The following is a 72089-nucleotide window of genomic DNA, read 5'->3' as shown; positions in this document are numbered from 1 at the left end:
CTGTGTGATGTAAGTGATAGATATTGGGGGCTGGTGTAGTAGGTAGCTAGTGTTCAGTGTGAAGATGTACGTAGGAATGTGGGGTGGAGACTGAAAGAATTGCACACACATGTATGTTGCGGTGTATAAGTGTGTGGTGCTGTTTGTGGAGGTGAAGCAATGTGAAGGTGAAAGGCAATGAGGGCAAAGAGTGTGGCGAGGGGTGTGATGTGAAGGCCAATGCAACAGCAGAGGACGTCCACCTGAGGACAACAGATGTGCGCAAGGACGTCTGTGTCGTGCAGACAATAGAGTGAAACACTCACACACACACACACACACACACACACACACACACACACACACACACACACAGACACTGCCACACAGACAGACACACACACACACACACACACACACACAGACACGCACACACACAGACACACAGGCTGTGGTTGTGTGTGTATGGTGGTGATGTGAAAGAGTAGGTAGTACTTGGATGACAGTTGACTGCATGAGTGGAAGTAATGAGAATTGCATTAGGCAGTACCTTGCTTGTGAGGCAGCTGCAAGGAAGGGCCTGCTGTGTGTACAGCGTGCTCCGGTGTGTGGTGACTGTGTTGATGGTGTTGTTGTTCTGTGCCAGTAGGCCGGTGCGTGCTTAGGCGATTGGGTTGATGGTCTGCACCTAATAATGGAAGACAGTTGAGGTGGATATATTTGTTGCATTGGAAAGGCAAGTAAAGGCATCAACGAGCAATGTGTTTTTGACACGGTAGGTGTACTGTGGAAGAGAAGTAGGTGAGGGTGATGTGGTGAGGATGTGAAATAAAGATGTCCCTGAAGTGAAGAGAATGTGTTGGAGGGTCAATGTAATAGCATGAGTCATCACCTGTGGCATGGGGCTGGGTGAATGTCCGTGTGTCTGGCGGCTGTTGCTGGTCGTGCAGGTGTGTGTCCTTTGCGAGGAGTTGAGCTGGGAAGTGAAGATAGTTAGAGATGAGGTAGTGGAATGAGCAGTAATGGCATGTGGATGTGATTATTGCAAGGACGGCTGCGTGTTGCAGACGATAAAGGGCCACGCACATAGACAGACACACAGACTGGCAGTGTTCCTCTGTGTGCATGTTGGTGACAACCCCAACACAACAGGCAGTGAGGCAAAGAGTGAAGAGATGAATTAGAACATAGAGAGTGGGAGGAGAGGAATGGAACTGAGTGCTAGAGTGAAGGAAGAAGTGTCGGCGTGTGCTTAGAAACACACGTGCAGTAAGTGGGGCCACAGACAGCGTGTGAGGTGATGGGTGTGTATGGCGTTGTTGTGATTCAGTTAGATGGAGACATGGTGGCAGTTGTGGTGCGCAGCGGCTCCTTAGTATAGTTTTGTGTGTGAAGAAGTTGTATTGAATGATGTACTGCCCTGGCATGAGATGACATTACATTGTTGGTATGTGAAGGCGTGATAGCATGTGAAACATTTGTAGTGGCAGTGTGTTAAAGAGCAGTGTGCTGAGGTGGTTTGTAAACATGTTATGGCATTAATGTTAGCAGTCATGAAATACAGGGGAAAAAAGCAGCATCCGCTTAGAAAACGATCATACATGTGCATAGAAAGAGTGTGAATTAGCATGGAGAAAATGCGAGGTTGTGAAAAGCATGGAGATAAGATGGGAAGATGAAAGAAAGAGGTGAAAACATGAGTGTTAAAAAGGCATTACACATTATTACATTGTTGGTTTGTGAAGGCGTGATAGCATGGGAAACATTTGTAGTGGCGTTGTGTGAAAGTGGTGTGTGCTGTGGTGCTTTGTAAACATGTTATGGCATGAATGTGAAGAGGCATGAAGTAGAGGCAAAAGAACGTGCATCCGTTGTAAAGACAATCGTACATGTGCAATAGAAAGGGTGTGAATTAGCATGGGGAAAAGGCAGCGTTGTAAAAAGCATACACATAAAAACGAAGATGAAAGAAAGAGGTGAAAAAGTGTGTTAAAAAAGCATTGCAAAGTGCATTGTGTATGTGAGTGTAAAGAAAGGCTCCATACTGTGCATGCAAGGCGATACAGCAGTTTGTTGGGGGGCGGGGGAGGGCTGGCCGTGGAATGTGGCGGACAGATACAGAGCGAGAAGGAGTGGGGGGGGGGGGGGGAGTAGTAAACAAAGAGTGCGGAAGGGATGGTAGGGTCGAAGCAGCAGCTTGTTTGGGGGTTGGGGTTGGACTGCGCGAGGAATGTTGAATGTGGAGAAAGTAAACACAGAGGCAGAAGGAGGTAGGGGGAAGGGGAGGTTATGCTGGACGTAGTAATGGCGGTGGGTGACTGGAAGTTGTAGGTGAGAGCCACGGTTAGAGAATACAGTGCAGGAAGAAAGCAAAGACGGCGTATTGATCGAATGAGGAGCGATGTAAGCGCTGTTTTTGGCGAAGGCAAGAACGTAGTATGTAGTGTAGTGTAGTGTAGTGTATGTGTAAATGGACGCGAATGGTAGGCGTGAACAGGCGTGTGGTAAAGTAGTAGCGTCTGCTGGGAAGGCTGTTGTTATGAGGCAGAAGGTGAGGTAATGTGCAAGCATAGTGCCGACGTGCAAAGGGAAGCACACATAGGGTCGCGGTAAGTTCAGGATGGAATGAAGCGTGAGTTTGTTAGCATTGTACTGACCTGAATGGATGGTGAAAGTAGAGAAGAGTCGGTGCAATGCAGAAGAGGTCTTGCTGGTCGTTGTAGAAGTAAAAGCATGTGTGTGTGGAGAAGCGACGTTGTGGCGACTGTGGCCACTGTCGTCGTGGTGGTGAGCAACAGGAGGTAATGGCGTCGCTGTTGCCTGGTCGGTGTGTTGTAAGCGCTGTGTGCGGGAGTTAGAGTGAGGAGGAATGGACGGTGGCAACTGTGGGCACTGGCGTGTGGTGAGGAACAGCAGGTTGTGGGAGGTGTAATGGTGTTGCCTGGTCGCCGTGTTGTAAGCGCTGTGTGCTCGAGTTAGAGGGAGGAGGAATGGGTAAAATGTGTGGTTTGGAGGGAAATTTTGCGAGCAGATCGCTTGTTTCTGTCCCGTGAACCTGGCATCCCGGACTGAATGTGCTCACGGTAAACGGTGCGGAACTGTTTCCCCTGTCTCCCCTTCCGTTCGGGTCGAAATGTGGTGAGTAGAATTAATCATGTTGCGAGGTGGAAAATATGTAGTGAGCAATGAGAGGTGACCTACGCCACCCCTAAATTCAGCGTGCACGCCGTGGCTACTGTGGTGGCGAGATGTGGTGTGTCGGTGTTGTGTTTACTCGACAACAGAGCTGTGGGTATAGCGTCAGTGGCGGGGCGGAAGTCACTCCTCAATTATATAAGTAGATATGTTTATCGTGCCGCGCTGTGAGCTTGGACATCTGCTATTTTTTGAACATTTTCGAAGGCCCGCTCTTGTCCCCAGACGGCCAGGACGCGCGCCTCTTTCGCCGTTTCCACACTATGATCCCTGCCGAGACAAAGGGAAGATCTCCCACCACCCAGCTGGGTGGAGGGTTTTCTGCGAAAAAGTCCGGAATTCTGTGTGCGATCGCTGTGCTGATGTCCAGAAGTGCTTGTCTGTCATAACTCCTTAGACACCCGACGGTGTAGGAAAAAAAGAAAAGGCTTAAAAATACTAAAAAGGACAAACGCCGTACACGCTGAGGAGTGTGTACGGAAGCAGCCTTCCCCCTCCATTGGTGCTCCCATATAATGATGTCACATGTGTACTTTTTATAGAATGTCATATCAGAAGACAGAGCCTCGCAGCGTAAAGAATAGTTATACCCTTCCAGTCAGAGCTCCTATGTCTTGAAGGACCCATGTCCGTCCCGATAGAGCGAGCTCTGAAAGCACAGAGATGACCGAAAGGAGCCTTGCCTTTAGGGAAGTGTGTTGTTAGGCTTATGTTCTAACATTAATCGAGTATTGATTCCAAGTCCTTGGAATCTATAAGCGAATAATAGTTGCCCCTTCCCTACCGGCGTCTATAAGGTATATGTTGCATTCTGACTTTGACTCTTACCTTGAAGACGACTGTGTCCGCCGGGATATGACTCTTGTCTGGAAGGGTATAACTATTCTCTACGCTGCACGGCTCTGTCTTTTGATATGACATTCTAAAGTCATTAAATTCATGCAATAATAAATAATAATCCTGAAGTCGTTAATTTCGACTGCTAATTTGGGGTGTTGCGATCAAGCTCAGCGTAGCCATTTAGCACAAATATAGTATTTGAGTTGATATAATAAATATATTTAATTAATCATGAATAAAAAGTACATGTAGTGCTAACTACAATTATTTGAGTAAATCATGGTTATCGATTTACAGAAGTACAACTAAAAGGTTTCAGTTCTGAGCACATCTGACTTTTGAGTTTGGCTATTATATATATAGAAGTGCTTTTTAGGTAAATGATTGCCTGAAAAGTTTTGAGTATTGATACTTTTACTTAAGTAAAACATTTGAGTACTGGAACACTGTATAAATGGGTACTCTCTCTTGATTAGAGTTTTTGTCGCCTACCTGAACATGTTTATTAAAGAGCTGGAGAGACTGGGAGACTCCTGTTACTGAAAAACACAAGTTGAAAATAACTTTATACTTAACTTTTTATTCTGGGTGGAAACATTCGTCACAAATAGCAGATCTACAAGGCTAGAAGCTTGTATATCTTCATTTGTTGTTTCTGGTTTATTATTGTTGTTGAAGGCAACTGTTCATCACACAGCTCATAACATTAAGACTTATTTAAGGCAACCACCACCATTGTATTGTGAAGTAATTGTAGTATTAGTCTGTAGTAAAGTCTGAAGAACAGCCACAACAGAAACCTGCGATCAGTGTTGCCATGTCTGCTTATTATAAGTGACTTTGGGCTTGTTTGTCTGCAAAGTGGCTTATAAATAGTGGTGGTTGTCGTTTTTTGGGCTTCCTTCCTAAATGTTGTTTAAACCGGTGGTTCTCAAACATGTCACTTTAGAGCAGATGGTTTGTTTACAGAGTTTATCTTCAACCTGTAAATAAGCCAAGAAGCACCTGGGTAAAACTGAATCCATCCTCTTTGGGTCCAACCCTAACCTTAGCAAGGCTGAGAGTTTCATGATCAAAGTGGGTGAAAATGTTATCACAAGAAAGGAGGAAATTACCTACCTGGGTTCCATCTTGGAGGCAAACCTCTCCGGTGACAAAAACGCAGAAAAAACGATCAAAAAGGTCCACAAAATAACACGCTATTTGTGGAGGATTGATCGTCTAGTCAGTAAGAATACTCTGAAGATTCTTGTAGGGGCCCTCATACAAGGTCATTATGATTATGCATGCACTTCATGGTATCACAACACCTTCAAGGCCTTAAAAACGAGGCTCCAAACATCCCAAAACAAACTTGTAAGGCTACTTCTTGGCCTCAATCACAAAACCCATCTAACCCATGCCCATTTTGCTAAGATTGGATGGCTTAGGGTTGAGGACAGAGTACAGCAACTTGCTATGAGCCTGGTCTTCAAGATACACCACAACATTGGGATCCCCCTGTATTTGTCAAAATACTTCCAACATGTTAATCAAGTCCATGATCATAACACCAGAGGCAGCTCCACAAATCATGTTCAACACATATTTGGCACAACAAAGGGAATGAACTCGTTCTCATGCACAAATATAGTATTTGAGTTGATATAATAAATATATTTAATTAATCATGAATAAAAAGTACATGTAGTGCTAACTACAATTATTTGAGTAAATCATGGTTATCGATTTACAGAAGTACAAGTAACTAAAAGGTTTCAGTTCTGAATACATCTGACTTTTGAGTTTGGCTAATATATATATAGAAGTGCAATTAACAAAAAAAGTTCAAGTTCTGATTACTTAACTTTAAAGTTGATTGGTAGTGACTTTTTTTTTGGTCCCTAACATTCATCGAGCTCTGGACTTAGTAATTTTTTTTCCGTTTCGGTAGTGACACTACCGAAACGAAAAAAAAAATGTTCCCCCAAAAACCTGTTAGGAGTACGTTTCAGGCAATTTAAAGTTGATTGGTAGTGACTTTTTTTTTGGTCCCTAACATTCATGGAGCTCTGGACTTAGTCATTTTTTTTTCCGTTTCGGTAGTGACACAATGGTGTCACTACCGAAACGAAAAAAAAAATGTTCCCCCAAAAACCTGTTAGGAGTACGTTTCAGGCAATTTAAAGTTGATTGGTAGTGACTTTCTTTTTTGGTCCCTAACATTCATCGAGCTCTGGACTTAGTAATTTTTTTTCCGTTTCGGTAGTGACACTACCGAAACGGAAAAAAAAATGTTCCCCCAAAAACCTGTTAGGAGTACGTTTCAGGCAATTTAAAGTTGATTGGTAGTGACTTTTTTTTTGGTCCCTAACATTCATCGAGCTCTGGACTTAGTAATTTTTTTTCCGTTTCGGTAGTGACACAATGGTGTCACTACCGAAACGAAAAAAAAATTGTTCCCCCAAAAACCTGTTAGGAGTACGTTTCAGGCAATTTAAAGTTGATTGGTAGTGACTTTTTTTTTGGTCCCTAACATTCATCGAGCTCTGGACTTAGTAATTTTTTTTCCGTTTCGGTAGTGACACAATGGTGTCACTACCGAAACGAAAAAAAAATTGTTCCCCCAAAAACCTGTTAGGAGTACGTTTCAGGCAATTTAAAGTTGATTGGTAGTGACTTTTTTTTTGGTCCATAACATTCATCGAGCTCTGGACTTCGTAATTTTTTTTCCGTTTCGGTAGTGACACTACCGAAACGAAAAAAAAAATGTTCCCCCAAAAACCTGTTAGGAGTACGTTTCAGGCAATTTAAAGTTGATTGGTAGTGACTTTTTTTTTGGTCCCTAACATTCATCGAGCTCTGGACTTAGTAATTTTTTTTCCGTTTCGGTAGTGACACAATGGTGTCACTACCGAAACGAAAAAAAAAATGTTCCCCCAAAAACCTGTTAGGAGTACGTTTCAGGCAATTTAAAGTTGATTGGTAGTGACTTTTTTTTGGTCCCTAACATTCATCGAGCTCTGGACTTAGTAATTTTTTTTTCGTTTCGGTAGTGACACCATTGTGTCAAAAAAAAATTGGGTAGCACTTTACAATAATGACCCGTTATAAAGCATTTATAAACGTTTATAAGTAGTTTGTAGACTATTAACAAATCATTAACAACCTGTTTGTTGACATTCGTAAATGATTACTAAAACCTTTATAACTACAGTTACAAATCATTTGTAAAGTATTAGTAAGTAGTGAACTATTCATGAATAAGCCATTTATATACATCTGTAAAAGTTTATTAAATCATTTGTAACGACCCATTCTAAAGCATTTATAAACGTTTATAAGCAGTTTGTAGACTATTAACAAATCATTAACAACCTGTTTATTGACATTCGTAAATGATTACTAAAACCTTTATAACTACGGTTACAAATCATCTATAAAGGTATTAGTAACTATTCATGAATAAGCCACGTATAATACATCTGTAAATGATTATTAAATCATTTGTAACTGATGTTACATAATATATACAAGCTATTGGTAGCTTGTTCATGTTTAACATATGCTTTGTTAAACATTCCTAAAGTATCTATAAATCCTTAGTACATGTTATTATGTGCCCTATAGTAAAGTGAAGACAGTTCATCATTTACAACTGTCTGTTAATGTGTTTGTTCATGTTTAACATGCTTTGTAAAACATTCCTAAAATATCTATAAATCCTTTGTACATGTTATTATGTGCCCTACAGTAAAGTGAAGACAGTTCATCATTTATGACTGTCTGTTAATGTGGACTTTCTCCTTACCTGTTGCAAACTACCTGGCTTTCATGAATGCAGACACCAAACAATTACTAGAATTATCATTCATGTTAAGCAAATGATGCGTAAGACATTCGTAAAGAGTATGTAAACCATTTGCAGACGTTATCATGAGCCTGAGCCTAGTTGCTTCTTTTGGGCTTGTTTTCATAGACCTGTCCGCTTGTTTCTTTTGCAAAATCTGGCAACACACTGATTACCTGCATTACACCTGCAGTAGCCTACTAGGGAGGAAGTGAACAGTGATGCAGTTGCAGACTGGACAGAAATATGTCTAATTAATCTTTTATGTGTTTTAACTGTCTTGTTGCAGGTGATCGAGGTAACATAAAATGGCTAATCTTACACACATGAAGTAGCATTATGACTAGGGGGTATTTTGATGGTGGCTGTTTGTATCCACAATGTTTGTTTTGATGTGTAGGCTAGTAATGTCCTCCATGCTTAGCAGTTTAGCTTAGCAGCTAAAGCTAACTTGCACTGGGAGGTGGTGACTGCAGAGGCTCCAAGCTGCTACTCTGTGATTCTGTTGTGATTAATTTCTTTGTTTAAATGTCAGTGTGTGTGCTGTGGCCAAGAGTTGCTACATTTTATATCTTAATAAATTGTTGTATACTTGTATACTATATAACGTTACTTTTGCCACTTTCTGATGTCACATGTTTTACTAATCACTGTTAAACATGAAATAATAATGCATAGTCTTCACTTTACAACAAGGCCCATGTTAACGTTAGCAAATGGTCAACACACTCTTTACGAATGTCTTACGAATCATATATTAAACATGAAAGATAATTCTAGTAATTGTTTGGCATCTGCATTCATGAAAGCCAGGTAGTTTGCAACAGGTAAGGAGAAAGCAGGCCCGGATACAGAAGTTATTAATGGGGGGCGGCAATAAGAAATGCTGGTGGCGAAAAAAATGCTGGTGACGAAAAAATGCTGGTGACAAAAAATGACGAAAAATGCTGGTGACGAAAAATGACGAAAAATGCTGGTGACGAAAAAATGCTGGTGACGAAAAATGACGAAAAATGACGAAAAATGACGAAAAATGCTGGTGACGAAAAAATGCTGGTGACGAAAAATGACGAAAAATGCTGGTGACGAAAAATGACGAAAAATGCTGGTGACGAAAAAATGCTGGTGACGAAAAATGACGAAAAATGCTGTTGACGAAAAAATGCTGGTGACGAAAAATGACGAAAAATGCTGGTGACTAAAAAATGCTGGTGACGAAAAATGACGAAAACTGCTGGTGACAAAAAATGACGAAAAATGCTGGTGACGAAAAATGACGAAAAATGCTGGTGACGAAAAAATGACGAAAAATGCTGGTGACGAAAAAATGCTGGTGCCGAAAAAATGCTGGTGACGAAAAATGCCGAAAAATGCTGGTGACGAAAAATGACGAAAAATGCTGGTGACGAAAAAATGCTGGTGACGAAAAATGACGAAAAATGCTGGTGACGAAAAAAATGCTGGTGACGAAAAATGCTGGTGACGAAAAAATGCTGGTGACGAAAAATGACGAAAAATGCTGGTGACGAAAAATGACGAAAAATGCTGGTGACGAAAAAATGCTGGTGACGAAAAATGACGAAAAATGCTGGTGACGAAAAATGGCGAAAAATGCTGGTGACGAAAAAATGCTGGTGACGAAAAATGACGAAAAATGCTGGTGACGAAAAATGACGAAAAATGCTGGTGACGAAAAAAATGCTGGTGACGAAAAAATGCTGGTGACGAAAAAATGCTGGTGACGAAAAATGACGAAAAATGCTGGTGACGAAAAATGACGAAAAATGCTGGTGACGAAAAAATGCTGGTGACGAAAAATGACGAAAAATTCTGGTGACGAAAAAATGCTGGTGACGAAAAATGCTGGTGACGAAAAAATGCTGGTGACGAAAAATGACGAAACATGCTGGTGACGAAAAAAATGCTTGTGACGAAAAATGACGAAAAATGCTGGTGACGAAAAATGACGAAAAATGCTGGTGACGAAAAAATGCTGGTGACGAAAAATGACGAAAAATGCTGGTGACGAAAAAAATGCTGGTGACGAAAAATGCTGGTGACGAAAAAATGCTGGTGACGAAAAATGACGAAAAATGCTGGTGACGAAAAAAATGCTGGTGACGAAAAATGCTGGTGACGAAAAAATGCTGGTGACGAAAAATGACGAAAAATGCTGGTGACCAAAAATGACGAAAAATGCTGGTGACGAAAAAATGCTGGTGACGAAAAATGACGAAAAATGCTGGTGACGAAAAATGACGAAAAATGCTGGTGACGAAAAAATGCTGGTGACGAAAAATGACGAAAAATTCTGGTGACGAAAAAATGCTGGTGACGAAAAATGACGAAAAATGCTGGTGACGAAAAAAATGCTGGTGACGAAAAATGCTGGTGACGAAAAAATGCTGGTGACGAAAAATGACGAAAAATGCTGGTGACGAAAAATGACGAAAAATGCTGGTGACGAAAAAATGCTGGTGACGAAAAATGACGAAAAATGCTGGTGACGAAAAAATGCTGGTGACGAAAAAATGCTGGTGACGAAAAATGACGAAAAATGACGAAAAATGCTGGTGATGAAAAAAATGCTGGTGACGAAAAATGCTGGTGACGAAAAAATGCTGGTGACGAAAAATGACGAAAAATGCTGGTGACGAAAAATGACGAAAAATGCTGGTGACGAAAAAATGCTGGTGACGAAAAATGACGAAAAATGCTGGTGACGAAAAATGACGAAAAATGCTGGTGACGAAAAATGCTGGTGACGAAAAAATGCTGGTGACGAAAAATGACGAAAAATGCTGGTGACGAAAAAATGCTGGTGACGAAAAATGACGAAAAATGCTGGTGACGAAAAATGACGAAAAATGCTGGTGACGAAAAAATGCTGGTGACGAAAAATGACGAAAAATGCTGGTGACGAAAAATGACGAAAAATGCTGGTGACGAAAAAATGCTGGTGACGAAAAATGACGAAAAATGCTGGTGACGAAAAATGACGAAAAATGCTGGTGACGAAAAAATGCTGGTGACGAAAAATGACGAAAAATGCTGGTGACGAAAAATGACGAAAAATGCTGGTGACGAAAAAATGCTGGTGACGAAAAATGACAAAAAATGCTGGTGACGAAAAAATGCTGGTGACGAAAAATGACGAAAAATGCTGGTTGAATTGTGCAATGATACATGATGGAATATGATTAAGGATTACTTTGATTATGGTAAACTCACATTTCATATCACACATGACATAAATGTAACTTTCACAAGCCCCCCCAAAAAAAAAGTTTTTTAAAAAATAAAAAGATTTTTTTTTTTTTTTGTCAATTTTTTTTGGGGGGGGCAGTCAGGGCATTTGGGGGGGCCTTGCCTATGCCTAGATCCGGCCCTGGGAGAAAGTCACATTAACAGACAGTTGTAAATGATGAACTGTCTTCACTTTACTATAGGGCACATAATAACATGTACTAAGGATTTATAGATATTTTACTCTACTCAAAGTCATAAGTTTACAAAATGTACTAAAGTACAGTGAACGTCTGTGCGGTTTGTCTTCATCACTGAAAATAACGTACATGTAAACTGATATAAAACTGCTGTCATGTGCAGTTGGGGTGAAGAAACACAACCATTTCACTCCTAATAATACCTATTTGATTTGACATCCTGACTTGCTGCTGTAGCTGAGGCTTGAACCTGTCACCTGCGGCTCACTAGTCAGTGACTCTATCCATTCACCTACAGCTGTTTCCTTGGAATCTGTGGTTCTGAAACGTTTTGTTGTCAACCCCCCAAATTGACATATATTTGGGCAGTGGACCCCAATGTGAAAAGATGTAGTGTCAGGGCCCCCCATGAAAAAGATTTATATTTATGCTGTAACACATTTTTTTTAAGTTATTTGTCTTGTTTGTTGTTCAAGTCAAAGCACCAGGAAGGCTGTACTTGTCAGCCATCTGTTAGCTCAATGGGTTGAGACGCAGTATTCATGATCCAGAGGCCATGAGTTCAAATCCCATTGATGTCTTTCCTATGATTCTTTCCTTTGCAGACTGGCTTCCAGAAGATCAACTGAAAACTACCAGGAAGGCTATATTTGTCATCCAACTGTTAGCTCAATGGGTTGAGACGCAGTATACATGATCCAGAGGCCATGAGTTCAAATCCCATTGATGTCTTTACTATGATTCTTTCCTTTGCAGACTGGCTTCCAGAAGATCAACTGAAAACTACCAGGAAGGCTGTACTTGTCAGCCATCTGTTAGCTCAATGGGTTGAGACGCAGTATTCATGATCCAGAGGCCATGAGTTCAAATCCCATTGATGTCTTTCCTATGATTCTTTCCTTTGCAAACTGGCTTCCAGAAGATCAACTGAAAACTACCAGGAAGGCTGTACTTGTCAGCCATCTGTTAACTCAATGGGTTGAGACGCAGTATACATGATCCAGAGGCCATGAGTTCAAATCCCACTGGTGTCTTTACTGTGATGCTTCCCTTTGCAGACTAACTTCTAGAAAAACAAGTTAAAACCACCAGAAAACCTGTAACTCTCAGCCAACAGCATAGCTCAACTGGTAGAGCGTCTGTCCAATAACATGACTTGACTTGAGTGGGTTCGATTCCCACTCGAGTCAAGTGTCCCTGGTAACTTGGGGCAACGGATAAATTGACTGATATCCTTAGTGATGCTTCCCATAGCAGACTAACTTCTAGAAAAACAAGTTAAAACCACCAGGAAACCTTTAACTCTCAGCCAACAGCATAGCTCAACTGGTAGAGCGTCTGTCCAATAACATGACTAGACTTGACTTGAGTGGGTTCGATTCCCACTCGAGTCAAGTGTCCCCGGTAACTTGGGGCAACGGATAAATTGACTGATATACTTAGTGATGCTTCCCTTTGCAGACTAACTTCTAGAAAAGCAAGTTAAAACCACCAGGAAACCTGTAACTCTCAGCCTACAGCATAGCTCAACTGGTAGAGCGTCTGTCCAATAACATGACTTGACTTGACTTGAGTGGGTTCGATTCCCACTTGAGTCAAGTGTCCCCGGTATCTTGGGGCAACGGATAAATTGACTGATATCCTTAGTGATGCTTGCCTTTGTAGACTAACTTCTAGAAAACAAGTTAAAACCACCAGGAAACCTGTAACTCTCAGCCAACAGCATAGCTCGACTGGTAGAGCGTCTGTCCAATAACATGACTTGACTTGAGTGGGTTCGATACCCACTCGAGTCAAGTGTCCCAGGTAACTTGGGGCAACGGATAAATTATCCGTAATTATCAGTCAATTTATCCGTTGCCCCAAGTTACCGGGGACACTTGCCTCGAGTGGGAATCGAACCCACTCAAGTCAAGTCAAGTCATGTTATTGGACAGACGCTCTACCAGTTGAGCTAAGCTGTTGGCTGAGAGTTACAGGTTTCCTGGTGGTTTTAACTTGTTTTTCTAAAAGTTAGTCTGCAAAGGAAAGCATCACAGTAAAGACACCGGTGGGATTTGAACTCATGGCCTCTGGATCATGTATACTGCGTCTCAACCCATTGAGCTAACAGATGGCTGACAAGTACAGCCTTCCTGGTAGTTTTCAGTTGATCTTCTGGAAGCCAGTCTGCAAAGGAAAGAATCATAGTAAAGACATCAATGGGATTTGAACTCATGGCCTCTGGATCATGAATACTGCGTCTCAACCCATTGAGCTAACAGATGGCTGACAAGTACAGCCTTCCAGGTAGTTTTCAGTTGATCTTCTGGAAGCCAGTCTGCAAAGGAAAGAATCATAGGAAAGACATCAATGGGATTTGAACTCATGGCCTCTGGATCATGTATACTGCGTCTCAACCCATTGAGCTAACAGTTGGATGACAAATATAGCCTTCCTGGTGCTTTGACTTGAACAACAAACAAGACAAATAACTTTTAAAAAAATGTGTTACAGCATAAATATAAATCTTTTTCATGGGGGGCCCTGACACTACATCTTTTCACATTGGGGTCCACTGCCCAAATACATGTCAATTTGGGGGGTTGACAACAAAAGGTTTCAGAACCGCAGATTCCAAGGAAACAGCTGTAGGTGAATGGATAGAGTCACTGACTAGTGAGCCGCAGGTAACAGGTTCAAGCCTCAGCTACAGCAGCAAGTCAGGATGTCAAATCAAATAGGTATTATTAGGAGTGAAATGGTTGTGTTTCTTCACCCCAACTGCACATGACATCAGTTTACATGTACGTTATTTTCAGTGATGAAGACAAACCGCACAGACGTTCACTGTACTTTAGTACATTTTGTAAACTTATGACTCTGAGTAGAGTATAGCCTGACTTAAACAAACAAATAACAACTTAGTATAGTCAGATTATTTTTTACACAACTTACATTTTGTAATCAAACTACCGAAACGAAAGTTGGTCACCACCGAAACGAAAGTTAAATCCGAAATAATCACTAAGTGTGGAGGCCAAAATCGTCCCCCCAAAAACCTGTTAGGAGTACGTTTCAGGCAATTTAGAGTTGATTGGTAGTACTTTGTAGTGACTTTTTTGGTCCCTAACACCACAAATGGTTTACATACTCTTTACGAATGTCTTACGCATCATTTGCTTAACATGAATGATAATTCTAGTAATTGTTTGGTGTCTGCATTCATGAAAGCCAGGTAGTTTGCAACAGGTAAGGAGAAAGTCCACATTAACAGACAGTCATAAATGATGAACTGTCTTCACTTTACTGTAGGGCACATAATAACATGTACAAAGGATTTATAGATATTTTAGGAATGTTTTACAAAGCATGTTAAACATGAACAAACACATTAACAGACAGTTGTAAATGATGAACTGTCTTCACTTTACTATAGGGCACATAATAACATGTACTAAGGATTTATAGATACTTTAGGAATGTTTAACAAAGCATATGTTAAACATGAACAAGCTACCAATAGCTTGTATATATTATGTAACATCAGTTACAAATGATTTAATAATCATTTACAGATGTATTATACATGGCTTATTCATGAATAGTTACTAATACCTTTATAGATGATTTGTAACCGTAGTTATAAAGGTTTTAGTAATCATTTACGAATGTCAACAAACAGGTTGTTAATGATTTGTTAATAGTCTACAAACTACTTATAAACGTTTATAAATGCTTTATAACAGGTCATTATTGTAAAGTGCTACCCAATTCTAAAACTATGCAACATTTCAAAGATTCCTTTTCAGGCAAACATGTCCACAGTAAGATGAACATTTTAAAGTATGAATGAGGTTACTAGGCGTAAGTATGTAGTTGTAAGCCTGCCTTTAAATGTCCATTGCATTGCCGCATCGACAATACATGGGGCGCTTAAAGTGAAACATCTCCCAAACTGTAAATGATTTCAAAGAAAAAATCTCAAGCATGCATATCCACAGTAAGGTGGAATTTTTGAACTGTGAATGGAGTTTCTAGGTTAAAGTGTTTTTTTGAGGTCCCAAAACCTTTCTTCCGCCTCCATTATAAATCTCTGAACTTCTAAAGGAGTACAATTCTAAAACTATGCAACATTTCAAAGATTCCTTTTCAGGCATACATGTCCACAGTAAGATGAACATTTTAAAGTATGAATGAGGTTACTAGGCGTAAGTATGTAGTTGTAGCCCTGCCTTTAAATGTCCACTGCCGCATCGACAATACATAGGGCGCTTAAAGTTAAATATCTCCATAACCACAAATTATTTAAAAAAAAAAAATCTCAAGCATGCATGTCCACAGTAAGGTGGAATTTTTGAACTATGAATGTCCTGAGCTCCAGAGCTCGATGAATGTTAGGGACCAAAAAAGGTGTCACTACAAAGTACTGCCAATCAACTCTAAATTGCCTTAAACGTACTCCTAACAGGTTTTCGGGGGGACGATTTTGGCCTCCACACTTAGTGATTTTTTCGGATTTAACTTTCGTTTCGGTAGTGACCAACTTTCGTTTCGGTAGTGACCCAATGGTGAAAAAATAAATGTACTAAGTCCAGAGCTCGATGAATGTTAGGGACCAAAAAAAGTGTCACTACAAAGTACTACCAATCAACTCTAAATTGCCTGAAACGTACTCCTAACAAGTTTTCGGGGGGACGATTTTGGCCTCCACACTTAGTGATTTTTTCGGATTTAACTTTCGTTTCGGTTTCGTTTCGGTAGTGACCCAATGGTGAAAAAATGAATTTACTAAGTCCAGAGCTCGATGAATGTTAGGGACCAAAAAAAGTGTCACTACAAAGTACTACCAATCAACTCTAAATTGCCTGAAACGTACTCCTAACAGGTTTTCGGGGGGACGATTTTGGCCTCCACACTTAGTGATTTTTTCGGATTTAACTTTCGTTTCGGTTTCGTTTCGGTAGTGACAGGTTTTCGGGGGGACGATTTTGGCCTCCACACTTAGTGATTTTTTCGGATTTAACTTTCGTTTCGGTAGTGACACAAAAACGTTTCGGTAGTGACACAATGGTGAAAAAAAAATTACTCCACTACAAAGTACTACCAATCAACTCTAAATTGCCTGAAACGTACTCCTAACAGGTTTTTGGGGGACGATTTTGGCCTCCACACTTAGTGATTTTTTCGAATTTAACTTTCGTTTCGGTAGTGACCAACTTTCGTTTCGGTAGTGACCCAATGGTGAAAAAATAAATGTACTAAGTCCAGAGCTCGATGAATGTTAGGGACCAAAAAAAGTCACTACAAACGGTACTAACAATCAACTCTAAATTGACTGAAACGTACTCCTAACAGGTTTTTGGGGGGAAGATTTTGGTCCACACTTAGTGATTTTTTCGGATTTAACTTTCGTTTCGGTAGTGACCAACTTTCGTTTCGGTAGTGACCCAATGGTGAAAAAATAAATGTACTAAGTCCAGAGCTCGATGAATGTTAGGGACCAAAAAAAGTCACTACAAATGGTACTACCAATCAACTCTAAATTGCCTGAAACGTACTCCTAACAGGTTTTTGGGGGGACGATTTTGGCCTCCACACTTAGTGATTTTTTCGGATTTAACTTTCGTTTCGGTAGTGACCAACTTTAAGTTCGGTAGTGACCCAATGGTGAAAAAATAAATTTACTAAGTCCAGAGCTCGATGAATGTTAGGGACCAAAAAAAGTCACTACAAATGGTACTACCAATCAACTCTAAATTGCCTGAAACGTACTCCTAACAGGTTTTTGGGGGGACGATTTTGGCCTCCACACTTAGTGATTTTTTTCGGATTTAACTTTCGTTTCGGTAGTGACCAACTTTAAGTTCGGTAGTGACCCAATGGTGAAAAAATAAATTTACTAAGTCCAGAGCTCGATGAATGTTAGGGACCAAAAAAAGTCACTACAAATGGTACAACCAATCAACTCTAAATTGCCTGAAACGTACTCCTAACAGTTTTTTGGGGGGACGATTTTGGCCTCCACACTTGGTGATTTTTTCGGATTTAACTTTCGTTTCGGTAGTGACCAACTTTCGTTTCGGTAGTGACCCAATGGTGAAAAAATAAATGTACTAAGTCCAGAGCTCGATGAATGTTAGGGACCAAAAAAAGTCACTACAAATGGTACTACTAATCAACTCTAAATTGCCTGAAACGTACTCCTAACAGGTTTTTGGGGGGACGATTTTGGCCTCCACACTTAGTGTTTTTTTTCGGATTTAACTTTCGTTTCGGTAGTGACCAACTTTCGTTTCGGTAGTGACCCAATGGTGAAAAAATAAATTTACTAAGTCCAGAGCTCGATGAATGTTAGGGACCAAAAAAAGTCACTACAAATGGTACTACTAATCAACTCTAAATTGCCTGAAACGTACTCCTAACAGGTTTTTGGGGGGACGATTTTGGCCTCCACACTTAGTGTTTTTTTCAGATTTAACTTTCGTTTCGGTAGTGACCAACTTTCGTTTCGGTAGTGACCCAATGGTGAAAAAATAAATTTACTAAGTCCAGAGCTCGATGAATGTTAGGGACCAAAAAAAGTCACTACAAATTACCAACATTACCTCTCATTACAACAGAACTGTACCGTAAATTGTACACCAGCCAGTCCATGCTAACGTCATGAACGGAGAATGCTGTTATATATCAGGTGAAGACAAAATAGCCTAAACACATAGTGGCTGGTTGCTGTATAGATCATAACATCAACTCGGAAAGCTTAATAAATTGAAACAATTGCTGCAGCTTATTATTTTATTTTCACTCACTGCAAAATAAGCCATTTTGACAATGAAATCCAGTATTATGGACATATTTCTTTTAAGCTTTGCCACTCCAAGCACTTTAGGAAAAAAAAAAAAATAAGGACACTAAAACAAACCTTGACAATTAACAATAAAACATTTCTCTCACAAACGTTGAATAAAATATATTAAACAAGTATCCGAAAGTCTTTATATTCCAAAACGATCCCGGTGTTGCTTCTCACACTGGACATTAGCTCAGCTAGCATGAGGCTAACACCAGTGTAACTCCAGACGCCTACTTACTACAGTAACGTTAAAACCAGGACTCGTCTTGACTCCAAACAGGATAAATATTAAACACTATCAATACAGATGAGTAAACTCTTTCATCACTTATGCACTAAGTGGTACGATTGTCACGTAATGCTCCCATTGATACACATATGAGTCCTTCAGACACACCGAAACCACTTCCTCTAAAATTGGCTAAGCGCACACACACATCCCAGCTCGTCCCGCCCCCCAACTAATCATATGCTTGGAAAAGTGATGGACCATCATAAAGACCAATCAGGAACCTCTCCCTCCGCTCTATAGCTCCGAGATGAGGTTCCTCGTTTCTCTGTGCCGTTTTAGCAGGACATTGTCGCACATTTTTCACTTTACATGTTTCTTACCCCTTTTTGCACATCGTATCCAAAAAGTAAAGTTTTTTTGCCATGCTCTCAGATTTTTTAAGTTCTAGCGCACAATAAAAGCTATCCAACGAGTTGAAAAAAGTATTTAATTCGCCTCTGTCCTCATCCGATTACATGTTTTTAAGACATTGCGCAAGAGTTGCGCCCATAGACATAACATCACCTGAAGCTCAACCTGGACAAGACCGAGCTGATGTTCCTCCCGGGGAAGGGCTGTCCGCACCGAGACATGGCCATCACCATTGATAATGCTGTGGTGACGTCAACTCGGACTGCGAAGAATCTGGGTGTGACCCTGGACGATCAACTGTCGTTCTCGGCAAACATCGCATCAGTGACACGGTCCTGCAGATTCCTCCTCTACAACATCAGGAGGATTCGCCCCTTCCTCACGGAGAAGGCAGCCCAGGTGCTCATCCAGGCTCTTGTCATCTCCCGCCTGGACTACTGCAACTCCCTCCTGGCTGGTGCTCCGGCATCTGCCATCAGACCTCTGGAGCTTGTTCAGAAAGCTGCAGCTCGTCTGGTTTTCAACCGCCCCAAGTTCTCCCACACAACTATCCTTCTCCGTTCTCTACACTGGCTCCCCGTAGCAGCTCGGATCCAGTTTAAAACCCTGGTGCTAGCCTATAGGGCAGTGAAAGGAACAGCTCCTTCCTACCTCCGGGCTATGGTTGATGCCTACACCCCTGCCCGACCACTTCGGTCTGCCACCTCGGGGCGACTGATTGCCTCGTCACTCAGGGGTCCTTCTGGTTGATCGACACGGTCACGACTTTTTTCTGTTCTGGCCCCACAGTGGTGGAATGAACTTCCCACTGAAGTCAGGACAGCAGAGTCACTGCCCATCTTTCGCCGCAGGCTGAAAACCCACCTCTTCAGGAAACACTACCCTTCCTCTTTGCCTGGCCTACTTGTTGTTAACTAGTTGTACGAACTCTTGTTTTAGTTTTGTATTGTTTTATTGGATCTTGTTTAGTCGATACACTTATTTGTCTGAGCTCGTGCTCATTTGATTTTGCTATTTTGTCTCATCTGTTTAAGAAAGTAGGTAGCTGATATATTGCACTTTTACCTTAGCGCTAGGTATACTCTTGGTTGCTTGTTTTTTGCAGGAAATGCACTTAAGACTTCTGGTGATTAGTAGTTTTCGTTCCCTACCTATGTTGAATACACTTATTGTAAGTCGCTTTGGATAAAAGCGTCTGTTAAATGACTGTAATGTAATGTAATGTAACATTGCTGATTCCCCTACTGGTCAAATGTTGAATTGCATCTTCTAATGCAAAATATTATGGAACCGGCTGAGGACAGAGGCGAATTAAATAATGGGTCATGAAGTTAGCCCAGAATGGCTGATGTACAATTTACGGTACAATTATGTTGTAATTACATGTAAAGTAACTTGAAGTAAGTGGAAATAACATTAAATAAAGGCCTAATAAAGAACACATTTGTTCTAACTAAACCCTTACAGTAGACTAATAGTAGCCTTACATCACATCGTCTAGTTAGTAGTTGCGGAGTCGTAATGTGACGGTCAAGTAAGTGGAAATAACATCTTATTAGGCTTTGTTAGGTCTTATTAGGCTTTGTTAGCCTCTAGGAATTATGTTCCATAATTAGCGTATAACTGTGTTTGTTTGTTTCTGTCTAATAGCAGAGAACAAAAACGTAACAAAAGGCGTTATTAGAACAGCTTCTTTCAGTAAGGGGAACCTGCCAATAGCCCTTATACACAGATCAAGAGCAGTCAAATATTTAGCATTCCTCAGCCGCTCTATCAATTCATCTACACGGGGCATAGGATATAGGCGTCAAATGCAACAAACCGTGAACGAAAACATAATCTCCGCCTTCCAGCTGTTTAGGCCTTACGGAGATAATAAGTTCATGGACTAGCTGACCCAAGGACCGTATAAAAGATAACTTGGACCAACTACTATTATTCGCATTACACGCCCATCTATCAAACCTTTCCGCTATTGCAGACAATTTTAACTCTGCTTTCTTGTAGTTTTTGTCCAGAAATAGAGATGTGCTTAAATCTTATTAATAGAGAATGTATTGAATTCCTTGGATCACAATTGTATGGAAAAATGGTTTACTTCTAAAGTTATACTATTTTCTTTTTCCATTTTTGGGTTTGGTTTCTTGATAGGTGTAAAAAATGGTTAAAAATGTAACCCTTTGGACATTTTTCCAGGCTACCTGGCAGAATCTTAAATAATACAATCAATGATTAAGAAAAAAACAGGTGGTGAAAACAAGCATGCTATTATTATCAGGGGGACAATTTTAGGTCATCTCAACATTGGGGGGCACACGTCAAGCCCCCAAACCTATACGGGCTCATGGTGCTATCTGTGTCTAATAGCTTGATTATGCATCACCAGTATGAATTACATGGCCACTGATTGTATTCAGATGTTTTTTTGGTTTGTTTTACAAATAAAATCAGGAACTGGCTACTATTCACCTGTTTCCTAGGCTGTGTGTTTTCCACTTCCTGTCGATTTCATTGGATATCATTGGTCATCTGACCAGTTTCATTGGATTTCATTGGATCAAATCGACAGGAAGTGGAAATCACACAGCCTAGGAAACAGGTGGATAGATTTCAAATCAGCCCAACTAAGTACATCTTAAGTTCTGTCACTGTATTTGTGTAAAGGGGCGGCAGTGGCTCAGGTAGATTGACCGGTAGAGCGGCCGGATGGGAACCGACCCGTGAGGTTCCCAGTTCGATCCCGGGCTCCCCCAGAGTTAGTGTCGAAGTGTCCTTGAGCAAGACACTGAACCCCTAATTTCTCCCGATGAGCAAGTTGGTGCCTTGCATGGTTTCCTCCGCCATAGGTGTGTGAATGTGTGTGTGAATGGGTGAATGTGCACCCAATCTATGTAAAGCGCTTTGGATAAAAAAACGCTATATAAATGCACCATTTTAAAAGGCAAGGTCAATACGTGCAATGTGTGGATTTATGTGTGTTTTTTTGGGGGGGGTTTATAACCACCCATTTTGAGGTGTAAATATACTTCACACATTCATAGAAAAAACTGTTAAGTCATTTCCTGCACAGCTTCCGCACAGCTGAAGGGGAACTTGCTTCATCAGGAAGCAGGCACAGAAAGCGCTGTTGAGGACATTGCAACAAAAACAGAATTTGTTTTACACAAGCCATGGAGGTTGATACAGCCTTTCTCAGATCTGTGAGGGGCATCGTGAAACTAGCGGAGATGGTGAGCTATTATGTATATAATAATGTTTTAAATGGGTTCAACAGCTAGTTTTAGTTCTAGTTATGACAGAGAATCCCCACTTTAAGGATATATGGTACGTGTATAAGTAGAGTAGCTGTAGTTTCTTTACGTACCTGTGATTTAAGAGATTTGTTTATTGATAAATATTCTCAGAAGTCTAAGTGAAAAGTGGCTGGAGGGCCAGGTGAGGAGACATGGTATTGAATCTACAGTATAGGTCAGGGTCTTGTATTAACCTGCCCAACCTATTACATCTCCTCCTCCGCTCATATTTGTGAAAGTATTATGTGTCATGATATTAGGATGGATCATGGCAAGAAAGTGTTTTATGATTTAATTTAACACCTTAGTCAATGTGGAACAAATTAATATTTGATATTTTGCATCCAATAATGTTGTATGCATAGGGAATGTGGTCCTCGGTGCATTATGATCTTTAAAGTTTTATTGATTGAATTTGTATTGAAATTTTGTTGAAAAGCCAGTCACAAGCTTTAGCAACACTTTCAAAAAAATGTACTATCAGACAAGTCATATGTTTCACAATTCATAGCTGTTGGTTTTTTGTTTGTTTTTTCAGTGAAAAATACTAATTGGATTTATTTAATTTCATCCCCTGTTCCAGCTGACTCTGTTTGTGGCATTTGTGTGCTTCTCGGCAGCATCCAGACCCAAGTACATTGCAGCTACAGGCCTGGAGTTTCTGGTCACTGGTCTTCTACTCTTATTATACACACTCAAGCTGAACAAGAAGCTGACTTTCTTCTTCTGGCCACTCATAGTAAGAAATATCATACCCAGTGACAATACTTGTAACAAAGCAAAGTACGTATATTGCTATTATGCAGGGTGGTCTAATAATGAGTGTGAGACACAACCATTTGGTCTTTTCATGTTTCAAAATGTTTCTCTTTTCAGGATGTGTTCAATTCAGTGTTTGGTGCAGCTCTTGTGCTCGTCTTCAGTCTGATGGCTGTGTCTACCTACACTGTGAGGGGCACACTGGGTGGAGGGGTGAGATTGTCCATCAATAAGAATTATTATTATTATTATTGGATTGTGACATTTTGGTGGACTGATTCACAAATTACACACACCACCACTAACCATTGTTTTGACCTGTAGCTAATATTGTAGCCATTGATGCATTTCATTTTTAAATGTGTTCTCTTCTTCCAGATCGTGGGTTTAATGTCAGTGGTGCTGTTGTGTGCAGACAGTTACATTGTATTCAACAAGATCACATTCAACAAGTCGAGAAATGAACAAGTGACGGAATAAAACAACTCTACTAAGGCACTGACATACTCAGCTGATCACATTAAATCTGTTTTTATTTTTTCTTCTATGTGTTATTATTTATTTTGTTCTTTCTTTCATTCGTTCATTCATCCTGTCTGTCTTTTTGTTTCTTTCTCATGCACATATAAGCAAACCATCAGTGAGGGGAATCCACTCAATTTGTACAGTAAGCTACTAAAGGGATAAGAAACCTTTTCTAAGCCATCAGGTGGGTGCCCAGTTTAGGAAACAGGAAAGAAGAAGATGAGATACACATGGCGACCATAGAGGTATGACAGATAAAGTTATACAGCATTGCAGCTATGTCATCTCTTAATGAGAAGGCTATTCTGCTATTATGCTATTACATTTCCTTTTCTGTGAAACTAGCTTATTTGTTTCCACAATCAATCAATTGATTGATAGATAGAATCAACAGTGTTCAGTTCCTGACAAAGTATATGCCAGTAATTGGCTGTTGTATAACCATTATAGAATTTGACATGATTTGACCAGTGACGATGATGGATTAGCGTTCCAACAGGTCACAGATCGCTTATACACATTATCATGATGATGAAACTCAGAATTTATATCTAATCGATGTTATCATTGTATATCGTTTCACAGTTTCATCATGATAATGTGTGTAGCCTGCAGCAAAACAATTACTTTACATTAACCTACAGCACATTCTTGATTTGGTTAACTTTCATTGAGGTGACATCATAAACATTTTCTGTGATGGTATTGACTAGATTCTGAGCTCAGTAAGGGAAAATTACAATGTTGTATGCTAACAAGACCTGTGTGTACAGTACTTGTCTTTTCAAGAATTGTCTTCCTGTACCATGTAATGTGGTTTTCAAAGTTGGGTCCTTATTATATAGTATTAAAAACAAATAAGATGTTCAGTAGCTGCCACACTGTACATTTTAGTCATTTACGCAGAGTAAAAAATAAATATGGATTAATTCATGAGTCTATTTATAATAGACATTGATTTATTTCATATGAATTACTTATGAACTTTGTTTGAGAATGTTGACAATGTGTCAGAAAATGTTATGGTTTAGACAATAGGCTAGCTTACTTTTACAAAAGCTATCCACAAGTTTCCTAGGGCGTTGTGGGCATCACTTCCGGTCGATTTGATCAGGTATCAGGGATCAAATCGACAGGAAGTGATGCCTACAACCCCCTAGGAAACTTGTGGATACACTTCTATTACAATATACAGTATATTCCATGTCATATGCTTTTCTTCGATCTCAAGCACAAGCATTACATACGTTTCTGACATGATTTTACCACTCTATTACGGCTATAATGCAATCTTCCTCATGGTTTTGCAATGGTTTTCTTCACATTTGTTGTTTTTTCTGTCTGTATAAGTATCCAAAATGATGCCAAACAAGGTTGGTAATGCCCTGAAGAAGGCTACAGTCAAAATGTTGGTACAATAAATATGGTAATTGCATGTAGAACTTGAGTGGGCAAATCTTATTTCCCTTTAGATATTTAGTTGTCTCAGTGATCTGCTGTCCCTTTGTGGCACAGGAGATATGTCAGAGGCATAAATTGTAAAGGTTGTTGGTTCCAATTCACTATGTACCCTTTCGTTTTGGTTAAAACAAAACATTTTTTGTTAAAAGTTTAAAGCTCTATATATACTGATACAAACATTGCTATAGAGTGTTTGTTCAGTAACAGGGGTCTCCCCGTCTCTCCAGATCTTTAATAGACACAAACGCAAACACAAACACAATAAACAACAACAATACATTTTCAGGTGGGATGCCAATTTCAGCCAATCAGGATTAAGTACCCATTTATCAGCTTCAATTTTAGTGTTCCAGCTCATTTCTTTGTGCCATCACTTCCAATTGCACTTGTTTATCCTGTATTAGTACATTCATAGTAGACCTACACACATAGTAGTTCTCTTGCCTGACTGGATAAAATTGGTGTCCCAATACTTTCTGTTTATTAAAGAGCTGGAGAGATGGGGAGACCCCTGTTACTCATTAGTTATAGTTATTTAAACTTATTTTAACAAAAGAAAAGAAATTAGGCCCAGTGCAGCTTTATGGCCTATTTTAGATATATAGAACATTGTATAATTATCTACAAGCTCACAGCTGCTATTTTCACTAGGCTTAGCCAATTAATATTTGTTGAACATTTCTGGAATGTCAATTTCAATACAAAATAAAATATTAAGATGTCATTTGTACTACTCTTGTAATATTTACGTTTTAAAACCAACTTGGACAGAGCAACTTTCACTTGTTGTTGTAGTTGTCTCCGCCAGGCCGAAAGGCATGGCCGAGACTATGTTTTGCACCCTGTCAGTCCGTCCGTCCGTGTGTCTGTGTGTTCGTGTGTCCGTCTGTGAACAGCTGATCTCCGGCACCGTTGGCTGGATCGCAGCAAAACTGTGCACACACACTCCCTGGATGCTAGCCTGGTTCCAGACGAATCTGCCTTTGCAAAATTGCATGCACTTTAGCCCTCGGCAGATTAGGTCTGGCCCCCCTCCATAGAGATTTCAATTCTCTCCCTCCGCAGTTGTGCGGAACCAACCAGGGCCCAGTATCCAAATGTGGGCGGGCTTATCACCTTATTTGGAGCAATGACGTACAAGGAAGCACTGCTCTGATTGGTTCGTTCAAGGAAGCACTGCTCTGATTGGTTTAGGTCTAACCAATAGAGTCTGTTTGGATCTTTTTGTAACCGCCCCTTGGAAGAAAATCAACCGTTGATAGGGACCAGACTAATATCCACGCAGTGTGTCGTGTGATATTGTCTGGCTACGCGAGGCTACCTGGATGCCAGAGCAGAAACTCTGCCCCAAATTCTTCACATGGGCCTGTTATAGCACCACCAGGAGGCCGCTTTTTTTGACAGTACATATTTTGTCCAAACATGTCCAAACATCACACAAATCGGTACACAGTATCTCCATAGTCATTAAACGAAACGGGTCTTTCAGATGTTTCATATTCCATCCTGATTGGCAAAAATTGGCTTGCAAAGTTTGCAAGAGTGCTCCGTTTTGAACAAAATGCCTCAAATTGTGAACACAGCCTGCGATTTCTCTGAAATTTTGCACGCACATTCCCTTTAGGCCGAGGAAGAAATGCCACTTTAAATCTTTCAAATCAGTCTCATGGTGACGCTATAACAGGCCGATTCGTGTTTTTACCTATAACTGCACCGATCTGTGTAAAACTTGGTATGTGCACTCCCTAGAGGCCAAGGAAAAACCTTTGCCCTGCATTTTTCACATCTGCCTTCTATAGCACCAGGAGGCCAACTTATGTAAAAAAATAAATATATATACAGTATATTACTCGGTACACATGATCTCTATAGTCATGTCATGTGATCAAAACTTAGTCATGTGATCAAGATTGGCTAAGATTGACAAAGTTAGACTTGCAGGAGTGGCCCGTTTTGAACAAAATGCCGCAAATCATGAACACAGCGTCCGATTGCAATGAAACTTTGCACGCACATTTGCACTACGTTGAGGAACAAATGCCACCCTGTTATCATTGCCCTATTATAGCGCCACCAGGAGGCAGATTTTTGCAGAACATTTTTTTAATATTAGGCCTACTCCTAAAGATTTTGTCCAAACATCACGCAAATCGGAACACATTATCTCTGTAGTCAAGTGATCAAGACGGATCCGTCTGATTTTCATATTCCATCCTGATTGGTGAATTCCGAACATTGCTGGCCCACAATAACCTCGCTGACCTGGCGGAGACCTGTGCTCCGAGGAGCACTTTTTCACCAGGAGTAGGCGACTGCATGGGGTGAGTAGGCTAGCCTACTTTGTCCACCACTGCTAGCAACCTACCCCACTGTAAAGTAATTAAGTACATTTACTCAAGTACTGTAGGCCTACTTAAGTACAACTTTGAGGTATTTTGACTTTACTGGAGTATTTCAATACTTTTACTTCTACTCCAATACATCTCAGAGGCAGATATTGTAGGCTACTTTTACTCCATTATAATTATTTGAAAACTTTAGTTACAAGTTACTTTTTAGATTTCGATTATTATTACAAAGCACATTACCCACTTCAGCCCTATATACATTTTGGCCATTTGAATATAGCAGATCTACAAGGTCACAATGCGTTGTGAGTTTTTAGATCTGCTATTTTTTTTAAAGATTTTAATACATTTTATTCATATGAAAACTTGTGAAATTGGACATTCTGCAATCTGCATAATGAGTACTTTCTACTTTTGGTACTTTAAGTAGCCTACATATTGATACCAATACTTTTGTACTTTTACTCAAGCAAATTTTGAATTCTGGACTTGACTTTTACTTGTAACAGAGTATTTCTACACTGTATTGATACTTTTATTTAAGTAATGAATGTGAGTACTTTCCCCACCACTGCTACCTACTCGGGGCATCGCGTTTCACATCTGGAGAATGCAGATGTTGCGCCTTTGTGAAGCACTCTGCGTTTCCGCACAGTGTCATTGTTTCCGTTTCTACTGTCAAGAAGCAGCACGCCTCGAGTTCTCCTCAAGTTACTTTCGTTGAGTTGATTTATTTCAGATCGCTTTAAAGACAGATCTTCACAATATGGGGGATATTGAAGCTCCCGCTTCCACTGGACCAGGACCTCGCGAAGGTGTTTTACTCTCCATTCTCCCCAGCAAAGAGTTCGCCACTTCACGGAAAGGAATGCTTCTTATTGCTGAAGTGGTAAGTAGTATTTTACATTGGTTGGTTAGTCATGGGTTAAATGGCTCTAATGCGTAAAAGTAAAATTGCGCAATTGTGCGTTTTTATGCCAGTTATAGTTTCTAATTATTCCACGATCAGGGTCATCATAATAACCATGGAAACTCATTGGAATATCTGGATTAAAGTTTGTACCGTTTCAAATGGTAACCGGAACGCTCGCCCCAAAACACGCTCGCCCCCATTTTCTTTCGCGGACCGCTCGCCCCCAGTGGTTCTTGTATTTGTATTTGTTTTACTGAGGATACGTTTTGGAATAAGGTTAGGTTTTAGGCATAGTTTTACCAAGGTTAAGTTTAGGAATAAGGTGGCATAGCTTTACTGAGGTTACGTTTAGGAATAAGGTTAGGTTTTTAGGCACCGTTTTACTGAGGTTAAGTTTAGAAATAATAGGTTCACTTAGGAAACGTTGAATACCGTTGGATTTCCCCCGGGGGTGACTGTGTTTTGGGGCGAGTGTTTTGGTATTCTTTCGAATATGTCATTTTCTATAGGCTACAGCAGTCTCCATCACAAGTTTTGCATTAGTCAAGGGAGGAGCGTTGGTGTGGCGGCTAACAGCCTAATAATAATGAAACAATAGAGATTACGTATTGTGGTAAACTACGAACTTTAAAGTTGGATACTTTCTATTAGTATTATGCAATCTTTAGCGATTGGTATAGAATCGTAGCCTACCAGTATTTTGGTCAAAGATGAACTGATAGCCTACTGGATCCAGATCTAGCCTACCCACAGTTTCTGCAATCAGCACAAACACATTGGGATTTTAAAATGCCTTTTGTTTTTAAATGAAATGAAAGTATAGGCTGCAGATCAGGAAAAGAAAACGGGGGTGTGTCCACCATGAGGGATGGGTCTCTTATTTGAACTGTTGTCCCGTTACTTCGGCTTTTTAACTTCACATCATTATTAGGGTAAAGCGAATGATAATCTGGGGGGAAAAAATCTTTTAGACTGTTTTCATGTGGACCATAAATCCAGCAGACCTTGCCATACATGATCCCAAATGTGTCGTCAGTCGTCACATTATCATGTGACAATGAGAGTACAGCCTTGGACACTGCTATCTCTATTCACACCGCTCTGAAAAGGCACAGTTCTCTGTTTATGTAGGCCTACAGTATAAATGCAGGGAGGGCACTATGGACCCCTTTCCCTGCCCTGAGGCACTGGAGATCTGTCTGCTTCAACCTTGTTCACTCCCACATCAAAATGTGATCCTCCTCACCCCTTGGCTGTCAAACATAAAACTGTATGGCCTCTAATAACTGTGTGTGTGTGTGTGTGTGTGTGTGTGTGTGTGTGTGTGTGTGTGTGTGTGTGTGTGTGTGTGTGTGTGTGTGTGTGTATGTGTGTGTGTGTGTGTGTGTGTGTGTGTGTGTGTGTGTGTGTGTGTGTGTGTGTGTGTGTGTGTGTGTGTGTGTGTGTGTGTGTGTGTGTGTGTGTGTGTGTGTGTGTGTGTGTGTGTGTGTGTGCGTGTGTGTGTGTGTGTGTTTGGGTTTGGGCTGCTGCACAAGACTTCAGTGTCACCATTTTGTTTCTTTGAGTGTGATGTCTATTACCCTGCTGTATCTACAGTACTTTTCTTGCCCTGTAATCTGTATCTTAACTGCCTTTGGCAACTGAATTCCCCCGTGAGATCAATGAAGGTCTTATCTCATGTTTATTATTATTATTATTTTTTTAAACATAAGACACCTGTGCTAAAAGCACAGCATTGGAGCTGCCAGCCACCTCAGATATTTGTGGCAGCAGAACTGCTTTTCATGTTGGCATGATTGAAGCACCCCATTTTAATGGTCTTATTGTACTGTCTGTGTCATAACGAAGCAGCAGCTCATTATGCAGTGACGCTGGACCACTAGATTTAGGCCTCTGATGAAAACAACAAGGCTTATTGGCTATTGTTAACTGTTCTTGGGCAGTATTTAGTCAGTCACAAATCTCACTGTGCTTCTATAAACAGTTCATCAGAGCACCTTGTATGGCTTGCTGTGTGTTTCAATTGCAGCTATTTCAAGGCCATGTCAGATGCTAGATGTATGAACTCACATTTTGTAAGATATATGATATACACTCCTCGCTGTATTTGAAAACCTGTGTGAAGCACTAAAGCTTGTCATACGTTCACTGTTCAAGGTCAAAAACCCTGAAGACTTTGTCAAAACTTTGGTTTCTTAAAAAAATGTTTTTTGCATTGTTGCTACGAGCTGTGCGACCTCCTCTCTTTTAAACACTGTTCATGTCAAAAATAGTTTTGCACATAAGGTGTCTCATCAGGTTGATACAAAATGATGTGTTGTGAAAGTGTCATTCCGTTCCTTTGCGTGTCCAGTCTGGGAACTTCTTGAGGATAAGTGTATAGAAGGAATACAAACCTGTACCTTATATAAAGTTGTTGATATATATTTGAAAAACACTTGAAGAAAAAAGCATGTTATAATGTAATGAAAAGCTCATTGTGACTTTATCAGCATACAGTACAGTAGTGGCAGATTACACACTCCACTGTCATGGTTGCAATATTATGAAGACATTTCCGGTACAGGAAGTGGTTTATTTGGCAAATTCAAACTAGTGATGATCAGAAGGTGATCTTTTCTTCATACAATATGTGGCCTAGATGTTCTCCCAGAACAACAACAACAACAACAACAACAACAGTGTTGAAGGTAGGGGTTCAACAGTCAATCCAATTAATCTATCAATTCAATTGATTACAAATAAAATAATCAATAAGTTAATAAAATAGTCAAGTAATGATCAATCCCCATTTTGGACATGTCATAGGCGAAAAGTCTCAAACATTTACAAAAACAGTGAAAATACCTGATCCACAAGCTCACAACGGGATACGTTATGAGTTTGAAGATCGGTTATTTTCACAATATTTGCACGACACAGCTGTGCGGCAAAGTATAAAATAATGCTTAAGGGCTAAATTGATTATTTAATTCATCGAAAAAGTAATGGATAGAATAATCTCTAAGTAAATAATCAATAGTGGCAGCCCTGGTTGGAGGCTGCTCAGAAGCATTGACTTTATGTAGAATAATGTACAGTAAACTTGGGCAGCGTCTGCGGGAACAGCAGCCACAGCAGTTTTAGTTTTAGTTAACACAGGGGGGAGTTTCTACCCCCAGGCCAACGTCCCACGTCTGTGAAGATTTGATGACTGGCTGCAACAAAGACAAGATGGCTGAGTCTGCTTGAGATTACAGTGTCTGGACTTGCCCACACTCCCAGTTTGTGTCCAGTTAGTGCTCACTAGGGAAAAGAGTCAAGGCAAGGCAGGCTATTACCAGACCCATTAACCAATGGTCAACTGGTTCACATACTGTAGTAGCAGACACACGTTGTCAGAGTTCACCGTGAAACCAAAGTTTAACTGTAGTATCTGTGTGCATCCATGCTGCTGCGTGGGCACACTCTGTGTGTGTGTGTGTGTGTGTGTGTGTGTGTGTGTGTGTGTGTGTGTGTGTGTGTGTGTGTGTGTGTGTGTGTGTGTGTGTGTGTGTGTGTGTGTGTGTGTGTGTGAGAGAGAAATGTTATGCTGTGCAACTAGTGTGAATAAACATTGTCTTTCAACAGCTGTATCTCATTAAAGCTGGATACAGGAAGTAGGCCTGTGTGTGAATCACAGCTTTTCTCAAAAGGGAGAGATGTGCGGTTAATTCACAATAACTGAAAACTGAAGTGGTGTGCACAGTCTGCACACACATACAGATTATCAGAAGCTTGTGTCTTTTTTGTTTTTTGAAAACGCCCCACTCATTATTCCCCAAGGTTGTCATGAATAGACCAGTTATAAATTATACAGCACAAATGGAACAAAATTGAGAAGGGAGCAGATACAGCCAGATAGGTAAAACATCAGCTTGTGTATTTTTAAACCTTTGAAATTATGCACATTTGACATTAATGCTTTCATTCCTTGTCTCTTGTCATTTTAGGCTCTGTCCTTCATATCGTTTACATGTTTTGCGGCGTCTACAGCAGCAGCCTTCGTCACAGCGCCCCTCCTTGAGTTCCTGCTGGCACTCTTCTTACTTTTTGCCTATTCCACCAAGTTCAATGAGAGATTTAAAGGGTTCCAGTGGCCTCTTATGGTGATAACACATTTAACACAAAATAATTGAAAGCTCTCTGCATACTGATCCACTGGCACATCTACACCGGTGGTTCTCAAAGTGTGGTCCGGAGACCCCCAGGGGTCCTTGACAGGGATCCCTGGGGACCCTATATACTATTTGAAAATAGCTGATCTACAAGTTCACAGCACGATGTGACGCATTGTGAGCCTTTAGATCGCCTATTTTAAAGAAAATCTGGAAAAGATTTGACAAAAGATTCTGAAACATTTTAACAAAACACACATCTTGTATGGGGGGGGGGGTCCCTGGCACAAAATGTTTTCAGATGGGTGTCTGTGGCCCAAATACCTATTCATTTGGGGGTCCTTGACATGAAAAAGTTTGAGACCCACTGATCTAGACCCTCCACGTGCGGCAAACAAAATATAAGTGAATATCCGATAACAATGTGTGTCACTCTCAAGGTTTAATTATTTGTTTTTGTTTTTTCTCTTCAAGGATTTCCTGAGATGTGTGAGTGCCTCCATCCTGTATTTCATCATCTCCATAATGGCTGTGTCCAAATACACAGATGGTGCCTCCAGAGCTGCTGGGGTAAAGTCGTCAAAGCTTACATGATCATCATTATTAATGTACCTGCTATACATTAACAAAAATGCACACACGCTTCTAAGTTGGATGTTTATCAATAATATTGCCTATTTTAGTCAGCATGTTTTAAATTTTGGCCGGCAGATTGCTATTCTTACCTGCAGGTTGACTGTAATTGATAAACCGTTACTTTTCAGGAAATGGAAAAAATAACCTGTATTCCAATCGATCCAATGTTGTTATTATTTAGTCACAAGCTCACATTTAGTCACAATACCTTTTAAGATGACATACTATGGAAATACAAGTTTTCTGCCTGACAGCAACAACATCAAACACCATTCTCTTCACAGGTGTTCGGTTTCATTGCCACTATCGTTTTTGCCTTGGATTTTTACATAATCTTTAATGACCTGGCTGACTTCCTCAAGCATGGAGGGGAGTCAAATGACGAAGCACCAAGACGTCAGGGTAAGACAAGCTCATACGCTGATGCTTTATGACTCATTCACATCTTTAAGCTGACAAGAAATCAAAAGATACCGTAACATTAAATGATACACCTGCTTATAAAGCTCTATTATGGGCCCATGTCATTAAGTTCAGAAATAACAATAGTTCACATTCTTTTCACTACATCATTTCCATGACAGCAACACACAACAAGATCTTTGATAGCTAATGATGTGGATTAGCCAGAACATCTTAGCTAGCAGAGCAAACCAAAACACCGGAGGTGATTGAGTCTCAGATATACTGTAATAGGGGTGATCAAACAATACATACACTAAACAGTAGTCTAGGTCATGCATGTTCATCTAGCAGTTATTATTATTTTATATGGGTAAATAGAGATGAAGGGGGGGGGGGTCTGTATACACCTGGAGACAAATTGAATAAGGCTATTGATGTTTTGGTCAAACAACCTTCCTCAGAACAATAGACGGATTTCCGCGCGACGTCATCACAGAGCAGAATGCGCAATCTGCGCATGCTCGGGGAAAACTAATCGTTGCGCCGTTCACTCTGTTGTTATGTTCGGGAGTTAGATAGCCATAATTCTGCTATTATAGGCATAATAGGCATAATGCTGCTATTATATAAAAACAGATCCAACTTCCGACAAATCATTTTTATTGAGTAAACAAGGTATTACAAACTGCATAATTTAATCTACTTTCATTAAACCCGGTGAAGATCATTTATTTTATGAATGGACATTTGACCAGAGCTGCTGCGGGTAATGGCGCCCTCTATAGGCTACCCCCGGCTCTGCGCGGTCATATCCTCTCATGTTTACTAACAGGAAACCTGTCTATAGACAGATGACATTCACAGACATGTTGAATATCAATTCATACAGTGAACAAAATGCGCTTCTGTAACTCAGCCTAACCTGAACTGTGAGCTGGCTATGAGCAGGTTTCAATGGGGAGGTTATGTGACATTGTTGCAGTGGTGGACAAAGTATATATACTCAAGTAAATACTCAAGTATTCAAAACTACAAATTGCAATGTACATTTTCTATTTAATATCAATGCATTGCTGTATTTAAATTTAGACCATAAAAATAAACACAATAAAAAACAATCAGAAGTTTTCCAAAATAGTAAAAAAAGGCTGATCTACAAGCTCACAACATGTTGCAGCTTGTAGATCGGCTATTTTCACTATATTTGAAATAGGTTTTTAGTGGTTGATTGTCTCCGCCAAGCCGAAGGCGTGGCCAAGACTATGTTTTGCCCCCTGTCCGTCCGCCCCTCCGCCCGATCGACACGAAACTGTGCACACACACTCCCTGGATGCCAGAGCAGAACCTCTGCTCCACGTTTTTCACATCGGCCTGTTATCGCGCCACCAGCAGGCTGGTTTTTGCTAAACAATTTTCCTACATATTTTGTCCAACCATCACAAATCGGTACACATTAGCCCCTAGAGTCATGTGATCAAGATGGATCTGTCAGATTTTTCATATTCCATCCTGTTTGGCTAAGATGTGCTAAGTTTGCAGGAGTGGACCGCTGAACAAAATGCCTCAAATCATGAACGCAGTGTCTGATTGCGGTGAAAGGTCGAGGAAGAAATGCCACACTTTTCACATTGGCCTATTATAGCGCCACCAGGAGGCCAATCTTTGCCTCCTTTTTTTATATTACTCCTACACATTTTGTCCAAACATCAGGAAAATCGGTACACATTCTGTCTATAGTCATGTGATCAAGACAGATCTGTCCGATTTTTTATAGTCCATCCTGTCTTCATCAACATGAATCCCTCAACTTCTACAGATTCCACTCACCTCTATAATGACTGAATTCCACATTGCTGGCCCACACTAACCTACCTGACCTGGCGGAGACCTGTGCTCCGATGAGCACTTTTTCTAGATCATACTATATTTTTGAAAGTTTGTGTAACAAGTGTCCCTTTCTAGAAATGTAGTGGAGTCAAAAGTGCAATATTTCTGTTTGAAATAGCGGAGTGAAAGTCATGAGCTTGAAAGTAATTGTAGCCTACTTAGTTACTGTCCACCACTGTATTGTTGACATAATGTTCTAGTAGTGCACTCACAAGTCAGAGTGCAGCCACTGGTTAGTAAGAACATGAAACATGGTTCATATTGTGTACATTTGTTCCATGGGGTGAATTCAGCCTGGCAGGGAAGTTTAACCACAGATAGTAGACTTTAGTTTCACTTACTTTTTTTTTTACAGCAGCAAGCTAACAGAAACTACAGTACTAGTCTCACTTATCCAGACGAATTAGAGTTCTCCGTCTACTAATATGTCTGTGACATTTGTATTATGTGATACTTGTATTGTTTGTTTGTTGTTGTAATTGTGTTTATTCTGCTGTTTTAGCCAGGTCACTCTAGGAAAAGAGAGTTTAATCTCAATGTGTATTTTACCTGGTTGAATAAAGGATATGATGATGACATCTAAATTCAGTGGAGGGGCGCCGCTTGAACTGGGTGGAAAACGATCTGGAGATTTAAAAAATAACAGCAATGCCGAACCAATGGAAAGACTTTAGGCTGGTCCTTTATATTGCAACAGTGATGTAATCCAACTGCATTATTATTATAATGCATTATTATTATAATGCAGTTGGCGTAATAATGCAGTTGGCGTAATAATGCAGTTGGCGTAATAATGCAGTTGGCGTAAGCTTGTTGAGGATAGCTGAGGATTTCTCCGCTGTTCTAGTAGTCCACTCCATACATTGAATTTAGATGTCACCTGACATCTATTAGGTAGATAGATCTCTGATACGACTGGCTATGTGAGACTAAGGAAGTAAATACTGGAAAAGACAGTAGTCATGATAGAAGTTAATTAGTTTTAATTGACGTTTGACTTTTTCTTCGCAGAGGATGTTTCAGACTCGGACTCAGATTGAACAGTTCACTCCAGGTATCCTCACCAGCGAATATATCTTTTGTTTACATCCAAGTTGTGCAAGAGGAACAGTGCAGAGACAGCTACCGTTACTCTGACATCTAGAATTTTACACATCTTCAATCATTCCTCAGTGATAAATGAAGGCATTTTATGGTAGATACATGCAAAAGTCACTTTGATTGTTGGTGAATTAATAATGCACTGAACAACATTTGGATTTGAAATGTATTGTCCAGTAATGGCACATGTAGATGCATAAACTAAATGCGAGAATACTTTAGCTCGCTCTATACAGTGTGTACAGTACATTCCTATAGAGATGGTAAAAAAATTAACACCATCAATTGGTACAAAATCCAGGTCTTCAGTGATCTTATTTGAAAAGTCCTTCTGGAAATATCTGAAATGTTACACATACCAACACATACAGGAAAACAAACTCCTGAATTGTTTTCTTTAAATTCCACTGCTCACTGCCAATAGCTTTTGTTTTCACCATTTCATCTATAATGTTCTAGTCTATATTTGGAAAATATGTTAGCTGTGCTTTCAACCTCTCTTTTGAACCTGATCCTGAAAGTTGCAAAGCTGTGAATATTCTGTAATGTCATATTGAGGACTTCGAAATGCAATTACAGCAGACTGAGTATTGTTTCTATATGTGGCCATGGGCAGTTTTAGTAATAATGGCCCATTTCTTAATGGTGACTGATTGTTCTTGGGGATGCACAGTGACCCTGTATTGAAAGCCCATTGTTAGTCAAACTAGAACACTAATACCCAATGAATTCCGGGTAATAAAAAAAATACGAGAGCCTTAATCTAATATTGCATAATTTAGTGAAAAGTTTATTAGCAACCCAGTGTTATAAGGCGTTTGTTTGGGAATTCTGAAGACATTTTCTGTAATTGTTTTCAGTGGTCAAATCGGCATATGCCACAGTATTTGTTTTTGTTATTCCAACAAATGATGTTTACTGTATGACTGAATAAATTGGCAGCAGGTTGGCTGGTACACCCTCTGTCTAATACCGATTTTGCTTGCTATAGCTAAAATGTCTATATTGTCTGTAAAACTATAATTGTGTGATTATTGGGATGGCAGTATAAGAATGGAAATTCTTCTTTTATTGTTACACTTTGTTACCTGTCTTATGTGCTTGAGTGGGGGTCACAAACACAGACAGAATTGTATACATAACAATGGGTTAGAACCACTTGTTTAGTTTGATAATGTCATATATTTGAATAAATATACTGTGTTGAATTGCATCTTTATCTTGTTCTGTCCTCTGTCAAGGAATGCTGTTGAATTAAATGCACAAGAAATCTTTAATGTTTATATTTGAAATGTATTTCTGGACCTGCTGGCATCAAAGTGTTTGGACTTAACTTAACATTTTCACAACCGTAAAAGAAAGTTCAGGAATAAAATTTGACCAATACTTTCTTCCTTGTAGCTTTTACAAAGTGGTGTGGCTTTGTTGTTCAAGCAGTTGAATATTGTCGCTGTCAGGCAGAAACTGTATCCCCTCCCCCCATACATCTATGCCCTATTTTATGCTTAATTATATGATAGTGTCAAGCAAAAGTATGGAAAATAGCCAATTTACAAGCTCACAACATGGATAAGACATGGGGTGCATATAGGAAGTGTTACCCTTTAACTACTGCGAGATAAAAATACATATTGTTCAACAATAACAGATAATGTTGGGAAGAAATTCTGGACAGGATTTTTCACCCTTTTGTTTATAAATGTTTTAAATAAAATTAGACCACTTGTGTCTTGTGTGCCCAAATCATTTTATTTAAATTGTCACTATAAACTATACTGATGCTGAATTTATGTTTCAAATACAAAAATACAGTTAAGTACGGCATCGTGATGTACAAGAAAAACGTTATCATTGACAGACCACATAGCTAAAAGGAAAGAAAAAAGCATCTCACTTTAAAACAGGCCATTTTCTAACTTTGCCAATATTACAGGCAATTCAACATAGTTACAGGTTTGAAATCTGGATATGACCTTTGCTATGAAGCACAGTTGGTAAAATGAAGCTAGGCATATCTGTTTTACTTTATTAATACATTAAGGTATAACCTAGTGTCTTAACATGTTAAAATGTAATGGCCGTTTTGAAAGCTGTTTTTTTTTTCAGGAGATATGACATCCTTGTGATTTTCTGTTAAGTTTTTGTGATGTACAGATTGCTGCTAAATAATGCATACTGTAGGTGGCTGTACAAATGAATATTGTTCCACCACACTAGAAACCAGTGACGTCTTTTGATGTGATGAAAACCAATATAAATACATTTGATTGTCAATTCAAAGTAATCCTGGGCATCACACCTGGGGACTGACCACATTTTTAAATCATCCAAACAATATGAGAAATTCTCAGTTTTTCTAGCGGTCAATGTGCCTATTTTTGCGGCTGTGTAAAATTTACAAGACATTTAATGTCTAGTTAAACAAATCAAATGTACCTCACCTTATTCAATTTGAAGCTACATTCAAACACATTTCTTACATTGTTTGTCAATCTCTATTAAAGGTTACCACTAACAGTCCATATTAATCAGTTACTGATGAAGTTAGGTAATGTTCCCTCAAACACAATTCAAAGCCATTGACATCAGGCCTTGATTGGTCCATTGTTGTCAAATATAATTACAAGTAAGACGCGCAAACGCTGGAAGCGAACGCAGCTCGAAAATATTGTGTATTTACGGACTGTGTGTGTGTGTGTGTGTGTGTGTGTGTGTGTGTGTGTGTGTGTGTGTGTGTGTGTGTGTGTGTGTGTGTGTGTGTGTGTGTGTGTGTGTGTGTGTGTGTGTGTGTGTGTGTGTGCGCACTCTGGTGCACTCTGTGGGTTGCACACAGGCAGTGCAGGCAGTGCACACATACTGCACACACACAGACAGACAGACAGAGCCACAAGCCGAGCAGAGTTTCATAGTAGGCTCCACTTGGGCGGAGGCCTCCTTCCGCGTTCGCAAAGACAAAGACCAGGAGATGGTGCTGTTCAGTCCATTTTAGACTAGAGCATCACTCCTTTAAATGTACAACATTACCATAAGCCACATATACATACAGAGGTCCCAAACAATTCATAGAACACACATATTGAATGACACTGGTGTAGATACAAACAAATATATTAGAATGATTAAAAAAAGAAACACAAATGTTAAGTCAACTTTTCTTCATTACCCCTACCAAGACACGGGCATATATGAGCAGTTTTCAAGCCTACCATTTGTATCAAGTACAGTAGCTACAGTAGGTAAAAAAAAATATGCTGAAGGAATGATGAGACATCTTCGAGTTCTGTATTTCAATATCACAAGTCACATGACAGATGCATTGTGTATTCATAAAGGGGTTTAATAATATTTTATAGTGTCTGATAAAAAAATGACACAAATGCAGACATTTTCTAATGCAATCAAGTCTTCTTGATTCTTCTTTTTGTGAAGTCAAACAAAATCATCTGTTCCCCAGTCCTGTCATGGCCACTGATAAACCATTTCATATACTTTGTCCTGTGACGAATAGCACACATAGCAGATCTACAAGATCAATGTGTCGCTATTTGTTATTTTTGAAACATTTGAAGAACAAAAAAATTACTGTAGATTTTCAAACATTTTGCCTATAATCACATGCCCAAAATAGGGATTCTGGGTTGAAAGTTATTAAGAAGGAAAAACAGGGGGAAAAAAAACAGCTTTCAGGTCAAGGCACACTGCAATTTCACTTCAATCAGTCTTAAAAATCATCATGTCTATGTCAATACCTGAGATATACATACTCTAAGTACACTGATCTTTAACTCACCTGTGGATTCTTATTTTCAAATGTACCACATTTACGTACCTTCATTCATTTCTATTTCCTGAGGCCCTGGATTTATAAAATAGTAAAATATTTAACAACATATTAAACAATCATTATACCTACTACAAAATCATCAGCCAACATCATATGCACACTGTCCTACAAAACAAATACATCTCAATTCCATTTTTGCAATGCCATCCTGCATCATTATTGGAGCTGGATTCTGTTACTCAACAGTCTTTCTGCTTTGTTTTTTAGAACTCTATTCTTTGTTTAAAATTGTAGTTTAGCACTTAACAGGGCATCAGTATATCAATTCACTCACATAACTCTCACAAGACAAATCCTGACATTATGAAGGCAGTCACAATATATTTTGGTCTCGTGGGTTTGCCAAGTCTTTGGCAGCATTGTGTTAGAAAATTGCATCTATCCCTCAACTCACTTCATTGCAGTCGGACAGATGCGTTACAGTTATACCGTATATGCTGGCAGGCGTGGCAGCAAAGGATTTTTACAGTGGCTAAAAATCACATGCAAAAGGAATACATTAGAACCAGTCAGGGCAAAAGAAAGAAAATCATTTTCATTTTCATTCATAACAACATGTCTAGTGTTTAAAATGAAAAGTTTCTAACCACTGTATTGAACCCTTCTCATGTACAGTTGCAAAAAGGCTGATGTCAGAAGAACCCATGACAGAACATTAACTAATTAAAGCCTCTATTCTCAGGGAAACGGAGTTGCAAATGTACTCGGTCTGCTCTTGTTTCCTTCTACACCGAATCTCACATTAGATCGGCCATTTCTGGCGAATGTTGGGGTTCAAGTAGTTAAGGTCACGTTTCCTCTGTGGGTGGCTGTTCCTATGACTGCAGCAGCTTTGTTAACACGTACCATTACAGATTCCATAGACAGGGGCTTGAGCAAATCATGCAATAGTTTGATCTTCCATTAACAGTTGCACATTCTCCTTTCGCAAAAGGTTTTGGTAACAATTCATTTCTATGAAGCCCATGTCTATAACTCTATAATAAAAACACACTTAACAATGCATTATAAAGCAGATAACAATGCATTATTATCTGCCACTCTTTGTTTGCGTTCTTTTTTTCCCTTTCTCTTCTGTACTGTAACTATATTTTTACTTCTTCTGCATTGTATATTGTGTTTCCTTTGCTTGATATTCTGTGTAAAGCACATTGAAATGTGCTATACAAATAAAACTGCCTTGCCTTGCCTCTAACCCAAATATTCATAATGCTTTATAACAATATTCATAAAATTATATTATCAATTATAAAGCGCTCATGGACATTTTCTTAACAAGGATCATAGTGTATTATGTATTAAGTCTCATATTTGTAATACATTATAATAATTGTATAATGCATGTCATTGGGTGCTTTAATTAAAGTGAAAAATATATATCAATACCTCCATACACCTTCAGGAATGTCATTACTTTACTTAAAGCAACCAATAACCAATTAGTGGTCCACCATATAATCATTCTATAATGCATTAAAACAGTGATAATAATGCATTATTTAAATTATTAGAATGTATTACAACCACCCTGGCCAAAATAAAAATTACATTAGTGACCAACAATTATTATAAGTATTATGAAACCTGACCGTGCAGGTCAATATAACATGTTTTATAATGTTTAAACATTGTAATAAAGCATTATGAGTACTTACGAGTACTTACAACGATAATTATACATTGTTAAGGAGATTATAAAAATGTTTAATAATGTGTCATGATCATTGTTAAGTGCTTATAACTATAATTATAGTGTTATAAGCAGATAATATTGCATTATAGACATGAGCTTCATAGAAAGTGTTACCAAAGTGTTAAATTGCGTAGATGACCGAGAATAGCAGACCTACAAGCTCACAACGCGGCACATCTGCGAGGCGTTGTGAGCTTGTAGGATGGCTATTCTCGCAACGAGACGCCACCTTGCGATGAAGAATGAAATCACTTAAACCCTCCACGACGCAGCACTGAAGTATTCTTTCCCTTTGCTTCATTGAAATATCTCATGAATGTGTCATTTCAATGCACCTCAACCCAATTCCAACTAGTGGAGAGTTTTACTGTGTTTCTCCATAGACTGAATGTCAGGTAAATGAAGTCCTAATGTAATACCAGTGGTTCAAATCAAGGACCCCCATATTAATATGTATTTGGCTGCGGACCCCCATCTGAAAACATTGTGTGCCCTCCATACAAGATATATGTTAACATTTTTCATAAATATTCCAAGATTTTTTTTAAATCGCAGATCGGCTATTTTCAAAAATCCAATGTATAAGTGGTTAAACTGATTTTGATCCTATATTAACCAATTCAGCCGGGGACCCCTTGGAACCCTGTGAAGGACCCCTGGGGGGTCCCCGGACCCCACTTTAAGAACCACTGATGTATACGTTATGTGGCTATGAAACGAGGACTTATTCACCTGGAGTGAAGGCAAACAAGATAAGAGAAAGTGGTGAATTTTTGTGTGTGTGTGTGTGTGTGTGTGTGTGTGTGTGCGTGTGTGTGTGTGTGTGCGTGGGGTGAGATGATGGCATTGCACTCAGTAATTATGAAATCCAGTGCCATGTCCGATGGCAGGAGGCACAGCTCGTAGCTACGATGCAATACTGTTTAATTCTAAAATGATGACAACCAATGTTTGGACAGTATTGTTTTCCTCAGCATCAAAACCCTGAGGAAGACTATACTGGTTGTGACGATATGGTCATTTCATGTCACGATTATTGTGGCCAAAAATAATTGCAATTAACAATATTATCGCAATAATCAAAATATGCTTAAAACTCTTAAAATACCACCTTTGGTAACCACTTGCATCCCAGCATCCATATTCTGGGAGGAGCATTAGCCACAGAGAAAATTGTGCGCACATCCCACGCCTGCATTTAGGCCCGGTGCTGGACATCAAGGGAAGAATCAAGGACAAGAAGATAAGAAGGAACATTAGCCAAGCCAAACAGATCTGCTATTTTTGGCAAAGAAATTTGTTGTAGACGGAAAAAGTACAGAGCCAACCCATGTCCAGTGTATGAGGGACAATTTCACGATAAATAAAAATCTCCGCCATATGATTATTGTGAGCGTTTGTTATCGCGATATACGATAAAAAACGATTAGCCTCCCATTCCTAGACTATACTGTCGAAACGTCGGTTATCCTCTTTAAAAAAAAAAAAAACAGTATCGCATCGTGGCTATGAGCTGTGCAACCCCCTTCTTCCAAACAGTTCTGTGTCTACTGTGGTCAGCACCTCCTTAACATAGGTGTGCGTTCCTTCTCCTTTGTCAGGCTGTCTGCTGCTGCCACTGTGACTGTGTGCACTGCAGCCATTCCTTCTCAGTTTGACCGCCCCGCCAAGTCAAGTCCTTCTTCATGCGAGTTCAGGTCGCGCCTCCATCTCGCCGCGCGACGCGGTGCGCGCTCGCATGTACTCGCTGCTCTGGGCCACGCCCTGAGCGCCGTCCCCGCGCCGCCATCTCCGCACGGCCAGGAAGGTGTTGACGCCGTACACGCACGTCACCAGGAAGCCAAAGATCTGCATTAAAATGACACGGAGGGCAGGTGTTAATATAGTTAACTAAAAAAAGTTTTGAGTTTCAGTTTATACAGTATATCATCGCTGTCGGGTGGAAGCCTTGTAACTCCAAAACTGTTACTTTTCAGCAAATGGAAAAAAGAACCTGTGTTCCAATGAATCCGAAGTAGTTATTATTTATTCACTGGACTCTTGTTAATACTTTTCACTGATTCAGTATTTATAAAACCAACACACACACCATGTGCATTTTTTTGCTACTTTTGCGTGACACTGCACTACGACAAAGTATGGTATTAAAATGAACTAAAACTTGAAATATGGAGATACGATGTTACAGCCCATGTGAGAATGAGCCCTTTTGCGGCTGGAAGCAGTACAGAGGCATTTGTAAAGTGCAACCAAAAGGTGTGTTTATTCACCGACATCAAACAAGACAATACAGGAGCTCCAACACAGGTAACAGACATGGTGTTGCCTGGCTCTCATTCTACCTCTAACTAAACAGGCTTGTTACTGGCAGCATTTTATACTCAGCTGGAGCAGCTCAGGCAATTAAGACTCCACCATGTCAAGGGGTAGATAAACAGATATACAAATACAGAAATATATAAATACAGAAATACATATAACATTAACTCATAAAATATCTTAAAACTCCATGAACTACACCACTAATGATTCTCATACTACAACTTTACACAAGATCCCTCACAATTCCAAATACACATTATAACCCCCCTCTGCCCTTCTGACTTGGTCCAGCCCAATTACACTGGCAAACAGAACAGCCCACTTTGGTACATGTTAAGTTTTCAATCATTACTCAGCATTACCCATATTGCACCTCTCACACATTCCACTTAGTCTCTATTGCACTCATATTACACCAATTGCACTTGCCAGATATCACCAAACATGTTGTCTCCATAGGTGGACTAGTTAGCTGAGTGGCCAGCTCAGCTGGACAGGACACATCTCAAATGTTCAGTTAAATGTAATCAACAATAAAATGACTGCATTCCTTTCTGTGCAAACTACAATGTGCAAATTATGCCGTGCAAATACTAAAGTGATTATGCTATGCAATTAATCCATCCATAAATAAAGGTTACAATGTACATGTGCAAATGGCAAGTAACAGAGGACCTCTCTGTTACCGCCCAACAGCAATGATAACCTTTGACCATTCATTCTGGTTGGATGTGGCAATGTTCCTTCCTCACTCATCAAAGGCACCATGTGATATGATGGTGATGAGGCTGGGATAATCGTCCACAAGAGGGCAGCAGCGCTCAATGCAGAAGAAACCAGACGAAAACAACAATGCCAAGGTGCTCTGCTCCCTCAGACAGGCAGGATCATAATGACCCAGATGGGTTATTCAGAAACTCTCTAATCAGACGCTCCTGTCTTTCTTAATCTGTGCATGTATGCGACTGTGCGTAAGTGTGTGTGTGTCTGTGTGTGTGTGTGTGTGTGTGTGTGTGTGTGTGTGTGTGTGTGTGTGTGTGTGTGTGTGTGTGTGTGTGTGTGTGTGTGTGTGTGTGTGTGTGTGTTTTACATTATTAATATCCTTGTGGGGATGGGGTGCCCTGGTGCATGACCATGAAAGAGTGCATACATTATAAATGCATTTATATTTCTTCCTGCAGCTGACCCCGGTTTGAATCTGACCCAAAGCACACAAACGCCTCATCCCCACCCCCCCCCCCCCCCCCCATCCCCCGCCAAAAATACATCTTTACTATCCTTGTGGGGACCAAAACATCCTCACAAAGATATTAATAACAAGATTGAGTTTAAGGGGACATTGTTCTGGTCCCCATGAGGATTATGATTAGGAATTTATTTAGTGTGTGTGTGTGTGTGTGTGTGTGTGTGTGTGTGTGTGTGTGTGTGTGTGTGTGTGTGTGTGTGTGTGTGTGTGTGTGTGTGTGTGTGTGTGTGTGTGTGTGTGTGTGTGTGTGTGTGTGTGTGCGGCACTGTGCGCGTGTGCTTTACTCAACACATCACTGATCTCATATGACTTGATATGGTTATGACTTTGTGTGGTTTGGTTAGGGCTGGACAAATAATCGAAAATATATTGAAACTAATATTTAGAACCAATAATCGAGTTATAAAAGAATAATCAAGAAACAAGGGTTTTAAAAATAAATCGTATATATCAACGAATCGACACAAATAAGTTCTAATCGATTTTTGTCGATCGACTAAATCCATCAGTCTGATTAACCACTTAAACCTGTGTTATACTTTCGTTCTGCAATGGTGGCTTTACTGGCTTACAAAGAATAGCTGATCATGACGCGTTCTGAGCTTGTAGAGCAGCTATTTTATTATTGAAAATAAAAAATGTGTTCATTAATCGTAATCGAGGCAAAAGTTTGAAATAATGGTGATATTGATTTGAAGTCATATCACCCAACCTTAGGCTTGATATTAGTTGGAATCAAGCAGATGTAAACATAAGTAGTGAGAGTGGATGTGGGAATGATTGAATGAATGAATGAATGAATGGCGCACATCTACTCACCACTGCTGCTACTTCAGCTCCAGTGTTGTGGTTGATGCAGGCCAACACCAGAGAAGACAGGAAGAAGAAGACCGTACTGGTGGCCGTGTTGACCAGGTCCTATGGACAGACGCACACACACACACACACACACACACACACACACACACACACACACACACACACACACACACACACAATATGACATTAGCAGTGTTATAGATCCTCCTTGCGGTGTGATAAACTGTGTACACACACACACACACACACACACACACACACACACACACACACACACACACACACACACACACACACACACACACACACACACACACACACAGTATATATATTCAGTATGTACATATCAGTAATTACTTTCTCAACAAACCGGGTCTGACTCCATGTACAGAGGTTGTATGATGCTGAACATTCAAAGGCTTTGCTGAACTTCTCACATTCTCAGCCATTTATTCCACTATGCCTGGATTTAAAACTTCAGGGGGGGCAACAAAGCCAATATAGCACACACTTCAAAGCCACCTAGCACACACTTCAAAGCCACCTAGCAACTCAGATTACACGCACACACACACACACACACAACATAATTATGCCCCCCTTCCACCCAAATCCTTCCAACTTACACATACAGAGCAAATTGTGGAAAACAGACTTATCACTAATGTCTTCTTTCATTTTGTGGCATTGGGATTATTTGTATAGGGCGTAGGGTGGGCTAGACCAGTAGCTGACCAGACAACCAGCGAATAGTTAATAATCACTTAAGCCATTTTAAAACACTAAAGGTTCGGGGAGCTGCGCGGCCTTCACACCTAGAGTCCCGGCCGCTTCGCGGCTTTCACACCTACGATTAAGAGTGTCTGCTAAATGCCTAGATTGTAAATGTTAGATTGTACATCGCACCGCCGATCCGACCGATACCTGTCGGTCTGTGTCCCTTTTATGCCCATAATGGAGATCGCTGATGTCATTAGTATATGCCCATATATGGACATGCCCCCTTTTGTGGGGGCATGTTTTGTGGGCGTTGAAAATGAATGGTAGCCTGTAGCTGTGTAGCTGCCAGTGTGAACGCAGCATGACTGGGGCATGCATGCATGCATGGAGCCCCATGATTAGATATGTGATGGTAATAATGCCTGACATTGTCTCACATGATGACACACGTGGTTGCATGCCTCAAACGCACACATGATACTCAACAAACCAAGTCTGTTACTTATGTGCATAGCCAGGTAACAGTAAAGCTTTACATTAAAGATACCTACATTAAAGATATTTGTATTACTATACTTGGGAAAACATCAACATTTTGGGATGGTGATTTTATTAATGCCATTTTTACAATATTTGTATAGTGGCACATTTTTAACCCCAACCCTAGAGCTGAAAATAGCTGATCTACAAGCTCACAACGAGTCGTGCGGTAACGCCTTGTGAGCGTTTGACCCTCAAAAGTATAGTAACACACACACACACACACACACACACACACAATAATCCCGTGAATAATCCCGTAAGGGATGGGCTGTGAAAGGCAGCCGGACGAAAATAAATCATTCATTCATTCATTCATTCTCACACTCACACACACACACACACACACACACACACACACACACACACACACACACACACACACACACACACACACACACACACACACACACACACACACACACACACACACACACACACACACACACCCTTTTCTGGCTTGACTGGTTTTTCAGGAACCAGTATATATGTCAGTTCCAGTGCTGTCCTGCTCTCATCATAAGGAGGGGCAACAAAGCCGTTCAGATCCCACATTCTGTGAAAACCCTGTGAGTCCTGTCCTTCTGGTTGACCCCTGCCTCGCTCTCTGCTCCAGTCATTTCCCACATTCCACATCCTAACCAGGCCAGCACTCTGTAAACCTTTAAATAACACACATACACTACCCCCAAAACCGCTGGCCCTGTGCCTTAGTCATCATTACTGCTCCACAGCTTTCAATTTGGAAAAAAAAAGGTCTTCCTCTATCTTTCGAACACAGAACCAAACCTGCATGTTGTGTGGAAACCGTCTATGTCCAAAACGGTTACTTTTCAGGAAATAGAAAACAATTACCTGTGTTCCACTTCCAATGTAGTTGTTATTTAGTCACAAGCTCTTGTTAATACTTTTCATTGGTAAGATATGTATAAAACCCATAGACACACTTACAAACTTTCATTCTTATCTACAAGCTCACAACGTGTTGCATCACAACGTCTTCTGAGCTTGTAGATCTGCTAATTTTGCTACTTTTGTGTGACACTAGTATGACAAGTGAAAGAAGGGCATTAAATTATGGGGTGAAAAAAAAAGTTGAAACATGGAGACACAAGGTTTCTGCCCGACAGCAACAAGTATTGAATATAGGACAACGACTATACAGTATATCATTAAACAAAATGGGGATTTAAATGCTTTGCATAACAATGTGGTACGACAAGGACGCTATGTTGCAAGTTTACATCCGAGTGGCTGTATATCTAGGCTGTGTTTATGTGCTAGAAAAACAAATGGGATTCCAGCTGTAGAAACCTTTCTGATGTCAACTATGCCACTTCCAAACCAGCGACCACGTTGTTTGCAGAGTGTTCATGCTGATTTAAACATGGCTGATGTCCATGGCAAGCGCTTTGCAAAGTCCTGAGAAGGGCTGGGCGATATGACTGCAAATCAGTATCACGGTTATTTCAAACTTTTGCCTCGAATGCAATTAATGATCAATATTTGTTTTTATTATCATGAACATAGCCAATCTACAAGCTCAACATTAAAGCTGCACTCTGTAACTTTCCTGTTCTACTACCCGGACATGAACCCGTCCCTGGTCTCCTGTGCTGACATGTTTACCACTGAGCTTACAGAGCCTGCCTGCTTGCTCAGGGGAGAAGTAGAATTAACCACTCTTAACTAGGTTGTGTCAAACCAGACACAGGATTTAAATGTATCAAAAGAAGAGCAGGGAGACCAAATACAACCACCCAATTGTAGTTATATTGTATTAACATACTCTACCATACAGATTCGACAAAATAACCGTTTATTCACACAAAAAACAAGTTATATAGTACAGTTCTGTTCTACATCAGTTTTTTTTAAAGCGGATATATTTCATTGCTGCTTCTGCTTGGGTGGTGGAACTCTGCTGTAAAACCAGAAGAGTTGTTCTTGGATTTCAGATGGAGGCAAAATAAACACCATGTGAGAGAGAGAAGAGCTGTGTGGAGTGTGAGGACAGATGAATCACTAAAGATAGTAATAACTGCTGCCATGTGTATGTCATGTGCTGTGTGTGTGTGTGTGTGTGTGTGTGTGTGTGTGTGTGTGTGTGTGTGTGTGTGTGTGTGTGTGTGTGTGTGTGTGTGTGTGTGTGTGTGTGTGTGTGTGTGTGTGTGTGCGCGCGCATGTGTAGTGAACAGTGCAGTGGTTATTGTCTATGTCTGTCACGAGGTGAAGCAAAGTGCCCTCGCAGAGTAAGACATTGGTACGCAACATAAGGTAGCTCAAGGTTGTGATACCATAGAAATCAACAGTAGAAAGGGTTCCAGATGATTGCAAATAGACATTTGCAATGTTCATTTATACGAAGTGCAGTCAAAGTAAGTACAACTAGCAACTTCCTCGACTCATAATGTCATGGCTCTTCAATTCCATTCTGCATTCTACTGTGCAAGATGAATAACTCCAGGTTCTGAGTGTATATGACTGCATGTTAGCTTGTGTAGGAATGTTTGCATAGTGGGGTTGAAACAACAGCTATTACCAGTGTTGCAACTCATGTAAAATAGACCCCAATAAATACTCCTGGCACTTTGTGTGTGTGTGTGTGTGTGTGTGTGTGTGTGTGTGTGTGTGTGTGTGTGTGTGTGTGTGTGTGTGTGTGTGTGTGTGTGTGTGTGTGTGTGTGTGTGTGTGTGTGTGCAATGCTATGACAGATCATCTCACCACTCTCTCTCCCAAGCAGTTTCCATTCATCTATGACCTACCGGTTGATATTATTCTTGTTCCCACAATACTGTACAAAAGACCCAGATACTGGGACCACTACCAAAATACTAGCCGTGTATTCATACTGTACACTTGTACTTGTTGTATAACAATTCACTCTGTGTGTGTGCACACTCATGCATGCATGTGTGTGTGTGTGTGTGTGTGTGTGTGTGTGTGTGTGTGTGTGTGTGTGTGTGTGTGTGTGTGTGTGTGTGTGTGTGTGTGTGTGTGTGTGTGTGTGTGTGTGTGTGTGTGTGTGTTCGTTCTCACTCAGGCTTGTCCTCTTTTCTGCACTGGCCCTTGGCCTGGAGGTTGATCATTTGACCATGACCATGTTCAATAAAACAATGGTGCCAGTTGTAGGACAATCATTACACAAAATGCCAGGTTTGCAATTTGCACTGCAACGGCTATTGCTTTAGCCACTTAAACCCTACTTAATTGACCTGGGTCCCCCAGGGCTCTATACTTAGTCCTCTTCATTCTATCCCTCGACACCAAATCTTTTTGCTGAAAATAGCCGATCTACAAGCTCCCAATGTGATGAGACGCTTTGTGAGCTTGTAGATCTGCTGTTTTGCAGAATGTTCGCCGCCAGAATAGGGATGTTTATGTGTTCTAGTGTTTATGTAGTTAAAAAGAGAAGATGATAACTGACTATATGTTAGAATATGTATATAATGGTAGTATGTACAATATCAATAAAAAACGTCACTAGTGTACTACTACGCTGACAGTTTTTATTTTGACATCACGATAATGACAGGTTGAACTATACCGCACTGCTGAGTACTAGAGCCCGACTGATGCCAGATTTCCGAGTCTGATGCCGATATCGATTTTGGAGAGTCCTAGACACCGATTACCGATGTGCAGTGGGCAGCATTTGACAAACTTTTCGCACTTAAATTAATTGCGCATCTGTTAGTATGAGCAGCAGGTGAATGATATTGATCACTTCATACAGTATATTCCTACCAAACCTAAAGGCACAAATACATATAGACAGTTATTTCTTAATTTGCAGTTCTAGCCAAAATGTCACATGAAGTGAACTCGTAAATTCGTTAAAAGCCAGACCTACTAGACACATCGACGCCCCAGGGTTGTGTGTATAGAGAGAGAGAACACGGGGCATTAGGATCTTCATTTGGCCTGAAGCATTGCCAAACACACCACAGAGAGTGAACTGGAGAAGTCAAGATTGCATAGCACATACAGCAATAGTACTAACTACAGTATGAAGCTATGAACAACACACACTGGCCACATTATAAAACAGTCAGCTCTACCGTGGGCTGATGGCAGTGTCAGCACATGGCTGGGAATTCAGAGAAGCAGTGAGAACACAAAATGCTTTTTTCATGGTAAAACCAAAAAAAAGAAACCCCCCCGAGGCCCAAAGTGCATGCATGTGGTAGCTTTGAACCTGATAGATATAACAGCATGGGGTACAGCCTGTACAGGGGAGAGCAAAGCCAGCATGCTGGACTTGTTACTTACTACACTCATAAGCAAGGAGCCAGGAGGGAGGCTCTGAAAAGCTACAACATGGTCTAAGCCAAGGGTTCCCAAACCTTTCCATGCCAAGAGAACCCCCAAATATCTAGTCTCTGGCTGCGCCCCCAATAGCAAAATGAAACTTTGAATATATATACATTTTGAATATATATATATATATATATATATATATATATATATATATATATATATATATATAAAAACAGGAAGCTCTCGTGCACATCTAGGGTGGAGGTGCTGGTTTGGCAAGATGATGCATATAAGAAAGAAATAAACCTCCCCACTGATTCTCTTTGGAAGGAACCGCACACTCCAAATGACGATGGACTCACTCAGTTAATGCTTCATTTTTCAGCTTTATTTAGCACGACGCGTTTCGCCGTGTTGGCTTCATCAGGTGCTATATACACAGACGTGACTGATCACTCTGATTTATAGTGACATCCCCCGTGACAACAGATACTCCGCCCACCTGTGTGGCTACTCAGTCAATACAATGTATCAAAAGTGGGCAGGTACAAAAGCATAAAAAAGGTGACAGACAATAATAAAATGCAATAGAGAGAGAATTCATATCTATACATACACTCACACCCACTGTGTGTGTGTGTATATATCCACATATTAAAATACATATATGTACATATATGATGCAACATGACACAGGACCACTTTGATGTAAAACAATAAAGGTAAATACTCCAATTTAGCAACAGTACATTTACTGACAGTGAATAGAGTTTTGTAGAGAGGGTTTGGAATACTCTCCAAACTCCAAATTCCAAACCCTCTCTACAAAACTCTATTCACTGTCAGTAAATGTACTGTTGCTAAATTGGAGTATTTACCTTTATTGTTTTACATCAAAGTGGTCCTGTGTCATGTTGATTGATTGATTGATGTACTTTATTTAGTAAGACATGAGAACAGTACATGACAGTACATAACATATATGTACATATATGTATTTTAATATGTGGATATATACACACACACACACACAGTGGGTGTGAGTGTATGTATAGATATGAATTCTCTCTCTATTGCATTTTATTATTGTCTGTCACCTTTTTTATGCTTTTGTACCTGCCCACTTTTGATACATTGTATTGACTGAGTAGCCACACAGGTGGGCGGAGTATCTGTTGTCACGGGGGATGTCACTATAAATCAGAGTGATCAGTCACGCCTGTGTATATAGCACCTGATGAAGCCAACACGGCGAAACGCGTCGTGCTAAATAAAGCTGAAAAATGAAGCATTAACTGAGTGAGTCCATCGTCATTTGGAGTGTGCGGTTCCTTCCAAAGAGAAGCAGTGGGGAGGTTTATTTCTTTCTTATATATATATATATATATATATATATATACACATACATACATACATACATACATACATACATACATACATATATATATATATTTATTTTAATTTTCCTCGATTTACCAGCCCCCACTTTGAAAACCTGTGGTCTAAGCCTCTCTGTAAAGAAACTGTTTATTCAAATAAGTGTAGACTCGAGGCACGCCATTAGAAACGGTAAGACATTAAATGCCAATCACCAAATTCATGCTGGCAAAGGTAGATGTGTACTTTTCAAATGAAGAAAGATCCAATATCTTTGTGCCTAACTGCATGTTTTCCAGCACCAGCACCGAGCCAACCCACAGCTCACCACAGCCTGACTGCTTCAAAGTACTGCCTCTTCTGGGAGCCCGATTCATACTTCCTTGCACGACGGTGTCACCCACAGAGAATAGCCGACCTACAAGCTCAAAACGTAGTAGTTGTAGGTCTGCTATTCTTGTCCGTTCTTGGCGTGTGACAACATCGCCGAAGGAGCATAAATTAGGCTTAATAACGTCCCAACAATCAAACTTACTGCGCAGACGCATGTGTGCTGACACACACACACACACACACACACACACACACACACACACACACACACACACACACACACACACACACACACACACACACACACACACGTACAGTAGGTGCACACTGTTAACAAATTACTCAACACAGAATATGACAAACACTGCAAGTGGGAAAAATAACAGCTAGTCAGAGCTGTGTTGTGAGAAACTGACGCCTACTCGTACAAAATGTATTTTCAACTGAAAAACGTGACACATTGCGTTTGACGAGTGACACAGTCGTAAGACAAAGTATAAAATTAGCCATTATTAGTCATCGAGCCTCAGCAGAAAAGCTTAGCAATGTCATTTATAGAATCTCAGAAATGCTGTACCGCCAATAGGATTGGTTTTAGTTTAGTTATTAGATGACAGTGAATGAATCGGTACATGATGGCACATAATATCAGTACACAGCTCATACTGTACAGTATATCATTAAAACATTATCTTTCATTTGGTTTCTTTTTGCCAAAAGCAAAACGCGTCTGTGTGTTTCACCTCATGTCTGAGGTGAAACACACAGGACTGAGGATACCGTAAGGCAATCTGATAGCTATGGTTGGATGTTGTACGGCTCAAAGCGTACCTTCCATTGCTTGCTTTATTGGGGTACGTACTGTAGGCCTGTGTGGCCTCTGGAAATATAGCAAGCAGAGCTTTTTTCCACTCCCCTCTCTAAACTATACTCAGTTACAGCCCAGAACACACCAATGTGTGTATGTAGGCAAATATTCAAAGGCAACCAATAGCTTTGCTGGAGGATCCCCGCCAACTCATTTGCTTACAGCTGACATTGCACATCCAACTAACACAGAGTCTGCATGTTCTCACAACCTGGCCCACGCTCACTGTAGTGCTGTCCAATATCACCCCTTTACTCCTGCAGTGAAATTGTGAGATTTCTACTCAGCTATATCTGCTTCAATAAATGCTAAAGCGTCAGGAATCCACATACAGTATAACAATAATTGTTATCACTGAAAGTGTATTATTGAGCTAAATCAGTGGTGGGGCTTTTGATTTCAAGAACACCCTTTTTGGTATGCATTAGACCACTACTGTAGGTCCGTGGACTAGGCCTGTCACAATTATTACATAATCGTCTTATCGCAATTAATTGAGATAATCGCAATTATTTTTTCGTAATCGTCTCCATGCTGAAAAATCTTCACACATTTACAAATATTTACACGTTGCAAGCTTGTAGATCAGCTATTTCTGCATGTATAAAAGTATTAAATATGTCAATAATTTATTTTTATATTTCAGTTATTTGTCATATCTGCCCTGTGCAATTTTTGATTACGAAGCCTAAAAGGCTTCATATGTTCACATGTTCAACAATGCAAAAAACACAATTAAATTGTTAATCGCAATTATTTGTATGACAATTAATCGTCAACTTAAATTTTGTAATCGTAACAGCCCTACCGTGGACCCTCAGGCATCTTTGTGGGGGTTCCCCAGCAAAATGAGGAACTCTCCGAGTAACAGAACCATAAAGGTCCTATAAAAGCTCAATTTAGTTCCTAACTATCAATCATTTAGCTGGGGGACCCCCTGGTTCCTCCTCAAGGACCCTAGTGGTAGAGTGTACCCTATAGGTTTTGGCGTACCGTAAGGCTCCAGTTGATATGGGGCACCTTGGTGTGCAAGTTGAGGCTGAAGATGAGCAGAAGAACTCCTGTCACCACGAAGGCACTGCAGCTGACAAACTCAAAGAAGTAGACGCCTCCACAGGGAGAGCACATCATGACGGTCTCTATGCAGATGAACCCAATGAGAGATAACACCTGGGGAGACAGTGAGAGGGTGGGAAAAGGGTCAATGGCAATTTAAAAAGGACAAAATAAGGCTCTACTGAACGCATTCTTTATGTCAGTAGTTTTCAAACTTTGGACCCCCAAATGGATACGTATTTGGTCGCAGACCCCCATCTGAAACGAGTTTGTGCCAGGGTCCCCCGGAAGACAAGATTTGTGTTAAGAAATTCAACAATAATTAAAAATCTTCCAAACATTTTTGATATTTTTCAAATATTTTCAAAAATAGCAGATGTACAAGCTCGCAGTGCGGCACGAAGTGACGCACTGTGAGCTTGTACGTCTGATATTTTTTAATAGCCAATATATAAATGGTTAAAGTTGTTAAAATGATTGTGATGCTAAATTAACTACCTTTACTGGGGACCCCCTGGAACCCCCTCAAGGACCCCTGGGGGTCCCCGGACCCTACTTTGAGAACCAATGCTTTATGCATGCACAATGAATTCAGTTTGAACTGAATTCAGAGTGCATCACTGTGCAGTTACCAGGATTCACACATCGCTCACTTTGATCTCTCTACACAAACAAACACTTGTGAACATTGCACAGTAGTTGAGTTTCGACATTTTCTGATGTGACTTCTAGAACAAAAAATAACCATGGTTTCCAGATGATGAAGTGAACAGCGTATGAGCCCATCTCATAACTCTAGTCTATCCCCCCTCCAGCATCCATCACCAAACCACAGTATGGGAAGAATCCTGCTATTTAGGTGTTCCTCTGCCATCTAGCCCCCCACAAAAACCACACACAGATTACCAATTGGCTTGGCGTGGTCCAAGACCCGAAGTCATAACAGAACCAAGAGACTGCAACTGTGACATATATTACAGACCTGGTCCAGTCCAATCAAACCCGGTTCATACCAGATCTGGTTCATCTACCGGCGTGGGACATGGTTCGCGATCACAGTTAGCAAATAAACCAAACGAAGGGGCCGCGCAGCAGCATTGTTGGAGGTGCTGACCACGATGCATGAGAGTCAAATTAAAAGAAGAGGTTTAATGGGTCAACAGGCTGAAGGTGGGTCAGAGTCCATAACCCCTATTTAAGTTCTCCTATAGTGAGTTATAGTCAGTTTCACCGTGGGCCGTGAGGATACTGCAGGTTGGCCCCCAAATAATTGGTAAAACAATAAGATTTTAATGATAATATAACATTAATATTTAGACAAATTAATGTAAAAAGAATGTCATAGTATTTTTTTTTAAAAACCTTAAAAGGTTAGTTTTTATTGTGATACCAATAAACAAGAACTTAAAGTACAGTACACTACGTTAGTTCAATTGATACGAGTCAGCAATTGATTGATCATCTGAAATGAGAACCACTGGTCTACTGGCACTTTTCCACTGCATGGTACAAACTCAATTCGACTCGATTCTAACTGCTCCCGATGAGTAGGTTGTTGCCTTGCATTGGTTTCCTCCACAGTAGGTGTGTGAATGTGTGAGTGAGTGGGTGAATGTAATGTACGTTGTAAAGCTCTTTGGATAAAGGCGCTCTATAAATGCACCATTTACAATTTTGTAAGGGCACCATTTTAATCCATTAAGACTGGGAAAGCATGGGAAAGCAAGATTTCTTTGGCTATTAAAAAAAGTAGCAGATATACAAGCTCATAGTGCGGCACCGAGCGCCGCGCTACAAGCTTGTAGACCTGCTATAAAAATCGTGAAAATGTGTGCAAATCTTTATATATACGTTTTTTTTACATTTTTAACTCCAATCTTTGCTTCTCAGGATTCTACAAATGTCTTCTAAATCAGTTTTCTGAAAACCGTATGTTGCTATAATATCAGCGGTTCTTTTTCATGTCAAGGACCCCCAAAATTAAATGTATTTGGTCGTGGACCCCCATCTCAAAATATTTTGTTCCAGGGACCCCCCAGAAGCAAAGATTTGAGTTAATAATGTTTGCTTTAAAAAACATATATTCAAAGATTTTCACACATTTTCATGTTTTTTTCTTCTCCAAACATAGCAGATCTACAAGCTCAGCTCGTAGATCTGCTAGTTTTGAATGGCCAATGGATGCGTTCCCGGATTGAATGGGTTAAATCCAACTCTGCATGGGAGAGACAGTGCTAAACAATACTTAAGTTAAAGCTAATGCTCATTCTAATGCTGCCTGGAAACAGTATCAATTTCACCTGTACAGTCCAACAAAACAGTTTTTATTAACATTTTAGGCAAGAAATAGGCCATGTAGTTGCTCAATATTGATTAATTTCACATTCACATTGGAGCGAGGTTCTGGCAGTCAAACAGAGTTGTGCTGCTAGTCACCTGATACACACACTCACTCTCAAAGTGGGGTCTGGGGACCCGCAGGGGTCATTGAGAGAGTTCCAGGGGGTCCCCAGCTAAATTAGATGATATCGCATTACAATCTGTCTGACCACTTTAAAAGGTAGGGTAAGTGATATTTTTTGGTTGAATTTTTTTGTTAAAAGGTTAAAGCACAATATATACTGATAGTAATCATTGCTATAGAGTGTTTGTATAGAGTATTTGTTTGTTGTTTTTGTTCTGTGCTTTGCACCCTGTGACCTAAATAATAAAAAAGGCTCAAATCGTCCGAGTTGCTCCAGTGCCAATTCTTTATTCAGTTATACGTGTCCGCTCCTGAGACGCACCGGAACAGCCTGATTTCGGCTTGAGGCGCGGTGGAATATCCCTTTAATAAGAGTGTTTGTTCAGTAACAGGGGTCTCCTTGTCTCTCCAGCAAAAATACAATTTCAGTTGGGTTGCCAATTTCAGCCAATTAGGAGAGAGTACCCATTATTTACCAGTTCCAATTTTATCTTACTTCTTTGCGTCATCACTTCCATTTTCACTTGTTTATCGGGTATCCTGTGTGAGACCTCTGTTACTGAACAAAATACTCTATACAGCAATGCCTGTTATCAGAATATAGAGTTATTTAACACTTTAACATTTAACATTTTAACATAGAAATATCCCTAACCCAACCTTTATACTCCTAGAGAATGTTTGGACATTTTTAAACACAAGTTTCCTCTAATGGGGGTCCGCTCTATAAAATATTTTCAGATGGGTGTCCACAGCCTAACACATATTAATTTAGGGGTCCTTGACATGAAAAGGTTTCAGAACCACTGCTCTAGTCTACACACACATTCAACATTCCTTTCAATAAGTCGGCCTATTTAAGCTGTCAAACTCATTTGGCGTGTTCTCTTGCTCTCTGCCTATGATGCTGGTTTGTGTCATCAATCTGTATCATCACGGGAGCCACGCCACTAAATATTATCAAATCAGTACCAAGATTATTTTTTAACTTTTGCCTCAATTACGATTGTTTTAAGTTTTTAGTGATTAATCGGACTAATCAATTTTGTCGATTAATAAAAAAGATTTGGGTCAATAAGAAATAACGGCTTTTCGATTATTTGATTAAACTACATGAGCAAGATTAAGTCGGTTATTGGTCCTAAATATTGGTTCCGATTTATGTTCGGTTATCATTGAGATATATGTTTTCCTGCCCAACCCCCAGCCATCAGGCTGTTAAACGCCTCACACAGATGCTTGGACAGGACACAGGAGAGGTCACATGACTTGTTTACAGCCGACTCCTCACACACAGACTTGGAAAGCAGCATGTCTGAGGATCCACTTTAAGCTAGAACACAGGAAATAACAGTGCTATGGCTGGGACTTTGAAATACTATCCAGATTTTTGCAAATTTTGCTTGTTATTGCAAGAATAGGAACAATATTAAAATGCAACCAGAAATACAACACACAAACACAAACACACACACACACACACACACACACACACACACACACACACACACACACACACACACACACACACACACACACACACACACACAAATAAAGAAGGCTAACCACAGTGACAAAGCTGTCACATTCAATGTCTGTGTTCAATCTTCTGTTGATTTACTTATTTGTGCACAAGCTACAGAAGACAGTGAGCTTTGTTTGGTCTTTTTTTTATGTGTTTGGTCCTTTCAAGTCAAAAAGAAAAATATTCCAAGGCACTCTTCAAAATGTAAAAAAAAAGCTTCCATTAAACAGGCTAGTTCATCATTGAACAATAAAAAGCATGACTACATCACTGTTCAGTGTTCAATAGTTATTAGAATGCCATATCAACCTCTTTTTCTAGTATATTTGGTCTTATTGTACTATATTGACACATCACCTTTTTTATTACAGCCTTTTTTTGGATTGTGTTGTTACAGATATGAATACGTTAATTTACCTATATAATTTCAATTAAAAGGCAAAACAAATGTTCGAGAACATCAGGAATCAATCAAAGTCATAACAAATGCTGTCTTTGCAAAACCTGCTTGAATGTTTAATGTATCTAAATTCTGATTTCATTTGCAGCAGCTTTTCCTCCCCTATGTTCTCTGCCTTAAGTCAGGAAGGACTGCTTCATCCTATGTACCCTGTTTATCCAAGCATCCACATGTTTTTCTTCTTTTTTTTATCCCACGATTTTGTAACCCATTTTTTTTTCACCCAATGCCAATTGCCTATGTATTCTTGGGCACTACTCTCCCTCTGCCAGCCTGGGGAGAGCCCAGAACTGAGCGCATGCCTCCTTCAATGCATGAGGAGTGAGCAAGCCACTTCTTATCACCTGACAGAGGGGAGTTTCCCCGGTTGGACGTAGCGCGTGGAAGGAACACGTTATTCCAGCCAGTTCGTTTCCCCTCCATCAGTCACCCCGGCTAACCAGGGGGAGGCAGTATAGAGACCAGGATTACTGCATGCTTTTTGTGAGGGTACCTACCTAGAGGACACGGGGAGAACATGCAAACTCCACATTTAATTGAGCAGGATAACAGGCTGGCTAATGGACACACACGCACACGTGTGCATACACACGTGCAGTTTCTGTCAAGGACAGTGTCTGCAACTAGTTAACAGACTGAACCTTTGGCCAATCCTACCAATCCATAGTGTTCAAAAATATTAACTATGAGAACAGCAGCACTAATGAAAAAGCTCTATAGACAACGATGCACGCCCACCACATGGGCTGCCACAGCAGACAACACTCTCTCTGTCCCGTTTGTATAACTATACTTGTGAGGACATCAGCATTTTATGAATGCCATTTTAAGCCTAACCTACAAATTGCGCATTTTTGGTGCACGACACTGGTGCACAACTAAGTATAAATCAGGTATAACTCCAACCCTAACTCCTAAACCTAACCTCTAAATATCTAATCCTAACCTGAATCTTTAATCATAAAACAACCATTTCTCTTGTGAGGACCAGGAAAATGTGTCCCCACAATTTGTCTATTTCTCAAATTCTACTATATTTGTGGGGACAATTGGCCTTCACAAGTATAGTAATACACACACACACACACACACACACACACACACACACACACACACACACACACACACACACACACACACACACACACACACACACACACACACACACACACACACACACACACACACACACACACACACACACACACACACACACACACACACACACACACACACACACGCCCGTGTATGGCTTCATCAGGTAGCTAAAAGGCTCTATATGCCCACAAAGTAGAAGAGGAGATGACTATAGATGAAATATGAGGTCATCATGTCTCTTGATAAAAGGAAGCTTTCCCCAGCCAGGCTTCTGGGTGTCGCAGGTGTCAGACGGCAACACAAAGTACCATGCCGGCTAATCTTGCTAAGTAATGATTTTATGTCAACCTTCACCCCTACTCAACCTCCTCTGCATATATGTGCATTCATTTACACACACTTGAGCGCGCATACACCCACACTGTATGATTAAGTCTATTGTGAGCTGTCTGTTAAGGCTAGGTTAATGGAATCAGATCCTTCTCGCATAGCATACACACACCATCTGTTGTGCACAGAACATTAAATAATGGATGACAAAATATGGCTGACTGCACAGACCAGAAACTGAAAGAGTAATAGCTGCTCTCCAAGCAGTACTGCAGCTTTTACATTTAAAATGTTATGATCAAGCATCCCAGTAGACAGAAAAAAGCAGTCCAAGTACAGAGCAACTCAGGTCCAGTTTTCCTAAGTCTCGAGGGTTTAAGTGGTTAATATAGCCTGAAATACATGGATGATTTGCACGCTCTGGATATAATGTGCATGTGTGTGTGCGTGTGCGTATATATGTGTGTATGCAATGCATGAATGCTTGCATGTGAAAGTCCTTGTTTTTCCACTACCAACACAGAATGAGAAATGTTCAAACCAGAGTTGAACAGAGCAATCTTTCATTGCAGGAAGTGCTCGTTGACATAGTGGTAGCATCTGGTAACTTCATTAGATTGCATCCACAGGCTGCAAAACGCCCTTTTCAAAATGTTTAATTTCTCCTTGTTAAAAGGACCACAAAAAGAAAGCAACATGACATGGTTCGTTGACACGAGGGAACATTCCTGACATTACTTCACGGCTGAACAGTAATCGATTCACTACATATGCAGCTTTTAAGTTGAATAGACCCATTTGGAATTAATTTATCATTCACTGATTTGGCTGATTTTAGAAGAGAGGGGGAAACAAGAGTTTCAATGCTCTGGCAGACTCAACATGACACAATCAGCAGGTTATTGAGAATGATCGTGACTGAGGCTTTGCCGTGCATGCGGGCAAGACCAGTAACCAAGGAGTCATTAGATCATACTAAATTATGTTATTCATCAGATCGACTACACTGTCTTTCTTCCTAATTACTCCTGAAAATGTTCTCTATCAAGCAGTAAAATAGTTTTAGCAAATGTGACTGGTGGTGAGCCACCTTGTAAGGTGACTATTACACATGTGTACCTTGCAATGTATCATGTCGATGCAGAAACGATGGATACATATCATTGTTAACATCAGCGTGAGGATAACAACCCAGAGAACGTCTTTCTTGTTATGCCCTAAACACACATGCTCCAAAGTAGAGATGACACGGCATGCATATGAAATGGATTTTCTTTGAGTGGTGGCAAGAAGCTGTTTGAAAGCATACTGTGTTTTGAATAGCAGCAATCCAAATACAATGCTGTGCTACAACGGCAAGAAAAATGAACACTGGATTATGTTCCACAATTAATGCTGTAACACTTTTGGAGCAGAAGTCAATGCATATCATTCTAGTAATTAAAGATCAGTACAGGAGGCATGCAAAGCCATAGACTACTATATGGTTATATATGGTTAACGCTTACTGAGCATTCAGTTTAAACCTGTCACTGATACTAGGTGGGCTACTGTATGAGGTTAACCACTAATGGCATGCAGATGCAAATGGTATTATTGAATTATAGATTGGCTCAAAACTACAGCTAGTTAACTCGATGTCTGCATTAAGTGGTTCTTTAATGTTAACTACTTTTATATGCTTTACATGCTATACATACACTGCACTACAGTTGGGAAAACAAAGATGAACTGAACATTTTCACGCCATTGTCACTCACATCAATATTGCGCCTTTGTGGCATCTTTATCTGTTATTGGCTTGCTGTGGCTCCCTGCAACCAATTCAACACTGCTAATGGCCAACTAAGGTGCGGAACACACCACAAAAACTGAAGGATGTTTTTTTCGCCCACTGTCGGCTTGGTTTGTCAGGGCCTTTAGTGACAGAACTAGGGGAATAAAACAATCTCAATTTACGTAGATAACGATGATACACTTTGGACATTTATACTCAATATGGACAGATTTAACAGCCTATCACACAGCAGAAATAAACGCAACAGCCAGTCAGACTGACATTTTTGGCTTGCATGCCCATTTCCTACCTCGAGGCATTGTTTACTTTGAGCTACCAGTGGAGAGGAAAGTGGATATGAAAGTGATTGAGGGAAAAAAAAGAAGAGTGGAACAGAGGGTATGAAGCAAGGGTGAAAGCGAACTTGCATTATCCTCCGAAGGTGAGGATATTGCTCACATCACAACCTACGATTACACCCCGTCCATTATACAGTTTGGATATTTTCAAAGTGATGAAATATGCAAACATTCAAATATCCAAACTATGACAGTCTGCAAGATAAGGCGTGTCAACCAAGACGGGAATCACAACAAATCTTTTCCATCACCTAAACAGATACCATCCCAGGGACCACACCATCAGGGGTGTGGACCCCAAAGCAACCATCAACATGTGGAGAAAGTCGGACTAAATCGCTTCAATTGATTAAAGTGCTGGACAACTGATTTGATTTGATAAAAGATTTTAATGCCTCATCTTTACGAAGAGTACCGTAGAGAGCTGGAAATTCACTTGGTCTTATAGTTGACTGTAAAAAATCTCCTGCAAGGTCCCTGATTCTCTCTCCTAACCAGTCCACTTCTAGCCTTACGAAGTTGATACATATTTTTTTATGTTATTCAATATATTATTTACACTGTTAATGCTATGTTATTGTATTTGTTATTTAAATAAACTATATTCTATAGTTTAACGTATGAACAGTCTGGTTTCTTCAGGCTTCAGTCATTATCAGAATACTGTTCAAACTTAGCAGCATAATCATATTATACACGTATATTGTGGTACATTTTGATATCGATCAATATGGAAAACATTATCATAATCATATTTCCTGCCACCCCTAGACAGAACAAAGAGTATCACATTTCAGGCATCAACTCTGGCACTATCAATGGATGGGGCTTAAAGCCTGAGGCAAGTATCAGTTAAGCTCTAGTCTAGTGATTAAAGGCGGGGTCTACTCTTCTGTAATGAGAGTGGACACGCCCTGGTCAGGTTTCATCCCACTGACACAAAGAGAAGAGTCTAGGGGGGGCATGTTACAGTGCTGAACACACCAGAGCTGTATCGTACTGACTGATTTTTTTATATATATATATCAACAAATCTTTTTTTTTTTAAATAATTGATTACTATTAGTCTGATTAACCACTTAACCCCAGTATTATACAGTACTTTGTTGGACAATGGTGGCAGGCCAAAATAGTGTAAATAGCTGATCTACATGTAGATCTGCTATTTTCAATATCTAAAATAATCATTCATTAATCGTAATTGAGGCAAACAAAGTAATTGTGATATGGATTATATTGGGTTATATTGCCCAGCCCTATTGTGTATACAGTACAGTAGCCTGCTTGTAGCTTCATTCTTACTGGGAGGATGACAAGGTGAAACTATGGCTTCTTTCTGGCATGAAAAACCTGACTATCAGCATTAGCATTTCTGTGTAAAATAAACACGGGTCTTTAACCTTCAGGCTGGTTGTGTAACTACTACTTTACAAGGACCACGGTGTGGATGTAATCAAACAAGCATATTCTTGACACAGTCGAATACGAAATGCCAAACAAAGGGCAGCCAGAGAGAGTGGGTGGGAGACATTCAGCGTCACTAGCTCCTGTTAGACAAGATAAGTAATAATTGTGACATCAATGAAAAAGGTCTTCAATCGTGCCTGCATTTATATAATCACATCCATCAAACGTGGTAGCTGATTCTTGTCTCCTGTCTTAGGTTCTATATCCCAGTAAGCAATAGCACGATAGACTAATTGTAACTCATTACAAAGCATAAATGATCTACCATCACATTTAGTTTAAAATAAATAGCTGACTCTCAGAGCCAGTGAATGATTGTCCAGTTGAACAGTGGAAAAGAAACTGACCCAAGACTCCCTACAAATAGGATCATTTCCTAACCTAAACCTGAGAGTTCTAAATCACTGGTTCTCAATGTCGGGTTCGAGGACCACCAGGGGTCCAAATGACCCTTACGTAACCCTTACGGTCCATTTGGACACTCTCAGAGTTAAATTAACACTGCATATTTGACAATATAGATTGGAGTACCAAAATTAAATCATTGTACAGTACACTCTCAGAGTTACAGACCCGTAAGTGTCCACTTGGACCTGTGGTGGGCTAAGGACCAGACGTTGAGAAACAGTGTTCTAATCTAGATGACACAAAGCTTTATTGACACACAGCTTTATCTGTCTATCAGCTGTGAAATTCCACAAAAATAAAATAATTGGGACCACGCCAGTGTATAAAGCAGTACAAATGCAGACCAGTAAAGCTACAGTATTAGAGGTTGGCAGTAAGCCTTCATAGGCCCACTCTAAGAAACTGCAAGCGTGGGTGACATTCAAAAGCCCTGCCCTTCTCAGTGCACCACACACAGGTCAAACTACAAAAGTCTACAAAGCAAGGAAGTAGACGTTAAAGATTAATTCACTTCTGTTGTGTTTTTGGGATTCTACTATGCTAATGCTAACATGTATTCCTTGGCACGGGCACGCTCTGCACTTTTAGGTTTCATTTTCATTTCTGCATTTTATTAAGCGGTGTGTGTACCCCATTTAAACACATTCATATTTGTATGTTGAAACGTCATACAATTGTTTTGCTGAATGTAGTTAATTATTTTGGCTGTATAACGACTTCTACAAAGGGGCCACATCAAGGAAATGTTTCTGTCTCATGCAAGGTAGACAGTTTGCCGATATTTTCCGTCCTGCTTTAGCACCCTGCTGACAGATGGCTGGCTGCACAGCCCTTCTTCCCATATCTGCACAGGTAAACATCACAGGTGTGTGCAACAGTGCAAGCTCAGCTCACTGCATGCGCTATCATCCTGTTAAGCTAGCAGTCCAGAGATTAAAACGTTTTCCTTCCCACAGATGATATACACACAATAAGTTGCTTCTGTCCTCAAACCGCATATGAATAAAATACATCTTTATTCAAGCCACTGCTCACATTTTCAATGAGCAAATGAAAAACTATTCAAGGGGGAGTAGCATGCATACATTAGAATAGAACATTTGTGTGAATGAGTATGTAGCTACATGTGGCACATATGAGAGATACAGAGAGAGGTGTATGTGACGTGTGTGTGTGTGTGTGTGTGTGTGTGTGTGTGTGTGTGTGCGCGCCTGCCTGCGTGCGCACGTGCGTGCGCGAGCGAGAGAGAGAGAGAGAGAGGTCAACTGATCAAAGTTATTTAACCAGTTTACCTGGCAATGCATGCCTATTTTGGGCATGTTTCATAGGTGAACATTTTTAATATTTTTCTAAAATAGCTAATCTACATCCTACAACCTCACTTTGAGCTTGTAGATTTGCTATTTTTGCTGTGTGACACTGTAATTGTAACTGTAATGTAATTGTACCATGAAGTACTTAGTTTAAGTGGTTAAGCTATATATTCCATAGTGACATCTTGCAGTTTTGGTTTTCAGATTGCTGCTGCACAGACCTTGTTTGACTTGATTGCTAGTTTCCATAGTTTCCCTAGTCCAGGGGGTCCCCAGCAAAAGTTGAATATAGCATCAAAATCAGTTTTACCACTTTAACAGTGGCATATATTTGGCTATTTGAAAACAGCTGATCTATAAGCTCACATTGTCTTGCAATGCTCTGAGTTGTTGTGAGCTTGTAGAGCTACAGTTTTAAAAGAAAGTGCAAAACATTTGGAAGATTTTGTTTTTTGTAGATTGTTTTTGCATTTTATCAAGAGGCACAACATATTTTCAGATGTTGGTCCGTGGCCAAATACATATTAATTTGAGGGTCCTTGACATGAAAAAGTTTGAGACCCACTGTCAAACATATTAGAAAGTTTGGCATGAAAACAGAAAGAGATATTTGAACAATCTTAAATTCACCAACTGGAAATATCATTACTAAACATGTGTATATCTTTATCTTTTATTTCCCTGTGATTGGCTTCCCATATATGGGAAGCCAATCATAGGGAAATAAAAGATAAAATATCAAATGGGTAAAATAGCTACAGCACACCTGGGCAACAGGACCATTGGTATGGAACAGCAATGACGCGACACACACACACACACACACACACACACACACACACACACACACACACCTCAATGCCATGGCCTGCATAACATGCCCCATGGTGGTGTAGCTGCATGTTGAAATGCCACACAATTTTGCAAATACAATAGCGGAGATCTACAAGCTCATGAAGCGTAGCCATGACTGCGACGCATCGTGAGCTTGTACATCTGCTATATTCGGCGGGCGACACCACCGTACGGAGAACTATACTGGGCTTTTAAGGGGGTTGTTACAGGCGAACACGTACCACTTCGACCACCTTCAGGATCCCAAAGTGCGACTTGATGTAGTCCATGTCGCATCGGATCCCTCCCAGGACGCTCCGCGGGTGGACGGGCTCCGTGGTGGGCTGGTAGGGGCTGCTGGCCCCGGAGATCATGGACGTGTTGGAGGCCTCGCCGTCGAAGCCCCCCTCCGCCTCCTCCGTGGTGGTGGTCCTCATGATGATGATGATGATGATGGTTTCTAGTCTAGGGAGTGCGATTCAAACTTGACTCGAGTTGAGAGGGTTAAATAAATGGCGTTAATAGCTTAACGTGAGAGCCAGCATACGGTGCAGGCTAGTGTGCAGAAAGAAGCACACTTTGTTCCATCAAAAAAAAAAGAAAGAACCTCACAAGTGTGCGAGGAAAACAAACGAGTCGGTCCACGTTTGATAGCAGCCCCCCATGCGATCGATTGCAATATATATATATATATATATATATATTAAAAAATAGACGTACCGGTAGGAGGATGTTATGTTATTCTGAACATTGTTCACAGAGTAACGAGCATCGTTGCCCCGCGACTTTGCGTCGCCCCTACGAGGTTTTAAAACAATGTTACAACCTACTTGAAACAATGTTACCACTCACTCTTCTCAAGGCGGGTCACTTGTTCGCGTTTCGGTGTCACTTCATTGGGGACGATTCTGGCTCGGATCGGCACTGAAAAACCGAACAAGCCCCCGTCTCGTCTATTATTATTGAGCTCCACTGTGTCTCCTCGATGCAAACAGACACAAGCAACCCCGTGTCCTTCCCAGAAGAAACGATCAGAAGTCCTTATTGTTTTCCAGACGGGAGGTATTGTAACTTCCAGGCTACAGTATAAAGACAGGCAGCAACGCTTTTACTTGATGCAAAGCGGACTAGTCTCCGCCCAGAAACTGCACATTCCTGTGTATATTATGCACACGTTTTCCAAAAAGTATTCCCAAACAATAGCTTTGCTGCAAATGAATCTAGTCGTCGGGGAAACTTAATGGCTTTTGTTTGACGACTGTTGTAATGTGTCCACGACTCCACTCCCACCAAACCATGCGTTTATCAGGACCGGCGATCAGGACAGACAGACAGCCGCCCTACAGGTTCCCATCAGGCCGCTCCTTCTGAGGAGGAGGCTGGGTTCATCATAGGTAGCCTCAGCCTGGACTTGGATCGAGACGGTCATATATTTCGTTGATCTATTCCAGTGGTTCTCAAACGTTTTCATGCCAAGGACCCCCAAAATGATATGTATTTGGCCGCGGACCCCCATCTCAACTATGTTGTTCCAGGGACCCCCCCAGAAGCAAAGATTTGAGTTAAACATTTTCGCATATAAATATTATTAAAAGATTTGCACACATTTTCAAGATTTTTCAGAAATAGCCAAAGCATAAAAGGTTAAAATGATTTTGATGCTATATTAACACATTTTGCTGGGGACCCCCTGGTACCCCCCAAGTACCCCTGGGGGTCCCCGGACCCCACTTGAGAACCAATAATCTATTCTGACATTTATGTCACAAATCACAATCGATTAAAAATAAATCGACGTCTCGATCCAAGGCTAGGCCGATGCATTTTTATTTAACTCCAAGAGTGTGTGGAAAACAGGAAAAGGTAACCAAATGGACGAATCGAGGCAGTTTGGTTAAATTATTCTACACTCTCAAGTCTCAGACTCTCATACATACAGACGGATGGTTTTACTGTGTAGTGGGTAACCGCCCAACTCACTCCAAATCCAACTCACTCCAAATCGCGCCCAACTCACTCCAGCCATCTCCCTCCACAGCAGAGCCCAACTCACTCCACACACTTGCCCAACTCCCTCCACACACTTGGCCAACTCACTCCACAAATTTAATTTGCACAACTCACTCCAAAAATTATTATTGAGGAAGACATTTGTGCTTAAGTACAATATTGAGGAATTAAGTACAATATTGAGGAATTTGTTACTTTTAACTCTATTCTGTTTTAGGCTTGGTTAAAGTTTTAAATACTGTCTCTACAAAACAGTACAATATTGAGGAATTAAGTACAATATTGAGGAATTTGTTACTTTTAACTCTATTCTGTTTTAGGCTTGGTTAAAGTTTTAAATACTGTCTCTACAAAACAGTCTCTACAAAACAACTTATCATGTGCCTGCATTATGCAATGACCAGGTGATAGGCTATATATGCAGATAAGGTGTTGATGTGAATGGGTCATTTGTATGAAGTCAATTAATTATTCCAAGAATAATGTAAATGGCATGAAATGGGGGAAAAACATACATACACACACACTATAATATTATAATTTATAGCTGCAAAGTAACTAGTAAAACAAATGCATTTAGTGGAGTAAAAAAACAATATGTGGATCCAATATGTAGTGGAGTAGAGGTAAAACCATTGGAAGTTGGGAATACTCAAATAACGCACAAATACCCAACATTGTACATAAGTACAGTACTTAAGTTAATGTACGTAGTTACTTTACACCACTGACACATTGAACCAATATTACACTGGTGACATTGCATGGAGTGAGTTGGGTTTGGTCCTGGAGTGAGTTGGGTTTGGTCCTGGAGTGAGTTGGGTTTGGTCCTGGAGGGAGTTGGGTTTGGTCCTGGAGTGAGTTGGGCGAGCCCTGGAGTGAGTTGGGCGAATATTTCTTAAGTCTTCATGGAGTGAGTTGGATTTGGAGTGAGTTGGGTGGTATTCGTGTAGTGTAGGCTGTCCAGTCTGTATGATAGTTCGTTTACGTCTACATCCCATAACCACAACAAGTAGGCCAGGGTGATAAACTGATAAAATAGGCTAGGTGTTATACCCAGAGTTTTACTTATCTCTTATAAATGCACGAGAATAACTACGCTAGAATATGGATACAACAGGGAACAGATAATCTTGTGCGGCAGAATTAAAAAAAAAAACCTTCATTATACCTTACTGCCCTCTGGTGGATTTTAAGGCCATGAAACCCAAGAGGGTAATTATTAGGGGTGTAACGATACATTTTAACAGCGATATGATATGCATCACGATCAGTGGTGTGCTCTACCATGTTGTGCTATATACGTAGTATGACGTGCAGAATACAAAATAGCCCTCTCTACTAACCATTTCATCGATTGACCACGGCCACGCGCAAGCATAACCATGACCATGCACATGTCAAGCATATCATATGCCCTCCGAAAAAACCTTAGAACACAACAATGATCATGATACATGGAGCTATTGGTTCATTCATGGCGATACAAGATTCAATGATTTAAAATCGACACAGTAACTATTTAGCTAAAAATTTAATTTGTGTGAATAGTGCAGGGTTTTTAAAGGGGAAAATGTATTATGGACATGAATAAATAAGTAAACACAGTGATTCACTGGCAAATACATGTATATTGTATTTGGACAAACTCGCACCTTTACATGAACACAGAGATTACACACATTTATCGATAGACCAATGTGATATGGAATGGAAAAGTAATTAAACCCCTCTTTCTCCTTTTTTTTCTTAAATTGCCAAATATAACTCACAAGTTGCCTACTTAGTATCGATACAATCGAATATTTGTATTGCAAAAGGATACGATACAAAGTCAAACAATATATTGCTGTTTGCATATCGATATAGTTGGATCGTTGAAATAAAAATCGATCGTTACACCCCTAGTAATTACTGTATGTGCAGTGGTTCTCAAACTTTTTCATGTCAAGGGCTCAAGGCCAAGTCAAATCAATATTTGGCCCCAGACCCCCATCAGAAAATATTTTTCTGCCAGGGACCCCCTACAAAATGTGTGTTAAAATGTTTTAAAATATTGTAAAATGTTCATATTTTTAGCAGATCTACAACATGTAGCATCCCGAGGCGTTGAGCTAGATCTGCTATTTTTCAAATAGCTGATGAATAGGTTTACGGTAGTTAAACTGATTTTGATGCTATATTCACTCATTTTGCTGGGGACGCCTCAAATACCCCTGCCGGTCCCCGGACCCCACTTTGAGAACCACTGAATTGTGGGAGCACGCCTCTAGCTCATTGACTTACAATCAAATGTTTGCTCTTACAGTGAAATCTTTATCATTTTCATAAATGTTGTGAGTTCCCAATGACATCCCAATGTCTTGTTTTGCTTAAAAGAATAATAGACAGCCACAGTAGTTTTGCTTAAAAGAATAATAGACAGCCACAGTAGTAATAATATAAAAGCAAACAGTGTCCAGACATCACACGATTCAGGGTATTCCTAGACATAAAACACAGAGCACACAAACTCAAAGCCAAGGTAACCAAAATCTGTATTCTTTGTTTTATTGAAGCCAGGGCTGAGAAACATCTTCCTCATCTTTGTCTGCACAAGAAGCAAGATTCCACATGGCTGCTTACAGACTGCAGAACGGTATAAAGGTCATACAATCAAAACTTCAGGGCACAAAATGCAGCCAGCCACCTGGGTACAATATCCTTATATCCTGAATAGAAAGGACTGGAAGCAA

General features: G+C 40.2%; 4 protein-coding genes across 5 annotated transcripts in view; 2 read left to right on the top strand and 2 right to left on the bottom strand.

Annotated features, from left to right (window-relative positions):
- The first annotated feature begins 21859 nt into the window (after positions 1 to 21859).
- On the top strand, positions 21860 to 24772 carry cklf (chemokine like factor). Its single transcript, XM_084082564.1, has 4 exons — positions 21860 to 21997; positions 22644 to 22799; positions 22937 to 23032; positions 23198 to 24772. Exons 1-4 carry the CDS (start codon positions 21938 to 21940, stop codon positions 23297 to 23299), a joined length of 414 nt encoding a protein of 137 aa, XP_083938690.1. The 5' UTR covers positions 21860 to 21937; the 3' UTR covers positions 23300 to 24772.
- Positions 24773 to 27803: 3031 nt separating this feature from the next.
- On the top strand, positions 27804 to 37671 carry cmtm3 (CKLF-like MARVEL transmembrane domain containing 3). The gene is made up of 5 exons (XM_084057805.1): positions 27804 to 28042; positions 32038 to 32193; positions 32677 to 32772; positions 33123 to 33240; positions 36142 to 37671. The coding sequence occupies exons 1-5, from the start codon at positions 27920 to 27922 to the stop codon at positions 36168 to 36170; spliced, it is 522 nt and encodes a 173-aa protein (XP_083913931.1). The 5' UTR covers positions 27804 to 27919; the 3' UTR covers positions 36171 to 37671.
- Positions 37672 to 37961: 290 nt separating this feature from the next.
- Positions 37962 to 68679, bottom strand: cmtm4 (CKLF-like MARVEL transmembrane domain containing 4). The gene is made up of 4 exons (XM_084064823.1): positions 67587 to 68679; positions 55247 to 55423; positions 46156 to 46254; positions 37962 to 43616 (listed from the first exon to the last, which is right to left on the bottom strand). Exons 1-4 carry the CDS (start codon positions 67779 to 67781, stop codon positions 43452 to 43454), a joined length of 636 nt encoding a protein of 211 aa, XP_083920949.1. The 5' UTR covers positions 67782 to 68679; the 3' UTR covers positions 37962 to 43451.
- A 3195-nt stretch (positions 68680 to 71874) lies between these two features.
- Positions 71875 to 72089, bottom strand: part of dync1li2 (dynein, cytoplasmic 1, light intermediate chain 2) — a 21359-nt gene continuing 21144 nt past the window's right edge. For both annotated transcript variants that reach the window (XM_084059650.1, XM_084059652.1), the window contains exon 13: positions 71875 to 72089. This exon is cut by the window's right edge. The gene's annotated coding sequence lies outside the window, so the exon portion shown is untranslated.

The sequence above is a fragment of the Gymnoscopelus microlampas genome, assembly GCF_963454915.1.
Source record: "Gymnoscopelus microlampas genome assembly, chromosome: 1".
In the NCBI taxonomy this organism is placed as follows: Eukaryota; Metazoa; Chordata; class Actinopteri; order Myctophiformes; family Myctophidae; genus Gymnoscopelus; species Gymnoscopelus microlampas.
Note: the sequence above shows the minus strand (reverse complement) of the source record. Positions and strands in the feature narration are given on the sequence as shown.

What these genes read in the sequence shown, in the direction of transcription:
- cklf (XM_084082564.1), top strand. Translation starts at nt 21,938, where the DNA reads ATGGAGGTTGATACAGCCTTTCTCAGATCTGTGAGGGGCATCGTGAAA. An exon ending in TCGTGAAACTAGCGGAGATG is followed by an intron (nt 21,998 to 22,643) that starts GTGAGCTATTAT and finishes CCCCTGTTCCAG; the next exon opens with CTGACTCTGTTTGTGGCATT. An exon ending in GGGGCACACTGGGTGGAGGG is followed by an intron (nt 23,033 to 23,197) that starts GTGAGATTGTCC and finishes CTCTTCTTCCAG; the next exon opens with ATCGTGGGTTTAATGTCAGT.
- cmtm3 (XM_084057805.1), top strand. Translation starts at nt 27,920, where the DNA reads ATGGGGGATATTGAAGCTCCCGCTTCCACTGGACCAGGACCTCGCGAA. An exon ending in TGCTTCTTATTGCTGAAGTG is followed by an intron (nt 28,043 to 32,037) that starts GTAAGTAGTATT and finishes TTGTCATTTTAG; the next exon opens with GCTCTGTCCTTCATATCGTT. An exon ending in GTGCCTCCAGAGCTGCTGGG is followed by an intron (nt 32,773 to 33,122) that starts GTAAAGTCGTCA and finishes TTCTCTTCACAG; the next exon opens with GTGTTCGGTTTCATTGCCAC.
- cmtm4 (XM_084064823.1), bottom strand. Translation starts at nt 67,781, where the DNA reads ATGAGGACCACCACCACGGAGGAGGCGGAGGGGGGCTTCGACGGCGAG. An exon ending in ATATCAACTGGAGCCTTACG is followed by an intron (nt 46,255 to 55,246) that starts GTACGCCAAAAC and finishes GTCTGTCCATAG; the next exon opens with GACCTGGTCAACACGGCCAC. An exon ending in GAGCTGAAGTAGCAGCAGTG is followed by an intron (nt 43,617 to 46,155) that starts GTGAGTAGATGT and finishes ATTTTAATGCAG; the next exon opens with ATCTTTGGCTTCCTGGTGAC.